Source organism: Triticum aestivum, chromosome 3D, assembly GCF_018294505.1.
Source record: "Triticum aestivum cultivar Chinese Spring chromosome 3D, IWGSC CS RefSeq v2.1, whole genome shotgun sequence".
NCBI classification, from domain to species: Eukaryota; Viridiplantae; Streptophyta; class Magnoliopsida; order Poales; family Poaceae; genus Triticum; species Triticum aestivum.
This window is the reverse complement of record NC_057802.1, coordinates 392,716,639-392,788,727: the sequence shown is the minus strand read 5'-3', so window position 1 is coordinate 392,788,727 and position 72,089 is coordinate 392,716,639.

Sequence of the window (72,089 nt, the reverse complement as noted above, 5' to 3'; positions counted from 1 at the left end):
ACGTCGAGTTGCGAGTATTTGTTATTTGTGTGCAGGTGTTTTTTACATAGTGTTGCTTGGTTCTCCTACTGGCTCGATAACCTTGGTCTCATCACTGAGGGAAATACCTACCGTCGCTGTGCTGCATCATCCCTTCCTGTTTGGGGAAATACTGACGTAGTCTAGCAGACTGATATGTCTCCGCCGTATCTACTTTTCCAAACACTTTTGCCCTTGTTTTGGACTCTAACTTGCATGATTTGAATGGAACTAACCCGGACTAACGCTGTTTTCAGCAGAATTGCCATGGTGTTATCTTTGTGCAGAAACAAAAGTTCTCGGAATGACCTGAAACTTCACGGAGATTATTTTTGGAAATAATAAAAAATACTGGTGAAAGAATCAAGGCCAGGGGGGCCACACCCTTTCCACGAGGGTGGGGGGCGCGCCTGCCCCCCTGGGCGCGCCCCCTGCCTCGTGGGCCCCCTGGAGCTCCACCGACCTCAACTCCAACTCTATATATTCACGTTCGGGGAGAAAAAAATCAGAGAGAAGTATTCATCGCGTTTTACGATATGGAGCCACCGCCAAGCCCTAAACTCTCTCGGGAGGGCTGATCTGGAGTCCGTTCGGGGCTCCGGAGAGGGGAATCCGTCGCCATCGTCATCATCAACCATCCTCCATCACCAATTTCATGATGCTCACCGCCGTCCGTGAGTAATTCCATCGCAGGCTTGCCGAACGGTGATGGGTTGGATGAGATTTATCATGTAATCGAGTTAGTTTTGTTAGGGTTTGATCCCTAGTATCCACTATGTTCTGAGATTGATGTTGCTATGACTTTGCTATGCTTAATGCTTGTCACTAGGGCCCGAGTGCCATGATTTCAGATCTGAACCTATTATGTTTTCATGAATATATGTGAGTTCTTGATCTTATCTTGCAAGTCTATAGTCACCTACTATGTGTTATGATCCGGCAACCCCGAAGTGACAATAATCGGGACCACTCCTGGTGATGACCATAGTTTGAGGAGTTCATGTATTCACTATGTGTTAATGCTTTGGTCCGGTACTCTATTAAAAGGAGGCCTTAATATCCATTAGTTTCTGCTAGGACCCCGTTGCCACGGGAGGGTAGGACAAAAGATGTCATGCAAGTTCTTTTCCATAAGCACGTATGACTATATTCGGAATACATGCCTACATTACATTGATGAATTGGAGCTAGTTCTGTGTCACCCTATGTTATGATTGTTACATGATGAACCGCATCCGGCATAATTCTCCATCACCGATCCAATGCCTACGAGCTTTTCACATATTGTTCTTCGCTTATTTACTTTTTCGTTGCTACTGTTACAATCACTACAAAACCCAAAAATATTACTTTTACTACTGTTACCGTTACTATCATACTACTTTGCTACTAAATACTTTGCTGCAGATATTAAGTTATCCAGGTGTGGTTGAATTGACAACTCAACTGCTAATACTTGAGAATATTCTTTGGCTCCCCTTGTGTCGAATCAATAAATTTGGGTTGAATACTCTACCCTCGAAAACTGTTGCGATCCCCTATACTTGTGGGTTATCAAGACTATTTTCTGGCGCCGTTGCCGGGGAGCATAGCTCTATTCTTTGAGTCACTTGGGATTTATATCTGCTGGTCACTATGAAGAACTTGAAAGACGCTAAGACAACAATTTATCCCTCAACTACGAGGGGAGGTAAGGAACTGCCATCTAGCTCTGCACTTGATTCACCTTCTGTTTTGAGTAAGCTTGCGACACCTAAGCCTGCTTCTGCTATTAATTCTGATATGTCGCATGTTATTGATGATGCCACTTCTGCTATGCATGATACCTATGATGAAACTACTTCTATGCTTGATACTACTGTGCCACTTGGCGAATTTCTTGATGAACAACTTGCTAGGGCTAGAGAGAATGAAATTATTGAAACTGATAATATTGATGAAAGTGATGATGAAGATTCTCCCCCTAAATATGAATTGCCTGTTGTACCTGAGGGCTATGTTATGGATGAAGAAACTGCTAGAGACTTTCTTGCTTGCAATGATAGAAGTGACCTTAAGAAATTATTAGCTAAGCTGAAACAAAAAACTCTGAATGCTAGAATGAAATATGATCCTGCTTATGCTACTTCACCTATCTTTGTTACCGATAAGGATTATGAATTCTCTATTGATCCTGATATAATTACTTTGGTTGAGTCTGATCCTTTCTATGGCTATGAATCTGAAACTGTTGTGGCACATCTTACTAAATTAAATGATATAGCCACCCTGTTCACTAATGATGAGAAAACTCGCTACTATTATATCCTTAAGATGTTTCCGTTCTCATTAAAGGGTGATGCTAAGATATGGTTTAATTCTCTTGATCCTGGTTGTGTGCGTAGTCCCCAGGACATGATTTATTACTTCTCTGCTAAATATTTCCCCGCTCATAAGAAACAAGCTGCCTTAAGGGGAATATATAATTTTGTGCAAATTGAAGAAGAGAGTCTCCCACAAGCTTGGGGGAGGCTTCTCCAATTACTTAATGCTTTGCCTGATCATCCTCTTAAGAAAAATGAAATACTTGATATCTTTTATAATGGACTAACCGATGCTTCCAGAGACCACCTGGATAGTTGTGCTGGTTCTGTTTTCAGGGAAAGAACACCAGATGAAGCTGAAACTCTATTGAATAATATGTTGACTAATGAAAATAATTGGACACTTCCTGAGCCAACTCCTGAGCCTATTCCTAAACCAACTCCGAAGAAAAGGGGTGTTCTATTTCTCAGTCCAGAAGATATGCAAGAGGCAAAGAAATCTATGAGAGAAAAGGGTATTAAAGCTGAAGATGTTAAGAATTTACCTCCTATTGAAGAAATACATGGTCTTAATTTACCGCTTGTTGAAGAAATACATGATTTTAATCCATTACCTATTTAAGAAGTACACCGTCTTGATAACCCGACACGGGTAGTAAAGGTAAATTCTCTCTATAGATATGATAAAGCTGAAATCCCGCCTACGAAGTTTGCTAGCCAATGCTTAGATGAGTTTGATAATTTTATGGTTAAGCAAGAAGACTTCAATGCTTATTTTGGTAGAGAATTAAAACGCAATGCTTATATGATTGAACATTTTGGGTGATTATATGTCCAGAGTTAAAGGTGAACTTAAACTCATTAGTAAACATGCTTCTATGGTCACGACTCAAGTAGAACAAGTACTTAAGGCTCAGAATGATTTGCTCAATGAATTGAATAGTAAGAATAATGATTTTGCTGTTAGAGTGGCTACTATAACTGGTAAAATGACTCAGGAACCTTTGTATCCTAAAGGCCACCCTAAGAGAATTGAGCAGGATTCTCAGAGAAATAATATTGATGCACCTAGTCCTTCTAAAAAGAAGAAAAAGAAAAATGATAGGACTTTGCATGCTTCTAGTGAACCTATTGTTGACACACCTGAGAATCCCAATGATATTTCTATCTCTGATGCTGAAACACAATCTGGAAATGAACATGAACCTAGTGATAATGTTAATGATGATGTTCATGTTGATGCTCAACCTAGTAATGATAATGATGAAGAAATTGAACCTGTCATTGATCTTGATAACCCACAATCAAAGAATCAACATTATGATAAGAGAGACTTTGTTGCTACGAAGCACGGTAAAGAAAGGGAGCCATGGGTTCAGAAACCCATGCCTTTTCCTCCTAAACCATCCAAGAAAAAGGATGATGAGGATTTTGAGCGCTTTGCTGAAATGATTAGACCTATCTTTTTACGTATGCGTTTGACTGATATGCTCAGAATGAATCCTTATGCCAAGTATATGAAAGAAATTGTTACTAATAAAAGAAAGATACCGGAAGCTGAAATTTCCACCATGCTTGCTAATTATACTTTTAAGGGTTGAATACCTAAGAAACTTGGAGATCCAGGAGTACCCACTATACCATGCTCCATTAAAAGAAACTATGTTAGAACTGCTTTATGTGATCTTGGAGCCGGTGTTAGTGTTATGCCTCTCTCTTTATATCGTAGACTTGATTTGAATAAGTTGACACCTACTAAAATATCTTTGCAAATGGCCGATAAATCAACTGCTATACCTGTCGGTATTGTGAGGATGTGCCTGTTGTGGTTGCAAATGTTACCATTTTAACGGACTTTGTTATTCTTGATATTCCCGAGGACGATAGTATGTCTATTATTCTTGGAAGACCCTTTTTGAATACTGCAGGGGCTGTTATGGATGTTATCGATTGCAACAAAGGCAATGTCACTTTTCATGTTAATGGTAATGAGCATACGGTACACTTTTCGAGGAAACAACCTCAAGTCCACAGTATCAATTCTATTGGAAAAATTCCATCGATTATTTTTGGAGGTTTTGAATTTCCTCTTCCTACTGTCAAGAAGAAATATGATATTCTTATTATAGGGGATGTGCATATCTCCGCTGAGGTAACATAGTGTTATTCGAAATTTCTCCGGTTCCATGTTATTCAGAATGAGTTTGTTAACAAGACTTGATCAACCTTGTTAGTGGATTCCTTTTGATGAGCATGGGATGGATGAAACTAGAAAGCAAAACCTTCTGTACCATCTTTCTACTTTCTGTTATTTAGTTGAAATAAAGTAAAAATAGTATTTTCCTATCTGTTTTCTGATTTATCCGTGGCAATAAACCAACTTAGGCCAAAAGCCTAAGCTTGGGGGAGTACGTATTTCCCACTGACATTTCATTTATGTTCACACACTCATTGCTAGATGTCGGTGCTCATACTTTTTCATTGTAATATCCATGCTAGTTTATATTCTTTTTCTTGCTTTCTTCTTGTGTGTTTGATAAACCTTAAGAAAAACAAAAAAATTAGTGTAGCTTTTAGTTAGTTTACTTTTCTTGATGTAGTAGTAATAATTAAAAAGAAAACCCAAAAATATTTCCTGTTCTTCTTTTGCTTGTTGGGAGCTTTCCCGTGTAAATAGTTTTATTTCTTTTCTTTTCTTTGGGGGTCGATAGGAGAAGACCATGATTAAATTGTTGAAGTGGCTCTTATATGCATTATTGTTGGTTTAACCAAGAGCCCATATTGCCTTGTCTTCTCCTATTTATTGAATGCTCGCAGGTTCCAGCTTAGTCCAATGCACGTGCACTCTTATTATTTTCACATAGTTCGGTCGTGCAAGTGAAACGCAATTATGACGATATATGATGGACTGGCTGAGATGAGAGAAGCTGGTATGAACTCGACCTCTCTTGTTTTTGTAAATATGATGAGTTCATCGTTCCTGATTCAGCCTATTATGAATAAACATGTTTGCAATGACAATTAGAGATCATAGTTGCTTATGCCATGCTTGATTAGCTATGAGTTATAATGGTTTACCTCGCGTGCCAACATGCTATTAAAATGGTTGTGATGTGGTATAGTGGGGTGGTATCCTCCTTTGAACGATTTAAGTGACTCGACTTGGCACATGTTCACACATGTAGTTGAAACAAAATCAACATAGCCTTCACGATATTTATGTTCATGGTGGACGCTATACACTGTGATGACCATAGTTTGAGGAGTTCATGTATTCACTATGTGCTAATGCTTTGTTCCGGTACTCTATTAAAAGGTGGCATTAATATCCCTTAGTCTCCATTAGGACCCCGCTGCCACGGGAGGGTAGGACAAAAGATGTCATGCAAGTTCTTTTCCATAAGCACTTATGACTATATTCGGAATACATGCCTACATTACATTGATGAATTGGAGCTAGTTCTGTGTCACCCTATGTTATGACTGTTACATGATGAACCGCATCCGGCATAATTCTCCATCACCGATCCAATGCCTACGAGCTTTTCACATATTGTTCTTCGCTTATTTACTTTTCCGTTGCTACTGTTACAATCACTACAAAAACACCAAAAATATTACTTTTGCTGCCGTTACTTTTGTTACCGTTACCACTACTATCATACTAATTTGCTACTAAATACTTTGCTGCAGATACTAAGTTATCCAGGTGTGGTTGAATTGACAACTCAACTGCTAATACTTGAGAATATTCTTTGGCTCCCCTTCCGTCGAATCAATAAATTTGGGTTGAATACTCTACCCTCGAAAACTGTCGCGATCCCCTATACTTGTGGGTTATCAAGACTATTTTCTGGCACCGTTGCCGGGGAGCATAGCTCTATTCTTTGAGTCACTTGGGATTTATATCTGCTGGTCACTATGAAGAACTTGAAAGACGCTAAGACAACAATTTATCCCTCAACTACGAGGGGAGGTAAGGAACTGCCATCTAGCTCTGCACTTGATTCACCTTCTGTTTTGAGTAAGCTTGCGACACCTAAACCTGCTTCTGTTATTCGTTCTGATATGTCGCATGTTATTGATGATGCCACTTCTGCTATGCATGATACTTATGATGAAACTACTTCTATGCTTGATACTACTGTGCCACTTAGTGAATTTCTTGATGAACAAATTGCTAGGGTTAGAGAGAAAGAAATTATTGAAACTGATTATATTGATGAAAGTGATGATGAAGACTCGCCTGTTATTCCTGAGGGTTATATTTTTGAAAAAGAAGCTTCTTTAGCTATTTTAGCTTGCAAAGATAGATATGAGCTCAAGAGGTTATTAGCTAAATGGAGGCAACAATCTCTTAATGCTAGAATGAAACCTGCCCCTGCTTTTGCTACTTCACCTATCTGTGTTACTGATAAGGATTATGAATTCTCTGTTGATCCTGATATAATTACTTTGGTTGAATCTGATCCTTTTCATGGCTATGAATCTGAAACTGTTGTGGCACATCTTACTAAATTAAATGATATAGCCACCCTGTTCACTAATGATGAGAGATCTCGCTATCTTTATATCTTTAAAATATTTCCGTTCTCATTAAAGGGTGATGCTAAGATATGGTTTAATTCTCTTGATCCTGGTTGTGTGCGTAGTCCCCAGGATATGATTTATTACTTCTCTGCTAAATATTTCCCTGCTCATAAGAAACAGGCTGCTTTGAGGGAAATATATAATTTTGTGCAAATTGAAGAAGAGAGTCTCCCACAAGCTTGGGGGAGGCTTCTCAAGTTACTTAATGCTTTGCCTGATCATCCTCTTAAGAAAAATGAAACACTTGATATCTTTTATAATGGACTAACCGATGTTTCCAGAGATTACCTGGATAGTTGTGCTGGTTCTGTTTTCAGGGAAAGACAACCGGATGAAGCTGAAATTCTATTGAATAATATGTTGACAAATGAAAATAATTGGACACTTCCTGAGTCCTGAAGATATGCAAGAGGCAAAGAAATCTATGAAAGAAAAGGGTATTAAAGCTGAAGATGTTAAGAATTTACCTCCTATTGAAGAAATACATGGTCTTAATTTACCGCCTGTTAAAGAAATATATGATCCTAATCCATTACCTATTGAAGAAACTCATGGTCTTGATAACCCGACACAGGTAGTAAAGGTAAATTCTCTCTATAGATATGATAAAGCTGAAATCCCTCCTACTAAAATTGCTAGCCAGTGCTTGGATGAGTTTGATAACTTTATGGTTAAGCAAGAAGATTTCAATGCTTATTTTGGTAGACAATTAAAACAAAATGCTTATATGATTGAACACTTGGGTGATTATATGGCTAATGTTGAAGGTGAACTTAAACTCATTAGTAAACATGCTTCTATGGTTACCACTCAAGTAGAACAGGTACTTAAAGCTCAAAATGATTTGCTCAATGAAATGAATAGTAAGAAAAATGATTATGCTGTTAGAGTGGCTACTAGAACTGGTAAGATGACTCAAGAACCTTTGTATCCTGAAGGCCACCCTAAGAGAATTGAGCAAGATTCTCAGAGAAATAATGTTGATGCACCTAGTCCTTCTAAAAGGAAGAAAAAGAAAAATGATAGGACTATGCATGCTTCTAGTGAACCTATTGCTGAACCGCCTGAGAATCCAAATGATATCTCTATATCCGATGTTGAAACACAATCTGGTAATGAACATGAACCTAGTAATAATGTTAATGATGATGTTCATGATGATGCTCAACCTAGTAATGCTAATGATGTGGAAATTGAACCTGCTGTTGATGTTGATAACCCACAATCAAAGTATCAACGTTATGATAAGAGAGACTTTGTTGCTAGGAAACATGGTAAAGAAAGAGAACCATGGGTTCAGAAACCCATGCCTTTCCCTCCCAAACCATCCAAGAAAAAGGATGATGAGGATTTTGAGCGCTTTGCTGAAATGATTAGACCTATCTTTTTTGCGTATGCGATTAACTGATATGCTCAAAATGAATCCTTATGCTAAGTATATGAAAGATATTGTTACTAATAAAAGAAAGATACCGGAAGCTAAAATTTCCACCATGCTTGCTAATTATACTTTTAAGGGTGGAATACCAAAGAAACTTGGAGATCCAGGAATACCTACTATACCATGCTCCATTAAAAGAAACTATGTTAAAACTGCCTTATGTGATCTTGGAGCCGGTGTTAGTGTTATGCCTCTCTCGTTATATTGTAGACTTGATTTGAATAAGTTGACACCTACTGAAATATCTTTGCAAATGGCTGATAAATCAACTGCTATACCTGTCGATATTTGTGAGGATGTGCCTGTTGTGGTTGCAAACGTTACTATTTTAACGGACTTTGTTATTCTTGATATTCCGAGGACGATAGTATGTCTATTATTCTTGGAAGAACTTTTTTGAATACTGCAGGGGCTGTTATTGATTGCAACAAAGGCAATGTCACTTTTCATGTTAATGGTAATGAGCATACGGTACACTTTTCGAGGAAACAACCTCAAGTCCACAGTATCAATTCTATTGGAAAAATTCCATCGATTATTTTTGGAGGTTTTGAGTTTCCTCTTCCTACTGTCAAGAAGAAATATGATATTCTTATTATTGGGGATGTGCATATCCCCGTTGAGGTAACATAGTGTTATTCGAAATTTCTCCGGTTCCATGTTATTCGGAATGAGTTTGTTAACAAGACTTGATCAACCTTGTTAGTGGATTCCTTTTGATGAGCATGCGATGGATGAAGTTAGAAAGCACAACCTTCTGTACCCTCCTTTTACTTTCTGTTATTTAGTTGAAATAAAGTAAAAATAGTATTTTTCTGTCTGTTTTCTGAATTATCCGTGCAATAAAAAATACCCAGAAAATAAAAGTTCTCCAAATGCCCCGAAATTGAAATATGATTTTTTCTGGAATATTTGAGAATATCTGGCACTGAGAACACATCAGGGGGAGCAAGCACGTGGGCACGAGGGTCTAGGGCGTGCCCACCCCACTGGGCGCGCCCCCTGCCTCGTGGGCCCATGGTGGCTCCCCTCCACTTATTCCTGCACCCACACACTCCTTCCTCCCAAAAAAATCACCAACCAGCTCAAGCACGAGTTCTAGCTCATTTTGCTGCGATTTTCGATCTCCTTGCTCAAAGCACCTCTCACAAAACTGCTTTGGGGGATTGTTCCTTGGTATGTGACTCCTCCATTGGTCCAATTACTTTTTGTTCTAGTGCTTTATTTATTGCAAATTTGTGCTGCCTAGGGGACCATGTTCTTGAGCTTGCATGTCAAATTTATATGGTTCCAAGTAGTTCTGATGCATGATATAGGCTCTAGGCACTTGTAGGAGTAGTTGCTATCAATTTTGTTGAGCTTGGTTCACTTTTATTTGAAGTTACTAAAATTTTCAGAAATTTTTCAGAGGAAGAAATATGTTTAGGAAAATGTACCAAGGTGGTCCTTCAAGGAAGCAAGGACCCAGGCTCGCAATGCGTGATGCCGACGATGAACCACCAAGGGACGCTCCAGTGCGGGCTTGTGAATGGCCTTCAGAGGACTTCATGGATCAAGCAGGAATCAAGGAAGAATTTAACGCGTATGTGCGTAACGCTGATCTTGTGAGCTTCGAGGCAGACAAGTGCCGTCAGTACCACTATCTCACTAGTTCCTTTGTGAGGAGGTTTGAATTTTCATCTTCACGCAATTCTCAAATGGTCCTGTTTGATCTTTATGAAAATTCTTATACTATGGACTTAGAGGATTTCACCACTGCTTGCAAACTTCCACAATGGGGTAGTACTAGTGAACCTCGCAAATATGAATTTAGAGATTTTCTTGCTAGTATAACTGTGGGGGAATCCAGAGACATAGCACAAGCTACCATAGGGAGCATTCATTTTCCTGCTATACATTATTTTGCTCTCTTCATAGGTAGGTGCATAAATGGTAAGGATGAAGCATGTCACATGTGTGTCCCCGACCTCAGTGTTCTCAGGAGCGCTGTGTTAGGAGATAAACATTATAATTTGGGAGCCATTGTTGCACGTAGGTTGCATAATAATAGATTTAATGGAGATTGCTTTGGTGGAATTTATGCAACCCGTTTAGCTAATTTTCTTGGTGTAACCATACATGAGGATGATATTGAGTTGCCTCCTGCTTATTTAGATTATGAGGCTATGGTTCGTCATTGTTTTGTTGAGAGGAACGATCAGTTCCTCCAGTACCGACTAATCTTTGACAGACGACGCACCTATCACGTCGCTCTCCCTACTTCTACTTTCTTTGACTTTAAGGCAAAGGGGAGATATTTCATAACCAGGGAGGAGGCGACCGAGTAGGAGAGGAGGGCTGAGATAGCTCGCCTCCAAGCTGCATCCCACAATGCAATGACTGCTGCATCTCAGTACGACCCCAACTACAACTTTGGATATCCGCCAGGCCAGCCGTGGCCATAGACCAACTTAGGCCAAAAGCCTAAGCTTGGGGGAGTACGTATTTCCCACCGACATTACATTCATGTTCACACACTCATTGCCAGTTGTCGGTGCTCATACTTTTTCACTGTAATATCCATGCTAGTTTATTTTCCTTTTTTATGCTTTCTTCTTGTGTGTTTGAAAAACCTTAAGAAAAACAAAAAAATTAGTAATAGCTTTTAGCTAGTTTATTTTCTTGCTGTAGTAGTAATAATTAAATGAAAACCCAAAAATATTTCCTGTTCTTCTTTTGCTTGTTGGGAGCTTTTCCCGTATAAATAGTTTTATTTCCTTCCATTTTCTTTGGGGGTCGATAGGAGAAGACCATGATTCAAATGTTGAAGTGGCTCTTATATGAATTATTGTTGATTTAACCAAGAGCCCATATTGCCTTGTCTTCTCCTTTGTATTGAATGCCTATAGATTACAGCTTAGTCCAATGCACGTGCACTGTTATTATTATTTCACAACGTTCGGTCGTGCAAGTGAAAGGCAATTATGACGATATATGATGGACTGATTGAGATGAGAGAAGCTGGTATGAACTCGACCTCTCTTGTTTTTGTAAATATGATTAGTTCATCGTTCCTGATTCGGCCTATTATGAATAAACATGTTTGCAATGACAATTAGAGATTGTAGTTGCTTATGCCATGCTTAATTAGCTAGGAGTTTATAATGGTTTACCTTGTGTGCCAACATGCTATTAAAATGGTTGTGATGTGGTATGATGGGTTGGTATCCTCCTTTGAATGATTCAAGTGACTTGACTTGGCACATGTTCACGCATGTAGTTGAAACAAAATTCAACATAGCCTTCACAATATTTATGTTCATGGTGGATTATATCCTACTCATGCTTGCACTCAATGTTTATTAATTTTAATGCATGTTCATGACTGTTGTCGCTCTCTAGTTGGTCGCTTCCCAGTCTTTTGCTAGCCTTCACTTGTACTAAGCGGGAATACTGCTTGTGCATCCAATCCCTTAAACCCCAAAGTTATTCCATATGAGTCCACTATACCTTCCTATATGCGGTATCTACCTGCCGTTCCAAGTAAATTTGTATGTGCCAAACTCCAAACCTTCAAATGAAATTCTGTTTTGTATGCTCGAATAGCTCATGTATCAACTAGGGCTGTCCGTATCTTCCATGCTAGGCGGGTTATTCTCAAGAGGAGTGGACTCCGCTCCTCACTCACGAGAAAATGGCTGGTCACCGGGATGCCCAGTCCCATGCTTTATGCAAATCAAATAAAAATAATTGCAAGCAAAACTCCCCCGGGACTGTTGTTAGTTGGAGGCACTCGTTGTTTTGAGCAAGCCATGGATTGATGCTTGTTGGTGGATGGGGAGTATAAACTTTACCATTCTGTTTGGGAACCGCCTATAATATGTGTAGCATGGAAGATATCGCCATCTCTTGGTTGTTATGTTGACAATGAAAGTATGCCGCTCAAAATATTATCTATCTCTATTTCAAAATCGAGCTCTGGCACCTCTACAAATCCCTGCTTCCCTCTGCGAAGGGCCTATCTATTTACTTTTATGTTGAGTCATCACCCTCTTATTAAAAAACATCAGCTGGAGAGCACCGCTGTCATTTGCATCCATTACTATTCATTTATATTGGGTATGACCATGATTGGATCTCTTTTACCATGAATTACAATGTCTAGTCAGTCCATGATCTTTAAAGGTGCTCTGGATTTATGTTTTGCGGTCTCAGAAAGGGCTAGCGAGATACCATCTTGTTATATCATATCATGATTGTTTTGAGAAAGTGTTGTCATCCGAGATTTATTATTATTGCTCGCTAGTTGATTATGCCATTGATATGAGTAAACATGAGACCTAAGAGTTATTGTGAATATGGTTAGTTCATAATCTTTGCTGAAAACTTGAATGTTGGCTTTACATATTTACAACAACAAGAGCAAACAGAGTTTGTAAAAGTTTTTCTTTATTACTTTCAGTTTGTCAACTGAATTGCTTGAGGACAAGCAAAGGTTTAAGGTCGGGGGAGTTGATACGTCTCCGCCGTATCTACTTTTCCAAACACTTTTGCCCTTGTTTTGGACTCTAACTTGCATGATTGGAATGGAACTAACCCGGATTGACGCTGTTTTCAGCAGAATTGCCATGGTGTTATCTTTGTGCAGAAACAAAAGTTCTCGGAATGACCTGAAACTTCACAGAGATTATTTTTGGAAATAATAAAAAATACTGGCGAAAGAATCAAGACCAGGGGGCCCACACCCTTTCCACGAGGGTGGGGGGCGCGCCCCCTGCCTCATGGCCCCCCTGGAGCTCCACCGACCTCAACTCCAACTCTATATATTCACGTTCGGGGGAAAAAAAATCAGAGAGAAGGATTCATCGCGTTTTACGATACGGAGCCGCCGCCAATCCCTAAACTCTCTCGGGAGGGCTAATCTGGAGTCCGTTTGGGACTCCGGAGAGGGGAATCCGTCGCCATCGTCATCATCAACCATCCTCCATCACCAATTTCATGATGCTCACCGTCGTGCGTGAGTAATTCCATCGTAGGCTTGCTGGACGGTGATGGGTTGGATGAGATTTATCATGTAATCAAGTTAGTTTTGTTAGGTTTGGTCCCTAGTATCCACTATGTTCTGATATTGATGTTGCTATGACTTTGCTATGCTTAATGCTTGTCACTAGGGCCCGAGTGCCATGATTTCAGATCTGAACCTATTATGTTTTCATGAATATATGTGAGTTCTTGATCCTATCTTGCAAGTCTATAGTCACCTACTATGTGTTATGATCCGGCAACCCCGAAGTGACAATAATCGGGACCACTCCCGGTGATGACCATAGTTTGAGGAGTTCATGTATTCACTATGTGTTAATGCTTTGGTCCGGTGCTCTACTAAAAGGAGGCCTTAATATCCCTTAGTTTCTGCTAGGACCCCGCTGCCACGGGAGGGTAGGACAAAAGATGTCATGCAAGTTCTTTTCCATGAGCACATATGACTATATTCGGAATACATGCCTACATTACATTGATGAATTGGAGCTAGTTCTGTGTCACCCTATGTTATGATTGTTACATGATGAACCGCATCCGGCATAATTCTCCATCACCAATCCAATGCCTATGAGCTTTTCACATATTGTTCTTCGCTTATTTACTTTTCCGTTGCTACTGTTACAATCACTACAAAACCCAAAAATATTACTTTTACTACTGTTACCGTTACTATCATACTACTTTCCTACTAAATACTTTGCTGCAGATATTAAGTTATCCAGGTGTGGTTGAATTGACAACTCAACTGCTAATACTTGAGAATATTCTTTGGCTCCCCTTGTGTCGAATCAATAAATTTGGGTTGAATACTCTACCCTCGAAAACTGTTGTGATCCCCTATACTTGTGGGTTATCACAGACATCAAAAGGAATTTATGGCGCCGTTGCCGGGGAGACATCATCAACGTCTACCAGGTTCCTAATCACAAATCTCATCTCCTCGCGATTTACATTATTTGCCATTTGCCTCTCGTTTTCCTTTCCCCCACTTCACAAAAATTTGCCGTTTTATTTGCCCTTTTTTTCGTTTGCCGTTTTCTCGTCAGATCTATCCTTTTCTTGCAATCATGAGTGGTTTTGGTATGGCAGCAACAGATGATGGTCTAACTCCTAAGATTGGACGTACGGGCAATCTGGATGCTAAAACTTTTATCTTGGGGCAAGGGAATGTTATCGGAAAAGAACGTATCCAGGAATTTTTCAATTGTGTTGGAAATCTAAGTCTTGATGATGCTCCTATACTTAGAACTACTAGATCTTATGCAGATGCTATTTCAACACTTGTTCTGAAACTTGAAAGTAAATTTATCCGTACTCATCCTACTTTGCAAAGATTTTTTTTGAGCTCCCCGTTTGTCGTGGAATTGTCACGACAGATGTCCTAGTGTGAGGACTTAGTCGTGGAGCCATCGCACTAGGTTAACTTAAAGGGGTTAGACGGGACAAAGGACACAGGAGTTTATACTGGTTCGGCCCCTTGCGGTGAAGGTAAAGGCCTAATCCAGTTTGAGGTGGTATTGCTTATGTTTCGATTACCAGGGAGCGAATACGCTTAACCTAGCTTTCGATCTGTTGTCTCTTGCCCTAAACCGCCGCCGGGTCATCCCTTTATATACACAGGTTTACGCCCAGCGGCTCATGGAGTCCCGGCCGGCTCATAAACAATGTGTCCGGCTCGATGACTAATTACCCTTGCCTTACAATACAAGTCATACATATATGACGGTTTACACCTATGGGCCTTAAAACGCCTCCTGGGCTTTGGGCCCTTAGTAAGTCCGTTTCATGAACCGCCATCTTCAATGTCGTCATAGGCTTGTCTTGATGAACCGCCATAGGTGTGACCCGGCCCCTCCTGGGCGGGTCATACCTAATAGTCATATCCCCAACATTAGGCCCCAGATTGATTTGAACTTGTTCATGTCAATCTTCAACATTTAGAAAAAAAATCCTTCTTCGCTTGTTCTTGTTAGATACTGTAAACCGCCATGATGTCATTTCTTGGAATTACGGAAACCCGCCATGACGTCATCTGCCATTAATTTTGCACGATACCCAACATATCTTAACATATCCTTATCTTTAATAACCATCCCGAAAATCGAGGCGTCCGAGTAGCTGGATAATCATTCTTCGGCCTCCTCGTTTTTTGCGCCAGCTGTTACCTTTCTCCTTATAAATAGGGTCACGCAGCCCTCTTTCCATTTCCCCCTCTTTGCTTCTCGACTTCTCGTCTTCCACTTCTCTTCGCAGCACATCTGCACTCCTGAGCCCTGCCGCCGCCGCGAAGCTCATCGTCTTCCTCAACCTCGGCCGCTGCATCAACCTGAACGTGTCCAGAGAAAAACGCAGCGCCTCTCCTGTGCTAAGTGGATCCAGTAAGTGCCTCTTTCTCCACTACAGATCTCCATTAGGGTTTCTCAAAATTCTTTAGAGTTCATCCTCGTTCTTTAGAGTTCATCCTTGTTCTTCGCTGTAACTTGTAACTTTGATTCAGACTTAGCACTCCTCCTGCACGGCGGCAGTCGTGATACTTGTTTTTGTTAATAAACCAACTCCTTTGTGCAAGAAAAAACCAATCTGAACATATGAACTGGTCGATTACTGTAATTTAGGTCAGAAATATTTTCCGTTATCTGAACTGTCGCAGATCTGAAATCCTAGCAGTAATCCGTGAAACCTGTTTGCTTCAATACTTAGTAGAATTCGCTCTTGACAGATGTTGAATATTATTGCTGTCATGGCGGCTTAAATCACCAGTTATAATTATCCATATATCATTAGGCCCCATTTAAGCCGCCATTCTAAATATATACTGCAGCTTTTTATTTCCGGCTTAATGAATCAATCTGAACCGGCCAAAATTTTCCTTTCTTTTAGGCTTCTTCCTTCATAATGCCGCCGAAAACAGTCACGTCATGCAATTGGGTTCCTTCAATTGTCACTGAGAACACACTCAAAGATTTTGTCAAGATTGGCTTCTTACCAGCAAAAGATGTCATGCATTGGCGTGCCCCCAAACCAAGTGAAGAAAGACCTCACCCAAAGGATGGTGAAGTCGTTGTTTTCACCGATCACATGAACCGGGGCTTCTCACCTCCCAGGTCAAAAAAATTCCGAGACATTCTGCACTTCTTTCAACTCCATCCTCAAGACATCGAACCCAATTCCGTGTTAAACATTTGCAATTTTCAAGTTTTCTGCGAAGTATACCTTCAAGAGGAGCCCAGTGTTGAACTCTTCAGGAAATATTTTTACTTGAACCGCCAAAACGAGTTTACAGATGGACCCAGCTTGGAACTCGGTGGTATCTCAATTCAACGAAGAAGAGGTGCTATCTTCCCCTATGCTTGCTTGCCGAGTCACCCCAAAGATTGGAACCAGACATGGTTTTACTGCAAAGACACCTCTCCGGCTGATGAGAATCCACTGCTGGGTTATCGTGTCCAGCGTCTTGACCCAAAGCATCATCTTCCCGAAAAGCTCACTGCTGCTGAACGTGCAAAGCTTGCCCTCACCATTGCAAAGGTCAAGGCTCTGCTAGGAAATGGGTTAACTGGCATTGACTTAGTTCGGTGCTGGGTTTCTTGGCGGATCATACCCTTAAGTCGCCGACCCGGCTTAATGTGCACTTACACGGGTGGTGTAAAAGATCCACTGCACCATAGTTCCGTGTTTTTGACTGATGAAGCAATCACTGAATGACAAAGACCCTTCTGCATGAAGAATTAGAAGACTGCAGCAAAGTGGGTCTGAGCCCTTTATTCAAACTTAACCCGCCACCAGATGTGAGTTTCTAAATCTTTTGACTTTTACCTCATTTTTCAAACATTCTCTTAACTCAACTCTGATAACTTTCACAGGCTGAATCTGATTTTTGGAAAAAACAATATGATCATGAAGCTGCCAAAAAGGCCAGGGCTGCCAAGAAAGCCGCCAAGAAGACTGCCAAGAAAAAAAAGAAAAAACCAAGTGCTTCCAGTATGTTTGAACTGGACGACAATTCTGAGTCGGAGGTAGCCCTTGACTCCCTTGGCTCCTTTTTCAATTATCTTATTGACACTGATTATTGTCAGGATGACACGGGGGCCAGCCAAGCAGTTGAAGAAGAGGTAATGATTATTTCCTCCGACTCAGAGCCTTTGCCAAGACAGGAATTTCGACGGGTAACCCAGAAAGTAAGCTTTTCACACCCCTTAGCTCATTTGGATCCTCACTTTCTTTTGAAGCAACAGCAGCACGAAAACCGGCGACAGACTTGGACCAGCGGAGGTGAAGAATTATCCTCCGGCCTACCGAATACTCCAGCTCCGCGGAAACGCCGAAATGAGGTCCTTCCAAAATTAAAACTCTTTTTACCTACTGGCGGGTCACATTTGCCAACCACTTAATTCTTTTGATTCAAATTATCAGGAAGCTTCCCGCTCTTCTTCCGGCGACTCATCACAAACCTAGCTGCCGGCTTTCAAAACTACCCCTGGGTAACAACAATTACTTTGTATTTTCAACTTCTTATACTCTTATACTTATACTGACTTGTCATAACCGTGCAGTGGTCAAGCAAAACCTAGTAAAAAAGGCAAGGGTGACCAAGCCGGCTGAAAATCCTAAAATCCATGAGTCGGAGCAGCAAGTCCCAGCATCAGACGCTTCTGAAAAGCAACCGGAAGAACCTACTCATGAAGCCCCTCCAGAAATTCCTATCTCTCCCATGATCATATAGATATCAATCCTTTGAACACCAAATCCTCGATCCCACTTAAGCCGTCAGAAAAGCATGGTGAAGATGTTATGATTACTGGCACCAGCTTCAGGGAACCGGGGCAACCTACCGTCCTGGCCAAACACTCCGCCAAAGACGAGTTTGTTGAAAGGCGGAAAGTAAGATTTGATATTGCCAATTACTCTCAACTGAGCGTCAGTGAAGTATTCTCTGGTTATCTTAACCAAGTTCATACCAGCCGCGATCTTGAGATTATGGTGAAACAGATGCACCAGAAATATGAGGTATGAATTCCGGCTTAAATAAGATATGCATATCCTGTCAGCCCCCAAGTCTACTCTGTATAATAGAATAGAATAGGCCGTAGACTTAGAATAGTAATGAGTATAAAGCATCTGTGATAAAAAATCCTCCAGAAACCATCTTTCACTTTCAGCGTTGAACCGGATTTTAATGATCAACATTGCATCCGTAGCCCCCAAGGGCCGGTTTAATCAGCATGAATGAACTGGTACTTATCATTGTTTAAAAATCAAAACTTACTTGTGTAGCCCCCATGAGCCGGCTGTGTTTGTCTGTGGCACAGCCGGGTCATCATAAAGTAGTAATGAAACACGAGCAAACGTGCATTAGCCCCCAAGTGGTAAGTACTCTTGCTTGCAAAGTACTTGGGACTTAGCCAGATAATCTGTTGTATGAAGAAGTTTTTGGTACGCATTAGCCCCAAGTGCTAAGTGTTGTTGCTTGCAAAAGGCTTGGGACTTATATTATTATACCCGGATATGTGATTGCAAATCTGTGCTTGTACAGAACGCCACTGCTCAACTGCAATCTCAACTGGATGATGCCAAGACCTGGCTAAAGAATCAAGAATCTGAGACCCGGAAAGCCGATTAAAATTCCAATTTAGTGTGGCTGAAACGGAGAAGCTGAAGACCGATTTTGAGGCTGAAAAGAACGCCTGGGCTGAAGAAAAAACTGCTTTAACACAATGGGCTGAAAAGGCGGAGGCAGCTCTTCAAGAGGTGACAGCTGAGCTGACCGGTTTAAAACACTGTGTATCCCAGATGGTTTCTGCTATCCTTGGTGAGCCGCCTTGTCAGCATCAAAATTGAATCTCTTTTTTTATATCATAAACCGCTACTGACTACTCCACAATTGTTATACAGGTCCAAGGAGCAGCAATCTTAGTCAGGACATGCTGGTGAAACTTAAAGCCGTATATATGCTTGTTGAACAGCTATATACCGGAACTCAGCGCACGCTTGCCATGATGTCTCCAACAAATCAAGGACCCAATCTGCTGAGTGACATCTTGAAGAAATTATCAATTCTGCCTGCAAGGATTCAAGAGATAAAACGGTCTTGTGCAAGAGCCGGTGCAGTGACGGCCTTGAGCCGTGCTAAGGCATGGCTACCAGAACTAGACCTGGCTAAGATAGCCACTGGGTATCCAAGATTGAAATAGGATGGCACTCCTTTTGACCAAAAAGACTTTGCTGCTTGTGTTAAAGAGATACGCCCTCTGGCGACTCTGATTGCTGATGAAACGACTCTCTCAAAATATCAGCCGGCTTATGATGCAGAAAACCAGAAGATGTCCACGTCGGCTTATAAAGTGATGGATCTGATTCCCCCAGCCCGTAAGCATACTTTCGCCCCTGAAGTTGATCCGTCCAACCTTATAGATGATGAAGCTGAATTCCAAGCTTTGCATGGCATTGATTGGTCATCACCCAACTTCTAGACGGCGGAGGACAAAGAACCGGAAAAGGATGATCCAGAAGCTTCAAGCCGTCAAGACCAGGAAGATTGATCCGCTGGGCGGCTCAAATATTTGAACTTGTGAAAACACTTGATCCTTTGGGCTCATGGAGTCATGTAATAGGCTAGTAAAATGTTGATCTATCGTACCATCGTGCACATATTTGTTTTGTGCAACAATGCTTGACCCGCCATTTGAAAAGCTATCTTTCGATGCTTATGATAATGTCAATTTATGCAGAGGAGATTTATCATTATCCTGCACACAAGTAAATCACAAGTGCTCCAGTGGTTTACCGCGGGGTGGGTCATGATACCATATATAAAACACTCGCAACTAAAATAGGTCATAACCAGGGCCGGTTTAACCATGATTAAATATATATATATAATATCATACCTGTGATATGTGATTTGAATACTGCCGGCTTACCATACCAAAGCAGTGAAGGTGATAACCCAAAACTTAGAAGACAATACTCCCAAGTACTTAACGTTATCATATGCTGCCGATTTACCATAGACCTATGTTTGAGCTGTGCTGTGCAACAGACTCTCTTTGGTCTATGTAACCCGGTCATTAACCCGCCAAGTAGGTCAGAACTATGCTCATATGAAGTGATAATACTGGCTTGATAGCAAAAAACCCAAGGTAATCAGAGCTGTGCTCTTATGACATTATCATATTGGCTTGATAGCCGAATTATCAAGGTAATCAGAGTTGTGCTCTTATGAAATTTTCATGTTGGCTTGATAGCCGAATTATCAAGGTAATCAGAGCTGTGCTCTTATGAAATTATCATATTGGCTTGATAGCCGAATTACCAAGATAACCAGAGCTGTGCTCTTATGAAATTATCATATTGGCTTGATAGCCGAATTACCAAGATAACCAGAATTGTGCTCTTATGAATTTATCATATTGGCTTGATAGCCGAATTACCAAGGTAATCAAGAGGGTAGTAACGCTATGTTCTCTTTGGTGAATACACCTATGTTTGAACAGGAAGCCCCCAAATGATTTATAAGAACGGTGTTGCGTCGGATCAAGAGGGTAGTAACGCTATGTTCTCTTTGGTGAATACTAAAGCTAAAAAGTTGGCCCTTGGTGTTGATGATGAAAAGCGGGGAAAGGGAAAGAAGAGTGGCAACACCAAGGGCCAGCATCATAAAGAATCCTAAAGCTAAAAAGTTGGCCACTCTCGTTCTTATGAATGAATTTGACTACATAATACGAGAGGCTAGGGAAATCTTTGATTTTTATGGTATGAATCGTGAACCCGTGATAGATGAAATTCTTTACAATAGTGATTATGCGCTAAGGCATTTGCTTGGGGATAATAAAATCTTTGATGAGAATCTTAAAAAGGAAGTCCCCGTCTTAGATATAATCCAACAAGTTTTTAATAATGTTAATCAACATTACTCTTGGATTGTTGCCGGAAATCAAAGGGGTTATGATGATAATCAACTTAATAATGCTAAGGTTTCTATGGATAATATGTTTTATGTTGTTTTTACAAAACCTCATGAAAAGAACACCCCTAAGGAAATTAAGAAGAAAGATGACAACCCTTAGATCCTTGCCTTATGCCTAGCTAGGGGCGTGAAACAATAGCGCTTGTTGGGAGGCAACCCAATGAATAAAATTTATTTTTGTCTTTTGCTTTCTGTTCTTGAGTGTTAGCACAATTATGCTACTGTTATGATTGTGTTTTTTGTGTTTTAATTAGTGTTTGTTCCAAGTAAAGCCATTAGGATCTTCTTGGGTGATAGTTGTTTGATCTTGCTGAAAAAACAGGAACTTTTGAGTCCAGAGTTACAATTTTTAAAAATCACAGAAGCGACGAAAAATTCTAAATTTTTACAATAGATTTCTCAGGTTGTCCTAATTTTTTAGAATTTTTGGAGTTACAGAAGTATTCGAACTATCCAGATTGCTACAGACTGTTCTGTTTTTGACAGATTCTGTTTTCTTTGTGTTGTGTGCTTGTTTTGATGATTCTATGGTTTTCTTTGAAGAGTTTTTGCCATAGAAAATTTGGAATACAGTAGATATAATGCAAGAATAAAATATGAATGGGTTGCAATAGTACTTATAGTAGTGATTTGTTTTCTTATACTAACGGATCTCACAAAGGTTTTGTTGAGTTTTGTGTGATTGAAGTTTTCAAGTTTTGGGTGATGTTACGATGGATGAAGGAACAACGAGTAAGAAGAGCCTAAGCTTGGGGATGCCCATTGTCGGTGTCAAAACCGGCGGATCTCCGGTAGGGGGTCCCGAACTGTGCGTCTAAGGTCGATGGTAATAGGAGACGGGGGACACAATGTTTACCCAGGTTTGGGCCCTCTCTATGGAGGTAATACCCTACTTCCTGCTTGATTGATCTTGATGAATATGAGTATTACAAGAGTTGATCTACCACGAGATCATTATGGCTAAAACCCTAGAAGTCTAGCCTGTATGACTATGGTAATGAGTATCTCTATCCGGACTAAGCCCTCCGGTTTATAAGGACACCGGAGGGGATTAGGGTTGTACAAGGTCAGTTACAGAGAAAGGAATCTTCATATGTGGTCGCCAAGCTTCCCTTCCACGCCAAGGAGAGTCCCATCCGGACACGGGTAGAGTGTTCGGTCTTCGTATCTTCAAAGCCCATCAATCCGGCCCATGGCTAATAGGCCGGACGCCCGAGGACCCCTTAGTCCAGGACTCCCTCAGTAGCCCCCGAACTAGGCTTCAATAACGAGGTGTCCAGCGCGCAGATTGTCTTCGGCATTGCAAGGCGGGTTCCTCCTCCGATGACTTCAAAGAGATGTATTCGACCTTCCATTTAATATCATACTCCTCAGCTTCTGTGCATCAACAACTTCAGCCTCCATGTGTTGAGCGAATGCGAGAGGTCGGGGTATTTTTACAAATAACACCCCAGGCATGTAAGAAAAGTGTCTATAAAGAGATTGGATCTCAGATCCATTCAGCGCCACACAGAAAAAATCCTCAGAGCCTCGCCAGAGAAGTCCATTCCAGCATGGCTAGTGTTCCCAGCACTTCTTCCCATCCTTGCGGCCCAGAAAAGGGCGAGTGGGAGAGGTGCTCTGTTCCCCATAGTCAGCTGGAGAAGCTGCAAACACAGGGATTTCTTCCTCCTGCGGATCTGGTCCCTGTTCGAGCAGGGTTGACCTCCTTCAATGGTGAGGCCCAAGTGTAGAATTTCCCCAATCTGTCTGAGAGGGAACGAGTCTGTTTCGTCTCCTATCTGCTGAGAGGCGTCGGATTTCCAATTCATCCGTTCCTTCGAGGGTTTCTGGAGTATTACGGCCTCCAACTGCACAACTTTACTCCTGCCTCCATTCTGGATATCACGGGTTACGTTGCTCTTTGTGAGTTGTTCCTGGGTTGTGAGGCCCACCATGAATTGTGGAGGAAGCTATTCTGCCTTGTCCCGCGTAACCACGAGGGTTCAATATTTGAAGTGGGCGGAGCCGAAATATGGCGCATCGCCGAGACCGGATACTTATCCGGCACACCAAAGAAGGCATCTGAAGAGTGGCCTTCCGAATGGTTCTATATTGAGGACGTCGCACTTCCAGACCCAGTTCGGAGGGGTCTTCCCAAGTTCACAAGCGTTCCTTTGAAGAAACACCACAGCTGGCGCCCTCGGAGCCTCGAGGAGGAAGATAGTGCGGAAGTTCGTCAACTCATGAGCAAGATAAAGACGCTCGCTCAGTCCGGATTATCGATAGTCGAAGTAATGGCAACTTCCATAGTACGGGGGTTCAGCCACTCCAATACAGAGGGCTTCCCATGTGGAACTATAATGGGGAGGATGACGCCTCCGCTGCGGTAGAAAGGGTCCGGATACCCCCGCCGCTCTGGCCAAAATATTGGCCGAACTGTTCAAAGGGGTGGAAGAGGAATTCCTGCGTATCAAGCACAGGGATGGATTTTCCATGTATAGTCCTCCTAGCTGGGTAAGCCTCGACTCCTCTGCTCTACTTGTTCCACTCCCTGAGCTACTTTTAATGAATATTAACCTGTCCATTTATAACAGCACTGGCGAAGGATTTCCGAAGGGCTTCACGGTCCCGCCCCGCAGCCCGAGGGCCACAATCGGGACCTTGACCCCGGATTCGAAGAGGATCCGGATATATTCATGGTGCTCGAGGACGGGGTGTTTTACCAGGCGAGCTACGATGGCACAGAAGTGGCCATCATCGCCGATTACCCCGGTCTTCTCCCTGCTTCACACGTAAGTAGCCAGGAGACATCTCATCTGAAAGAGTTCTCTCATTCTACCTCACCCACCGCACCGTCCTGTGCTCAAAAGGGGAGGCGTTCGGCGCGCCATGCTGCCCCAGGGGTATTTCCAAAGAGAGCGGCCCCTACGTCGGGCAAGCCTTCGAAGAGGAAGGCAAACAAAGATACGGCCGAACCTTCATCGAAGAGGTATGGATTCGCGAATATGTTCTTTAGCAGTCGCATCCAACTGTGATTTTTATGTTCGCCCTACATCAGGAAAAGGGTTTGCCGGACTATGCCCGGGGATCCAGCCAGTCGTACTCCCAACACCCGGGATTCGGTCCCAGCCGAGGAGACGGGGGTCGATATGGGGGCGATGCCGGACTGTACTTCGGCTGAGGGCTCGGAAGATATGCCCGTTACCAACTCGGAAGTGGAGAGCGCCATGAATCATCGACGCCGGAGGGCCGTTTTATGAGATCCTCGCTTCTCAAAAGAGGCGTTCAGTGCCTTCAGCTCGGCCGATCCATACATCCGGGCTGCTCGAGATGGTCTTAACAGGGCCTCGGAGCAGCACTTAAAAGATGTACAGGTAAGTTTAATTTGTCCGAATATGCTAACCATATGCCAGTAGCCCCCGAGACTTGAAGTAGTTGGCCCAACTAATTTAAGGATCATTAGTACAACCAGGTTCTTACATAGAAGAACATCCTACTAGCCCAAGAGCTAGAAAAGTGTCGGACACAGCTAACTGCTGCTACCGCCGAACTGGAAAAGTCCAAGAAGGCGTCTTCTGGTAATATTTCCCTCCATCGAGAAATAATAATTATATACCAGTTATTCTAACACTATTGCTTATCTCATGACAGGATCGTCAGATCAACTGGAGGAGAAGCTGAAAACCGCACAGGCGGGAGAGAAAGAGGCCAAAAGACTACACGTCGCGGGCGAGCGAGTGCTGACCCGAGCCAGGGAGGACAAAAACAAGCTCCAAGATTTGAACACCCAGCTGGGCAAAGAGCTGAAAGATGTGCGGGCCCAGCTGGCTGACTCCGTAAAAGAAAATAAAAGGCTGCAAGGCGGCATATTTAGTATGTGACCAAACTTTACCTTATAGTAATTCGGAGATGAAGGGATCTGACAGAGCTATGTTTGTAGGTATGCTAACGGGCCGTCCCGAAGAGGAGGTATCTGGATCGTCGAGCGATCTACTGCAAGGGCTATCCCAAATGCACGAGCAAGCTCGGCAGGCAATGCGGAGTGTTGCCAAGGCCTTATGGCCATCTGCCTCCCCTCCAGGAAGTATGGAGGAGCTTGTAGAGCTATTCAAGGGAGCGCGGCGGCGTATCCGATTATGGAAAATATCGGCCTGTTGGGAGGGTGCGCGAGAGGCCTGGGCCATGGTGAAAACACGGTATACCAAGCTTGATCCGAATCGCATGGCCTGAGTCGGACCTCTAGGGTCAGATGGGAAAGAAGTTCCTGTAAATTTGGTGTATGACCAAGTAGAAGAAGCCGCCCAGTATTCCCAGCAGGATTATAAGTTAGACAACCTGCTAAGCGGTATAGAGGAGGAAATTTATGAGTCCAAGTGACTATGTACTTTCCTTGATATATGTAACTCTAGCTGAATTGTAAAACGATTGTCATGGCAGACCTTTTCGCTTCAACCTCTGGACCCGAAGGTGCAGAGTGTTGCCGAATACCAGAGCGGCCGAACGGACCGGGGTATGCGTGGAAACCAAGCGTATGGGTCATAGTTGCTTGAACAGACAAGTTGTATCCGGCTAGTTATGTTATATTACATTTATAATTAAGAAACATCTTCCAGAGAGAATAGTTCCGTTAAGGGTTCCTTTCCCTGGGTGTCCATGCGTTAATGTGCATGTCCGAACTGTGATTGAAAAATCGCAGTGTATGTAACTTTTGGGGGTTCACAATGGAGTGAATGCAAGAAACATCTTTAATTCACCGACAGAATATTCCCTTAAGAACGCTAGCTTTCGGCTTCACCCAGTCTGAGGTACACATCCGGATGACCCGGCAGTAACAATCGCAGAGGTGCTCCCTTTATGCCCTAGCCGAACTAACGGGAACGTAAGGCATAAGCACAGGAGCCAGGCAACCCAGCTTGGCCAAAACTTAAGTCATATCGATGCATATAATGGCGAAGAAAAGGTACATATGGAAAAAACGCATATGTGATGAGCTTGATGCTCAAGAAATAACAATACCAAGCTTCTGTCCAAGAAGCCCCCAGGTATAATGGACGTACATAGTTGAAGATGTATGCGTCAGGGGTGCACGGTATAGCCGCACGAAAGCTTTAAGGCTAAATAGAAAAAATGAAAAGAGAGAAAAAATGATGGAAACAACAGGGGGAAAGGATACGAACAAAGAGTTCGGCGCTAGGCATAGAATCTTCGGAGTCTGGCCGTGTTCCAAGGGTTCGGCTCTAGGCGATTGTCTGACGCATCACGCAGGCGGTACGCTCCTCCGGTGAGAACTTCGTCAATGATGAAGGGACCCTCCCACTTGGGCTTGAGTTTGTCCTTTTTCTTCTCCGGCAGGCGTAGAACGAGTTCGCCAACATTGTAAGTCTTGGCCCGCACTTCTCTGCTTTCGTACCTGCGAGCCTGCTGTTGATAAAATGCGGAATGGGCCTTTGCAACGTCGTGCTCCTCCTCCAGGGCGTCTAAGCTGTCCTGCCGATCAAGCTCGGCCTCTCTCTCTCTTCGTACATGCGCACTCCAGGTGAGTCATGAATAATGTCGCAGGGTAATACTGCCTCTGCGCCATACACCATGAAGAAGGGTGTGTATCCGGTGGTCCGATTGGGCGTGGTCCGCAGCCCGCAGAGTATGGAGTCGAGCTCCTCAACCCAGTGCTTGTCTGATTCTTTCAAAGAACGCACTAGTCTAGGCTTGATGCCGTTCATAATAAGACCATTGGCTCGTTCGACTTGACCGTTTGTTTGCGGGTGATAGACAGAGGCGTAATCAAGCTTAATGCCCAGATTAGCGCACCAGGTTTTCACCTCGTCGGCTGTGAAATTGGAGCCGTTATCGGTGATGATGCTATGTGGAACACCAGAACGGTGTACAACGCCGGATATGAATTCTATCACCGGCCCGAACTCGGCCGTTTTAACTGGTTTGGCCTCTATCCACTTAGTGAATTTATCCACCATGACCAGCAGATATTTTTTCTTATGGCTTCCTCCTTTAAGGGGTCCAACCATATCCAGTCCCCAGACCGCAAAAGGCCAAGTGATGGGGATTGTTTGTAGGGCAGTGGGGGGCATATGGCTTTGGTTGGCAAAGAGTTGGCATCCGATGCAATGTTGGACAAGGTCCTGTGCATCTGCTCGGGCCTTCGGCCAATAAAACCCTGTACGGAAGGCCTTGCTAACAAGGGCCCGAGCTGCGGCGTGGTGCCCACCGAGACCGACATGAATTTCAGCCAGGAGCAGCCGCCCCTCTTCTTCGGAGATACATCTTTGAAGGACTCCGGTAGCGCTTTTCTGGTAGAGCTCCCCGTCGTGAACCTTGTAGGCCTTCGAACGCCGGACAATGCGGCGGGCCTCATTCTGATCCTCAGGGAGTTCTTTCCTATTAAGGTAGGCCAAGAAGGGTTCAGTCCATGGGGCAATGACTGCCATAATGAGGTGGGCCGACGGTGTTATTTCGGTGGCTGAGCCCCCGATGATATCGGTGTGTTTGGGATATGGGGTTGTGTTCAGATCCGGACTGGTGCCGCCGCTCTCCCCTTGCCACACAACGGATGGCTTAAAAAGCCTTTCCAGAAAGATGTTAGGTGGGACAGGGTCGCGCTTGGCACCGATGCGAGCAAGGACGTCCGCCGTTTGATTACTTTCTCGGGCCACGTGATGAAACTCGAGCCCCTCGAACCGAGGCGACATTTTTAGGACGACATTGCGATAAGCCGCCATCTTCGGATCTTTGGCATCGAAGTCTCCATTTATTTGAGATACTGCGAGGTTTGAGTCCCCGCGCACTTCCAGGCGTTGTATGCCCATGGAGACTGCCATCCGAAGACCATGCAATAAGGCCTCGTATTCGGCTGTGTTATTAGAGTCTGTGTATAATATCTGGAGTACGTACTGGACGACGTCTCCAGTGGGGGACATTAAAACGACGCCCGCTCCTAGTCCTGCCAGCATTTTGGAACCATCAAAATACATAACCCAGTTGGAATATGTGTCGTACTCTTTAGGGAGTTCGGCCTCTGTCAATTCGGCGACGAAGTCAGCCAGTACTTGGGATTTAATGGCTCGACGCAGTTTATATGTTATGTCAAATGGAAGGAGCTCAATGGCCCATTTGGCAATCCGGCCCGTAGCATCGCGGTTGTTTATTATGTCATTGAGTGGTACTTCAGAAGCCATTGTGATCGAACACTCCTGGAAGTAGTGTCGTAGCTTCCGGGATACCATGAAGACCGCGTCTGCTATCTTTTGATAATGAGGGTACCGGGATTTGCATGGTGTGAGGACAGTGGATACGTAATATACTGGCTTCTGAAGCAGGAATTTGTGTCCATCCTATTCTCGTTCGACGACGAGCACGGCGCTCACCACCTGGTGTGTTGCCGATATGTATAATAACATGGGTTCGCCGACGCTCGGCGCGGCCAGGATTGGGTTGCTCGCTAGAAGGGCTTTTATTTCTTCCAGTCTGGCCGTTGCCGCATCCGTCCACTCGAAGTGATCGGTGCGCCGTATAAGGCGATAGAGTGGCAATGCCTTTTCTCCCCATCTAGAGATAAAGCGGCTTAAAGTTGCCACGCAACCGGTGAGTTTTTGGGCCTGTTTAAGGTCCGTTGGCGTAGCCAACTGTGACAAAGCTCGGATTTTGGCTGGATTTGCTTCAATTCCTCTATTGGAAACGATGAAGCCTAGCAGTTTTCCAGTGGGGACGCCGAAAACACACTTTTCCGGATTGAGCTTAATGTCATATGCGCGGAGATTGTCGAATGTGAGACGTAAATCGTCTATAAGTGTTTCGACGTGTCTAGTTTTGATGACGACGTCGTCCACATATGCTTCAACTGTCTTGCCGATCTGTTTCTCCAGGCATGTCTGAATCATGCGTTGGTAGGTGGCGCCGGCGTTTTTGAGCCCGAAGGGCATGGTGTTGAAGCAGAATGGCCCATATGGGGTAATGAATGCTGTTGCAGCTTGATCGGACTCCTTCATTTTAATTTGATGGTATCCGGATTATGCGTTGAGGAAGCACAGTGAGTCATGTCCTGCGGTAGCATCAATGATCTGGTCGATGCGGGGGAGGGGGAAGGGATCCTTGGGGCAAGCCTTATTGAGGTCTTTGAAATCGACGCACAGGCGCCAGGATTTGTCCTTCTCTGGCACCATCACCAGGTTTGCCAGCCAGTCCGGGTGTTTTATTTCTCCCCCATAGCTTGACGTTTGGGTTCGGAAAAACGCCGCAGTGTTTGTTTTACCGGTTTATATCCCTTCAATATATTGAGGCTGTGTTCAGCCAACTTACGTGGGACTCCTGGCATATCAGAAGGGTTCCAAGCAAATATGTCCCAGTTCTCGCGCAGGAACTCTCGTAGCGCGGCGTCAACCGTTGTGTCTAGTAGTGCTCCAATAGATGCTGTCTTCTTGGGGTCCGTTGGATGGACTTGGAATTTTACTATTTCTTCTGCTGGTTTGAAGGAGGTGGATTTGGGTCGTTTGTCTAGGATCACATCGTCCCTGTCCACCGTGGAGCGCATCGCGGTTAGGGCTTCAGATAATGCCTCAAGGGCCAGGGATGCGGTTTTATTTTCGGCGCGGAGTGCTATGTCCGGATCACTGGCGAGAGTGATTATGCCGTTGGGCCCGGGCATCTTAAGCTTCATGTACCCATAATGAGGTATAGCTTGGAAGCGTGTAAATGCCTCCCGCCCCAAGAGGGCGTGATATCCGCTATTGAAAGGGGCCACTTGGAAGGTTCGGACCGATAATTCTCCGGCGTGCCGAATACCACGTCAAGTGTTATTTTTCCCGCGCACCGCGCCTCCCGACTGGGAATGATTCCTCGGAAGGTTGTGTTGCTTTGCTCGATGCGGCTCCTGTCTATTTCCATTTTGTGGAGTGTATCCTTGTAGATGAGGTTTAGTCCGCTGCCGCCGTCCATGAGAACCTTGGTGAGCCAAAAGCCGTCCACAATTGGACTGAGGACCAAGGCGGCTGGTGCTCGGACTGTCCTGTATTTGGGTTCGTCACCGGCATTAAAAGTTATAGCCGTGTCGCTCCAGGGGTTTATTGCTGCGATTTGGCAGACTTCGGCGAGTTCGCGGAGTGCCCTTTTGCGCCTGTTGTTTGAAGCGAATGTCTCGAAGACCTTCAATACTTTGAGGTCGTCGTCTTCTGGGGGGTGTTGTTTTGGGGTATTCTTGGTGAGGATATCCTCGCCGCTCTTGGCCACTTGCCGGAGTATCCAACATGCTCTAAGGCTGTGGGTTGGTATATTATCCGGTGTTGTGTGTATTTTGCATAGCCCGTCGAGCATCCTTCCAGAGCGGTTCCGCACACCGTAATGGGCTTATATTTCTTTACTATTGGACCGGGCGTGCCACGAGGGTGCGCCCTTTTTCGTCTGAACGAGGGGTTGAGTGGGGACCGATGGCTCCCAACGGGCTGCGTGAGTTTTCCAGGCGCTTTCCATTGCGTTGTACTTCTGTACGATAGTTGCCAAGTCAGCGAAGTGTAATATGCCACGGTGGTTGATGGCGTTGAGGATTCCTTCGTCCATGCAATTGTTGCGGAATGCTGAGATTGCGTCTTCCTCGCGGGAATCTTTAATCTTGTCTTTGACAAGGAGGAATCTGGCCCAGAAGTGGTGGACCATTTCCTGAGACTGCTGTTGTATGCTCATGAGAGCGCTTATATGTGGGTGGGTGGGTGGATTTAAATCCGAACCCTGACCCAATTTTGGATCCGGAGTTTGGAGATCTTCCGAACTTAACAGTTCGGGCTCCGGGATATCAACTGATTTCTTAGGTCCGTCGTCCGATTCCATGTTCGGAGGGCAGGATGCATCTCTTCGCAAGTGGGTGTCCGGCTTTTCGAGGTCGGAGATCCGGACATAGTCCGTCCTCAATATAGAGGAAGAGTTATCGTCTCGCTCCTCGACTACCGCTATCTGGTGGGTGATCGGTGGAGATTTGATTTCTCTCTGATCGGGTTTAAGCCCAATTCGATCGTAGTCTGTAGCGACCCCCAGGGCGGCGATGCGATCTAGGAGCTCGTTTAAAGACGAAAGCTTCGCCGGATCCATCTGCTTCGAGTGTTCGGAGTCAATACAAAGGGAATTTTCGATGACCCGAGAGGTCATCGTCGGCTTAACGGCCGAACGGGCGGTCATGGTAAAGCTGCCCAACCGGAGGGTTTGGCCTGGGCCAGTGCTCCTCCAGAGGTGATGTTGTCCTTGAGAACAAGGCGAGCCATCGATCCTATCTTCAACGTCACAGCGGAACTCTCAATGAAAGCACCAATGTCGGTGTCAAAAAAGCAGATCTCGGGTAGGGGGTCCCGAACTGTGCGTCTAAGGTCGATGGTAACAGGAGACGGGGGACACAATGTTTACCCAGGTTCGGGCCCTCTCTATGGAGGTAATACCCTACTTCCTGCTTGATTGATCTTGATGAATGTGAGTATTACAAGAGTTGATCTACCACGAGATCGTTATGGCTAAACCCCTAGAAGTCTAGCCTGTATGACTATGGTAATGAGTATCTCTATCCGGACAAAGCCCTCCGGTTTGTATAGACACCAGAGGGGACTAGGGTTGTACAAGGTCGGTTACAGAGAAAGGAATCTTCATATGTGGTCGCCAAGCTTGCCTTCCACGCCAAGGAGAGTCCCATCCAGACACAGGTAGAGTCTTCGGTCTTCGTATCTTCACAGCCCATCAATCCGACCCATGGCTAACAGGTCGGATGCCCGAGGACCCCTTAGTCCAGGACTCCCTCACCCATGGCATCCGAATCTATTGTCCAAAGAGAAGGAAGCAACTAAGCTTGGGGATACCCCGAGTGGCATGCCCTCTTTCTTCTAACGACCATCGGTATTTTACTCGAAGCTATATTTTTATTCGTCACATACTATGAGTTTTGCTTGGAGCGTCTTGTATGATATGAGTCTTTGCTTTTTTTGCTTTTTATTTTAAGTCATGAATCCTTGCTGGACACACTTGTTTGAGAGAGCCAAAATTATGCCATGACTTGTTAGAATTGCTCTCTATGCTTCACTTAAATCTTTATGAGCTATGGAATTGCTCTTGTGCTTCACTTATATTTTTTTAAGCATGGGGTGCTTTAGTATTTTTGAATAAATGCTCTCTTGCTTCAGTTAGATTTATTTGAGAATTAGTAAAATTTTCAAGAAATTCTCTCTTGCTTCACTTAAATTAATTTGAGAGAAAGAAATATTATGCTCATGATCTTCACTTATATTTGTTTTAGCTTATAAAAAGCAACACATGAAAATTAGTTCCAAAGTGACAGATATCCAAGAAGGATATAATAAAAACTTTCATGAAGATCATTGGACAAAATAAACTTGATTCCTTGTAATAGTCTTGAGATATGATGATGTGATATGTGAGTCATGTTGATGAGTAATTATGCTTTAGTAAGAATATTGGTGGTAAGGTTTGTGATTCCCTATGCAAGCACGAAAGTCAATAGTTGTGAAATGAAATTACATCCTACTTGTGGTGCATTATTCGGTGTTAATTATGCTCAATGCTCGCTTATGAGATTATTCGTTTCTTGGTTGGTCACTTCTCAATCTTTTGCTAGCCTTCATTTTGCACTAAGTATGATCACTACCTGTGCATCCAAAATCCTTTAAACCAGTTTTGCCATATGAGTCCACTATACCTACATATATGCGGTATTATTTTGCCGTTCTAAGCAAATTTATATGTGCCATCTCTAATTTTCAAAATAAATTTCTCTTTTGTGTGCTTGTACGGCTCGCGAGGCGGTGAAGGGTGGCCAATATTTTCCATGCTAGATGTGTTATTCTCATGATGAGTGTTTATTCACTTGTCATTGCACGAGAGTAAGGCAAAGGTATTAGGGATGCCCAGTCCCGAAATGAAAAATGAATTTACTTTATGTTGTCAAATAATAAATTCCTTGGAAAGTGTTGGTATGGAGGGCACCTGTGGATACGGTTAGCCATGGAAAGTGAAAGTATGGTTGAAAAAGGAATAAACTTTATTTTCTGTTTGGGAACTGCCTATGATATATCTAGTATGGAAAGTGTTTGGAGCTCTAAGTCGTTTTCGTTGGTGGGAAAAGTATGCCGCTCAAAATGTTTTTTCTCTCAATTTTCGCTTTGAGCTCTGGCACCTCTACAAATCCCTACTTCCCTCCGCGAAGGGCCTTTCTTTTACTTTATGCATTTTTATTTCTAATTTGAGTCTCCGTCTTCTCTTATAAAGCACCAACTAGGGGGAACTATGATCGTACTTGAGCATTGGGTGTAGTTAATATGCGAGTGTGTTTTATGAATGGATCAATAATTGAGCATGATGGGCTAGGGATAACTTATTTTAGCGTTGATATTTTGAAAGACATGGTTGCTTGTTGATATGCTTGAGTATCTAAGTCTCATGTCAAAACTAGACTATTGCTTTGAACAATATAAAAGTCCAAATGTCCATGCTACAAAGAAAAGAATACGAGATGACATGTTAGGCAGCATTCCACATCAAAAATTCCGTTTTTACCATTTACCTACTCGAGGACGAGCAGGAGTTAAGCTTGGGGATGTTGATAAGTCTCCAACATATCTATAGTTTTTTTATTGTTCCATGCTGTTATATTATCATTCTTGGATGCTTTATGATCATTTTATATAATTTTTTGGTACGAACCTATTTACATAGTGCCAAGTGCCAGTTGCTGTTTTTTTGCATGTTTTTACATCGCAGGAAAACAATACCAAACAGAGTCCAAACGCAGCGAAACTTTTTCTGGATTTTTTGGACCAGAAGACATCCAGTGGGCCGGAGAAGCACCTAGCACTACTAGGGAAAACCCTAGTAGTAGCGCGGGTAGCCGCGCTACTACTACGGCGCTATAGCTAACAGTTAGTAGTAGCGCGGTATAAACCCGTGCTACTACTATTAACTATATCAGTAGCGCTTTTATGGAACGCGCTACTATTAAGTAGTTGTAGCGCTTTTCTATCCCCGCGCTACTGTTGTATCTTTCATGATTTTCCCTATTCCCTGCCCCATTTCAGTTTATAAACTGCAGTTTCACATGTACCAGATAACAATATCATTAACCACAATACCATATAGTCATACAGTAGTCATACAATATCATAAAGCATTATAGGTACTGAACATAGTCAACATGCATCCTCACATGAATATAGCATATATGATAAGGAGTACTAGGTAGTGTAATAGCCACACATATATAGCAGTTCTACTAGGTATATATAGTCATACAACCACACACACATATGTAGTTCTAGATGATATCGACGACGATCATCATCCTCAAGCCTGGGTGGTGGGTGTTCCTGATAGTAATTAGGATGACCTGTCCAACACGAAGATTCTTGCCAACGAGGAATCTCTTCCACCCAATGGAGTTTAAGTGTGTGCGACCGTCCGTGTCCACGCCATAAGTACAGGTGGTGACGGAGCCCCTTGCGGTAAGGCGTAGTCCAGCTGGGCCTTCTTCATCAGGCTCGATACCACAACTCACAGATAGGCTCTTTGGCAATTTCTGAATAAGAAAAACATATCAATTAATAAGTAGCCTTGCACATACTCTTGCAAATATATTTCTACTAAGTATAGATTTCTACACTATCAAAAGACACAGTACTACACATTTCTACTAAGCATAAATTCTACTAATAAGTATATATGGATTATCTACACTATTAATAGTTCCTTGGATTCTACACTAATAAGCATGTGATCGGACTCTACACTAAAGCATATCATCGGATTCACTAAGCATATCATCGGATAATTTGCATTTGTAAGTATAACAATAAAGCATATCATCGGATTCACTAAGCATATCAAATTACTACAGTTAGTATAACATACCATATCATGCCGATCGACCATGGTACTTGTCAGGCGGGTCACGAATGGCACCCCGATAAAGTCATCACGTGGCGGAATTATGTCTGATAGGTTGCACACCTCCTCCTCGCTCAGACTCATTCTTTGAGCTACGACGGCTTCATGAAGTGGGTCCTCATCATCTTCATCGAGTGGGTCCTCATCATCTTCATCATCTTCCACCTTGTTGATATAAATGACAGCCAGCTTGGGCCTTTCTGCTCTGAAGGAGAAGCTGATCAACTCACCACCAGTAACACGCATGCGGGCGAGGAAACGGGCCCACCCATCTCCTCCAATCTGTGACATATTGCGTCCTTTCTCGACCTCCATAGTGTAGGCCCCCCCAGGAGCCTCAAAGGTCACAGTGTCTCCTGTCAGCTTGTTGAATTTCAACCACACATTGCATGGGACGATCTGTGTAAAAAAAGCAAAATGACACAATGCAGTAATGCCAACACTAAAAACAAAATAGTTGTTACATTTCATATAATTTCTTACCGCATGACGAAAACTCGGCTCGAAGTAGATGCCGAACAGCTTGCCAGTTGCAAGGCTGCTGGTGCACCTTGACTTGCACAGTCGACATGGTGGTGGTGGTGGTCACGCCATTTTCCTAAAGCAATATGAGCAAAGATGAACGATCCACTTCACAGGAAAGGAAAACAATAACATAACATGATACTAACATTAGGATCTAGAGATGCTGGAATTAACCCAATCAAAAAACAGTGGTACACCAACTTCAATATAGCATAAAAAACAACTTAGCATGGGATGATCAACAAGCCTACTGAATCAACCGAATCAAAATGTTCTAAATCAACTAGCCTACTAAATCAACTAGCCTACTAAATCAACTAAATCAAAATGTTCTAAATGAAGGAAATATGCCCTAGAGGCAATAATAAAGTTGTTATTTATATTTCCTTATATCATGATAAATGTTTATTATTCATGCTAGAATTGTATTAACCAGAAACTTAGTACATGTGTGAATACATAGACAAACAGAGTGTCACTAGTATGCCTCTACTTGACTAGCTCGTTGATCAAAGATGGTTAAGTCTCCAAGCCCTTGACATGAGTTGTCATTTGATTAACGGGATCACATCATTAGAGAATGATGTGATTGACTTAACCCATCCGTTAGCTTAGCACTATGATCGTTTAGTTTATTGCTATTGCTTTCTTCATGACTTATACATGTTCCTATGACTATGAGATTATGCAACTCCCGAATACCGGAGGAACACTTAGTGTGCTATCAAACATCACAATGTAACTTGGTGATTATAAAGATGCTCTACAGGTGTCTCCGATGGTCTTTGTTGGGTTGGCATAGATCGAGATTAGGATTTGTCACTCCGTGTTTCGGAGAGGTAACTCTGGGCCCTCTCGGTAATGCACATCACTATAAGCCTTGCAAGCAATGTGACTAATGAGTTAGTTGCGGGATGATGCATTACGGAACGAGTAAGGAGATTTGCCGATAACGAGATTGAACTAGGTATTGAGATACCGACGATCGAATATCGGGCAAGTAACATACCGATGACAAAGGGAACAACATATGTTGTTATGCGGTTTGACCGATAAAGATCTTCGTAGAATATGTGGGAGCCAATATGAGCATCCAGGTTCCGCTATTGGTTATTGACCGGAGATGAGTCTCGAACTCGTAGGGTCCACACGCTTAACTTTCGATGACGATCGGAATTATGAGTTTATGTGTTTTGATGTACCGAAGGTTGTTCGAAGTCTCGGATGTGATCACGGACATGGCGAGGAGTCTCGAAATGGTCGATACATAAAGATTCATATATTGGATGATGTTATTCGGACACCGGATGAGTTCCGGGGGTCACCGGATAAATATCGGAGTGCCGGGGGGTTATCGGAACCCCCGGGCGAACTAATGGGCCTCTATTGGCCTTAGTGGGAAGATAGGAAAGGCCAGGAGGGGCTGGCCGCATGCCCCTGGGTCCGAATTGGACTAGGGGAAGGGGGCGGCGCCCCCCTTTCCTTCCCTTCCCCCTCTTCCTTCCTTCCCCCTCTCTCCCTCTTGGTGGATTCCTACTAGGACTTGGAGTCCTAGTAGGATTCCCCTCTTGGGGGCGCGCCCTAGGGGCCGGCCGGCCTCCCCTTGCTCCTTTATATATGGGGGCAGGGGGCACCCTAGAACACACAAGTTGACAGTTGTCTTAGCCGTGTGCGGTGCCCCCCTCCACAGATTTCCACCTCGGTCATATCGTTGCAGTGCTTAGGCGAAGCCCTGCGCCGGTAACTTCATCATCACAGTCACCACACCGTCGTGCTAATGAAACCCTCCCTCGACCTCAGCTGGATCTAGAATTCGTGGGACATCACCGAGCTGAACATGTGCAGATCGCGGAGGTGCCGTACCTTCGGTGCTAGGATCAGTCGGATCGTGAAGACGTACGACTACATCAACCGCGTTGTCATAACGCTTCCGCTTTCGGTCTACGAGGGTACGTAGATAACTCTCCCCCCTCTCGTTGCTATGCATCACCTAGATGGATCTTGCATGTGCGTAGGAATTTTTTTGAAATTACTGCGTTCCCCAACAGTGACATCCGAGCCAGGTCTATGCGTAGATGTTATATGCACGAGTAGAACACAAAGAGTTGTGGGCGATAATAGTCATACTGCTTACCAGCATGTCATACTTTGATTCGGCAGTATTGTTGGATGAAGCGGCCCGGACCGACATTACGCGTACGCTTACAAGAGACTGGTTCTACCGACGTGCTTTTCACACAGGTGGCTGGCAGGTGTCAGTTTCTCCAACTTTAGTTGAATCGATTGTGACTACGCTCGGTCCTTGTTGATGGTTAAAATAGCACACTTGACGAAAAATCGTTGTGGTTTTTTATGCGTAGGTAAGAACGGTTCTTGCTAAACCCGTAGCAGCCAAGTAAAATTTGCAACAACAAGTAGAGGACGTCTAACTTGTTTTTGCAGGGTATGCTGTGATGTGATATGGTCAAGACGTGATGATATATAAATTGTTGTATGAGATGATCATGTTTTGTAACAGTTATCGGCAACTGGCAGGAGCCTTATGGTTGTCGCTTTATTGTATGCAATGCAATTGCCATGTAATTGCTTTACTTTATCACTAAGCGGTAGCGATAGTCATGATAGCAACAGTTGGCGAGACGACAACGATGCTTCGATGGAGATCAAGGTGTCAAGCCAGCGACGATGGTGATCATGACGGTGCTTTGGAGATGGAGATCAAAGGCACAAGATGATGATGGCCATATCATATCACTTATATTGATTGCATGTGATGTTTATCCTTTATGCATCTTATTTTGCTTAGTTTGGCGGTAGCATTATAAGATGATCTCTCATTAAATTTCAAGGTACAAGTGTTCTCCCTGAGTATGCACCGTTGCAAAAGTTCCTCGTGCCAAGACACAAGGTGATGATCGGGTGTGATAAGCTCTACGTTCACATACAACGGGTACAAGCCAGTTTTGCACACGCAGAATACTGGGGTTAAACTTGACGAGCCTAGCATATGCAGATATGGCCTCGGAACACTGAGACCGAAAGGTAGAGCATGAATCATAAGTAGATATGATTAACATAGTGATGTTCACCATTGAAAACTACTCCAACTCACGTGATGATCGGACATGGTTTAGTTGATTTGGATCACGTGATCACTTAGATGATTAGAGGGATGTCTATCTAAGTGGGAGTTCTTAAGTAATATGATTAATTGAACTTTAATTTATCATGAACTTAGTACCTGATAGTATTTTGCATGTCTATGTTGTTGTAGATAAATGGCCCGTGCTACTGTTCCGTTGAATTTTAATGCGTTCCTAGAGAAATCTAAGTTGAAAGATGATGGTAGCAACTACACGGACTGGGTCCGTAACTTGAGGATTATCCTCATTGCTGCACAGAAGAATTACGTCCTGGAAGCACCGCTAGGTGCTAGGCCTACTGCAGATGCTACTGATGACGTTAAGAACGTCTGGCAGAGCAAAGCTCATGACTACTCGATAGTTAGGTGTGCCATGCTTTACTGCTTAGAACCGGGACTTCAACGACGTTTTGAACGTCATGGAGCATATGAGATGTTCTAGGAGTTGAAGTTAATATTTCAAGCAAATGCCCGGATTGAGAGATATGAAGTCTCCAATAATTTCTATAGCTGCAAGATGGAGGAGAATAGTTCTGTTAGTGAACATATACTCAGAATGTCTGGGTACCACAACCACTTGACTCAACTGGGAGTCAATTTTCCTGATGATAGTGTCATTGACAGAGTCCTTCAATCACTGCCACCAAGCTACAAAAGCTTCGTGATGAACTATAATATGCAAGGGATGGATAAGACAATTCCCGAGCTCTTCGTGATGCTAAAGGCTGTGGAGGTAGAAATCAAGAAGGATCATCAAGTGTTGATGGTCAGCAAGACCACCAGTTTCAAGAAGAAGGGGAAAGGGAAGAAGGGGAACTTCAAGAAGAACGGCAAGCAAGTTGCTGCTCAAGTGAAGAAGCCCAAGTCTGGACCTAAGCCTGAGACTGAGTGCTTCTACTGCAAAGGGACTGGTCACTGGAAGCGGAACTGCCCCAAGTATTTGGCGGATAAGAAGGATGGCAAAGTGAAAGGTATATTTGATATACATGTTATTGATGTGTACTTAACTAATGCTCGCAGTAGCGCCTGGGTATTTGATACCGGTTCCGTTCCTCATATTTGCAACTCGAAACAGGGGCTACAGATTAAGCGAAGATTGGCTAAGGACGAGGTGACGATGCGCGTGGGAAATGGTTCCAAAGTCGATGTGATCGCGGTCGGCACGCTACCTCTACATCTACCTTCGGGATTAGTTTTAGACCTGAATAATTGTTATTTGGTGCCAGCGCTGAGCATGAACATTATATCTGGATCTTGTTTAATGCGAGACGGTTATTCATTTAAATCAGAGAATAATGGTTGTTCTATTTATATAAGTAATATCTTTTATGGCCATGCACCCTTGGTGAGTGGTCTATTTTTGTGGAATCTCGATAGTAGTGATACACATATTCATAGTATTGAAGCCAAAAGATATAAGTTTAATAATGATAGTGCAACTTATTTGTGGCAATGCCCTTTTTGTCATATTGGTGTAAAGCGCATGAAGAAACTCCATGCTGATGGGCTTTTGGAATCACTTGATACATGTGAACCATGCCTCATGGGCAAGATGACTAAAACTCCGTTCTCCGGAACAATGGAGCGAGCAACAGACTTGTTGCTCTAAGAACCCTAAAAAACACCTCCCCTACTTATGTGAGTTTAATGAAAATGAAATCTTATCTTCTTATGCAAAGGGTGTTTATAGTTACTATGATATCGAACAAATTGAAGAATTTGTTGCTTTTAAGGGTGCTTATGAAGTTGCTTCTTTGATTGAAAAGTATGATATTACTCTCTACGAATCTGAAAATTTTGACATACTTAAATATTGCTATGAAAACTATGCTCATAATGTCTATGTCAAAGAATTTATTGGAAGAATGACCGTTGCTTCTGAAGAAAATAATGATATGCATGTATCTATAGATAATTATGACTCCGATGATTTGATTGAAATATCCCTTGATGAACATGATGCTTCCTATTCTTGTGGCCATGATGCCAATATTTATGAAGATGAATTTGCTATAGTTCCTTATGTTAAACATGAGATCGTTGCTATTGCATCCATTATTGATAGATCCTTCGATGAAAAGCATGATTGCAATGATGTTATTATAAATTCTCTTGATGTCAATTGTGCTAATAATATGCAAAACCCTAAGCTTGGGGATGCTAGTTTTGCTATGACTACTATTTGTTGCAATGATCATGATTGGGGTGATTCTTCTTATGATCTTGAAAATTTATTTAAGCCCCATGAAGAATATGAGATTGATAATAATGTTTGCAATAGTATTGAGAGTGGGTTTCGAAGAGTGTCAACTTTAGATCCCATAAATTTGGATTTTGATCAATCTTATGAAGTTTTTGATAAAAGTGGGTTTGGAGAGGTCATGACTTTAGTTTATATCATTCCCTCTATTTTGGAGGAGTGTCAACTTTGCATGCATGTGGATCATCTAGAGAATATGTTATGTGATAGCTATATTGTTGAATTTTAATATGATCTTACATGTAATTACTATGAGAGAGGAAAATATAGTTGTAGAAGTTTTCATGTTACTAAATTACCTCTCTTCATGTTGAGATTGCTATCGTCACTTTCTTCTTCCTTGCATATGGTAGTTTTTGCTTGCCTTGATAATTTGTTTGCCTATAAGATTCCTATGCATAGGAAGTATGTTAGACTTAGATGTGTTTGTCATGTGTTTTATGATGCTCTCTTTGTGCTTCAATTCTTGTCTTTCATGTGAGCATCGTTGAAATCTTATGCCTTGCTAAAAGGCTTTAAAGAAAAGCGCTTGTTGGGAGACAACCCAATATTTTTTACTTGCTGTTATCCAATAAATATTTGATCTAGCCTCTGGTTATATTTGTTTTTATGTTTTAATTAGTGTTTGTGCCAAGTAAAACCTATAGGATCTTCTTGGATAATAGTTATTTGATCTTGCTGAAAAAGTCACAAACTTTCTGCTCACGAAAACAATTGTTTAAAATCACCAGAACGTGATAAAATAATGATTCCAATTGAAGTAGATCAATAAACAAATTATCTAGGTCTTACTATTTTGGTAGATGTTTCTGAGTTCCATAAGTTTGCGTTAGATACAGATTACTACAGACTGTTCTGTTTTTGACAGATTCTGTTTTTCGTGTGTTGTTTGCTTATTTTGATGAATCTATGACTAGTAAAAGAGTTTATAAACCATAGAGAAGTTGGAATACAGTGGGTTTAACACCAATATAAATAAAGAATGAGTTCAATACAGTACCTTAAGGTGGTGGTTTGTTTTATTTCGCTAACGGAGCTCATGAGATTTTCTGTTGAGTTTTGTGTTGTGAAGTTTTCAAGTTTTGGGTAAAGATTTGATGGATTATGGAACAAGGATTTGCAAGAGCCTAAGATTGGAGATGCCCAAGGCACCCCAAGGTAAAATTCAAGGACAACCAAAAGCCTAAGCTTGGGGATGCCCCGGAAGGCATCCCCTCTTTCGTCTTCGTCTATCGTTAACTTTACTTGGGGCTATATTTTTATTCACCACATGATATGTGTCTTGCTTGGAGCGTCTTGTATGATTTGAGTCTTTGATTTTTAGTTTACCACAATCACCCTTGCTGTACACACCTTTTGAGAGAGACACACATGATTCAGAATTTATTAGAATACTCTATGTGCTTCACTTATATCTTTTGAGCCATATACTTTTTTCTCTAGTGCTAAACTGATATCTTTTAGAGCACGGTGATGGTTTTATTTTATAGAAATTATTGATCTCTCATGCTTCACTTATATTATTTTGAGAGTCTTAAACAGCATGGTAATTTGCTTTAATTGTGAAATTAGTCCTAATGTGATAGGCATCCAAGATGAGCATAATAAAAACTTCCATATTGAGTTCATTGAATATCATGAGAAGTTTGATACTTGATAAGTGTTTTGAGATATAAAGGTGGTAATATTAGAGTGTGCTAGTTGAGTAATTGTGAAATTGAGAAATACTTGTGTTAAGGTTGGCAAGTCCCATAGCATGCACGTATGGTAAAAGTTGTGTGACAATTTTGACACATAAGGTGTTCTTTTATTGCTTTCCTTATGAGTGGCGGTCGGGGACGAGCGATGGTCTTTTCCTACCAATCTATCCCTCTAGGGGCATGCGTAGTATTACTTTGCTTCGAGGTCTAATAAACTTTTGCAATAAGTATATTAGTTCTTTATGACTAATGTGAGTCCATGGATTATACGCACTCTCAACCTTTCACAATTTTCTAGCCTCTACAGTACCGTGCATTGCCCTTTCTCACCTTGAGAGTTGGTGCAAACTTCGCCGGTGCATCCAAACCCCGTGATATGATACTCTCTATCACACATAAACCTCCTTATATCTTCCTCAAAACAGCCACCATACCTACCTATCATGGCATTTCCATAGCCATTCCGAGATATATTGCCATGCAACTTTCCACCGTTCCGTTTATTATGACACGCTCCATCATTGCCATATTGCTTTGCATGATCATGTAGTTGGCATCGTATTAGTGTCAAAGCCACCATTCATAATTTTTTCATACATGTCACTCTTGATTCATTGCATATCCCGGTACACCGCCGGAGGCATTCACATAGAGTCATGTTTTGTTCTAAGTATTGAGTTGTAATTCTTGAGTTGTAAGTAATAAGAGTGTGATGATCATCATTATTAGAGCATTGTCCCATGTGAGGAAAGGATGATGGAGACTATGATTCCCCCACAAGTCGGGATGAGATTCCGGACTAAATAAAAAAAAGAGGCCAAAGAAAAAAAAGAGAAGGCCCAAAAAAAGAGAGAAAGGAAAAAAAGAAAAAAAAGAGAGAAAAAGAGAGAAGGGACAATGTTACTATCCTTTTTCCACACTTGTGCTTCAAAGTAGCACCGTGATCTTCATGATAGAGAGTCTCCTATGTTGTCACTTTCATATACTAGTGAGAATTTTTCATTATAGAACTTGGCTTGTATATTCCAATGATGGGCTTCCTCAAAATGCCCTAGGTCTTCGTGAGCAAGCAAATTGGATGCACACCCACTTAGTTTCTTTTGTTGAGCTTTCATATATTTATAGCTCTAGTGCATCCGTTGCATGGCAATCCCTACTCCTCTCATTGACATCAATTGATGGGCATCTCCATAGCCTATTGATTAGCCGCGTCAATGTGAGACTTTCTACCTTTTTGTCTTCTCACATAACCCCCATCATTATACTTTATTCCACCCATAGTGCTATATCCATGGCTTGCGCTCATGTATTGCGTAAGGGTTGAAAAGGCTGAAGCGCGTTAAAAAGTATGAACCAATTGCTCGGCTTGTCATCGGGGTTATGCATGATGAGAACGTTTTGTGTGACGAAATTGAAGCATGACCTAACTATATGATTTTGTAGGGATAAGCTTTCTTTGGCTATGTTATTTTGATAAGACATAATTGCTTGGTTAGCATTTTTGAAGTATTATTGTTTTTATGTCAACATTAAACTTTTATCTTGAATCTTTCGGATCTAAATATTCATGCCACAATAAAAAGAATTACATTGAAAATTATGCTAAGAAGCATTCCACATCAAAAATTCTGTTTTTATCATTTACCTACTCGAGGACGAGCAGGAATTAAGCTTGGGGATGCTTGATACGTCTCCAACGTATCTATAATTTTTTATTGTTCCATGCTATTATATTATCTGTTTTGGATGTTCAATGGGCTTTATTATACACTTTTATATTATTTTTGGGACTAACCTATTAACCGGAGGCCCAGCCCAAATTGCTGTTTTTTTTTTGCCTATTTTAGTGTTTTGAAGGAAAGGAATATCAAACGGAGTCCAAATGGAATGAAACCTTCGGGAACGTGATTTTTGGAACAAACGTGATCCAGAGGACTTGGAGTGGACGTCAAGCAATCAACGACGAAGCCACGAGGCAGGGAGGCGCGCCTGCCCCCCTGGGCGCGCCCCCACCCTCGTGGGCCCCTCGTAGCTCTCCTGAATGACCTCTTTCGCCTATATATACTCATATACCCTGGAAACATCAGAACATGAGCCAAAACCCTATTTCCACCACCGCAACCTTCTGTACCCATGAGATCCCATCTTGGGGCCTTTTCCGGCGCTCCGTCGGAGGGGGCATTGATCACGGAGGGCTTCTACATCAACACCATAGCCTCTCCGATGATGTGTGAGTAGTTTACCTCAGACCTTCGGGTCCATAGTTATCAGCTAGATGGCTTCTTCTCTCTCATTGGATCTCAATAGAAAGTTCTCTTCGATTCTCTTAGAGATCTATTTGATGTAATCTTCTTTTGCGGTGTGTTTGTCGAGATCCGATGAATTGTGGGTTTATGATCAAGATTATCTATGAACAATATTTGAATCTCCTGTGAATTCTTTTATGTATGATTTGTTATCTTTGCAAGTCTCTTCGAATTATCAGTTTGGTTTGGCCTACTAGATTGATCTTTCTTGCAACGGGATAAGTGCTTAGCTTTGGGTTCAATCTTGCGGTGCTCGATCCCAGTGACAGTAGGGGAAACGACATGTATTGTATTGTTGCCATCGAGGATAAAAAGATGGGGTTTATATCATATTGCTTGAGTTTATCCCCCTACATCATGTCATCTTGCTTAAAGCGTCACTCCGTTCTTATGAACTTAATACTCTAGATGCATGCTGGATAGCGGTCGACGTGTGGAGTAATAGTAGTAGATGCAGGCAGGAGTCGGTCTACTTGTCACGGACATGATGCCTATATACATGATCATACCTAGATATTATCATAACTATGCTCAATTCTATCAATTGCTCGAGAGTAATTTGTTCACCCACCATAATACTTATGCTATCTTGAGAAAAGCCACTAGTGAAACCTATGGCCCCCGGGTCTATTTTCCATCATATTAATCTCCCGTCAACAAGCTATTTCTGGAACCATTTATTTTGCTTTCTTTACTTTTATCTTTATCATAAAAATACCAAAAATATTATCTTATCATTTCTATCAGATCTCACTTTTGCATGTGGCCGTGAAGGGATTGACAACCCCTTTATCGCATTGGTTGCAAGGTTCTTATTTGTTTGTGTAGGTACGAGGGACTTGAGCGTGGTCTCCTACTGGATTGATACCTTGGTTCTCAAAAACTGAGGGAAATACTTACGCTACTTTACTGCATCACCCTTTCCTCTTCAAGGGAAAAACCAACGCAGTGCTCAAGAGGTAGCAATGCTCGCGGCGGGTACCGTTATTTTCTGACCTTCAAAGATGATTTGAGCAGATATGGGTATATCTACTTGATGAAACATAAGTCTGAAACATTTGAAAAGTTCAAAGAATTTCAGAGTGAAGTAGAAAATCATTGTAACAAGAAAATAAAGTTTCTACGATCTGATCGTGGAGGAGAATATTTGAGTTACGAGTTTGGTCTTCATTTGAAACAATGCGGAATAGTTTCGCAACTCACGCCACCCGGAACACCATAGCGTAATGGTGTGTCCGAACGTCGTAACCGCACTTTATTAGATATGGTGCGATCTATGATGTCTGTTACTGGTTTACTGCTATCATTTTGGGGCTATGCTTTAGAGACAGCTGCATTCACATTAAATAGGGCACCATCTAAATCCGTTGAGATGACACCTTATGAACTGTGGTTTGGCAATAAACCCAAGTTTTCGTTTCTGAAAGTTTGGGGCTGCGATGCTTATGTGAAAAAACTTCAACCTGATAAGCTCGAACCCAAATCGGAGAAATGTGTCTTCATAGGATACCCAAAGGAGACTGTTGGGTACACCTTCTATCACAGATCCGAAGGCAAGATATTCATTGCTAAGAATGGATCCTTTCTAGAGAATGAGTTTCTCTCGAAAGAAGTGAGTGGGAGGAAAGTAGAACTTATGAGGTAATTGTACCTTCTCCCGAATTGGAAAGTAGTTCATCACAGAAATCAGTTCTAGTGATTCCTACACCAAATAGTGAGGAAGCTAATGATAGTGATCACGAAACTTCAAATCAAGTTACTACTGAACCTCATAGGTCAACCAGAGTAAGATCCGCACCAGAGTGGTACGGTAATCCTGTTCTAGACGTCATGTTACTAGACCATAACGAACCTACGAACTATGAGGAAGCGATGATGAGCCCAGATTCCGCAAAATGGCTTGAAGCCATGAAATCTGAGATGGGATCCATGTATGAGAACAAAGTGTGGACTCTGGTTGACTTGCCCGATGATCGGCAAGCCATCGAGAATAAATGGATCTTCAAGAAGAAGACTGACGCTGGCAAAAATGTTACTGTCTACAGAGCTCAACTTGTTGCGAAAGGTTTTCAACAAGTTCAAGGAGTTGACTACGATGAGACTTTCTCACCCGTAGCAATGCTTAAGTCTGTCTGAATCATGTTAGCAATTGCCACATTTTATGATTATGAAACTTGGCAAATGGATGTCAAAATTGCATTCCTGAATGGATTTCTGGAAGAAGAGTTGTATATGATGCAACCAGAAGGTTTTGTCGATCCAAAGGATGCTAACAAAGTGTGCAAGCTCCAGCGATCCATTTATGGACTGGTGCAAGCCTCTCGGAGTTGGAATATATGTTTTGATAGTGTGATCAAAGCATATGGTTTTATACAAACTTTTGGAGAAGCCTGTATTTACAAGAAAGTGAGTGGGAGCTCTGTAGCATTTCTAATATTATATGTGGATGACATATTGCTGATTGGAAATGATACAATATTTCTGGATAGCATAAAAGGATACTTGAATAAGAATTTTTCAATGAAAGACCTCGGTGAAGCTGCTTATATATTGGGCATCAAGATCTATAGAGATAGATCAAGACACTTAATTGGAATTTCACATAGCACATACCTTGATAAGATTTTGAAGAAGTTCTATATGGATCAGTCAAAGAAAGGGTTCTTGCCTGTGTTACAAGGTGTGAAGTTGAGTGAGACTCAATGCCCGACCACTGCAGAAGATAGAGAGAAAATGAAAGTCATTCCCTATGATTCAACCATAGGTTCTATCATGTATGCTATGTTGTGTACCAGACCTGATGTGTGCCTTGCTATAAGTATAGTAGGGAGGTACCAAAGTAATCCAGGAGTGGATCACTGGACAGCGGTCAAGAACACCCTGAAATACCTGAAAAGGACTAAGGATATGTTTCTCGTTTATGGAGGTGATAAAGAGCTCGTCGTAAAAGGTTACGTCAATGCAAGCTTTGACACTGATCCGGATGACTCCAAGTCGCAAACCGAATACGTGTTTATGTTGAACGGTGGAGCTGTCAGTTGGTGCAATTCTAAACAGAGAGTCGTGGCGGGATCTACGTGTGAAGCGGAATACATAGCTGCTTCGGAAGCAGCAAATGAAGGAGTCTGGATGAAGGAGTTCATATTTGATCTAGGTGTCATACCTAGTGCATCGGGTCCAATGAAAATCTTTTGTGACAATACTGGAGCAATTGCCTTGGCGAAGGAATCCAGATTTGACAAGAGAACCAAGAACATCAAGAGACGCTTCAATTCCATCCGTCATCAAGTGTCGGAAGGGGACATAGAGATTTGCAAGATACATACGGATCTGAATGTTGCAGACCCGTTGACTAAGCCTCTCTCACGAGCAAAACATGATCAGCACCAAGACTCCATGGGTGTTAGAATCATTACAATGTAATCTAGATTATTGACTCTAGTGCAAGTGGGAGACTGAAGGAAATATGCCCTAGAGGCAATAATAAAGTTTTTATTTATATTTCCTTGTATCCTGATAAATTTTTATTATTCATGCTAGAATTGTATTAACCGGAAACTTAGTACATGTGTGAATACATAGACAAACAGAGTGTCACTAGTATGCCTCTACTTCACTAGCTCGTTGATCAAAGATGGTTAAGTTTCCTAGCAATTGACATGAGTTGTCATTTGATTAATGGGATCACATCATGAGAGAATGATGTGATTGACTTGACCCATCCGTTAGCTTAGCACTATGATCGTTTAGTTTATTGCTATTGCTTTCTTCATGACTTATACATGTTCCTATGACTATGAGATTATGCAACTCCCGAATACCGGAGGAACACTTAGTGTGCTATCAAACGTCACAACGTAACTGGGTGATTATAAAGATGCTCTACAGGTGTCTCTGATGGTGTTTGTTTGGTTGGCATAGATCGATATTAGGATTTGTCACTCCGTGTTTCGAAGAGGTATATCTGGGCCCTCTCAGCAATGCACATCACTATAACCCTTGCAAGCAATGGGAATAATGAGTTAGTTGTGGGATGATGCATTACGGAACAAATAAAGAGACTTTCCGGTAACGAGATTGAACTAGGTATTGAGATACCGACGATCGAATCTCGGGCAAGTAACATACCAATGACAAAGGGAACAACGTATGTTGTTATGCAGTTTGACCGATAAAGATCTTCGTAGAATATGTGGGAGCCAATATGAGCATCCAGGTTCCGCTATTGGTTATTGACCGGAGATGAGTCTCGGTCATGTCTACATAGTTCTCGAACCCGTAGGGTCCGCACGCTTAACGTTCGATGACGATCGAAATTATGAGTTTATGTGTTTTGATGTACTGAAGGTTGTTCGAAGTCCCGGATGTGATCACGGACATGACGAGGAGTCTCAAAATGGTCGAGACATAAAGATTGATATATTGGATGATGTTATTCGGACAGCGGATGAGTTCCGGGGGTCACCGGATAAATATTGGAGTGCCGGGGGGTTATCGGAACCCCCGGGGGAACTAATGGGCCTTAGTGGGAAGATAGGAAAGGCTAGGAGGGGTTGGCCGCCCCCTTGGGTCCGAATTGGACTAGGGGAAGGGGGCGGTACCCCCTTTCCTTCCCTTCCCCCTCTTCCTTCCTTTCCCATCTCTCCCTCTTGGTGGATTCCTACTAGGACTTGGAGTCCTAGTAGGATTCCCCTCTTGGGGGCGCGCCCTAGGGGCCGGTCGGCCTCCCCCTTCCTCCTTTATATACGGGGGCAGGGGGCACCCTAGAACACACAAGTTGACAGTTGTCTTAGCCGTGTGCGGTACCCCCTCCATAGATTTCCACCTCGGTCATATCGTTGCAGTGCTTAGGTGAAGCCCTGCGCTGGTAACTTCATCATCACCGTCACCACGCCGTCGTGCTGACGAAACTCTCCCTCGACCCCAGTTGGATCTAGAGTTCGTGGGACGTCACCGAGCTGGACGTGTGCAGATCGCGGAGGTGCCGTACCTTCGGTGCTAGGATTGGTCGGATCGTGAAGACGTACGACTACATCAACCGCGTTGTCATAACGCTTCCGCTTTTGGTCTACGAGGGTACGTAGATAACTCTCTCCCCTCTTGTTGCTATGAATCACCTAGATGGATCTTGCGTGTGCGTAGGATTTTTTTTGAAATTACTACGTTCCCCAACTACGATCCCATCTCAGATTTCATGGCCTCAAGCCATTTCACGGAATCTGGGCTCATCATCGCTTCCTCATAGTTCGTAGGTTCGTCATGGTCAAGTAACATGACCTCCAAAACCGGATTACCGTACCACTCTGGTTGACCTACGAGGTTCAGTAGTAACTTGATCTAAAGTTACATGATCATCATCATCAACTTCCTCACTAATTGGTGTAGTAGTCACATGAACTGATTTCTGTGATGAACTACTTTCCAATAAGGGAGCAGGTACAGTTACCTCATCAAGTTCTACTTTCCTCCCACTCACTACTTTCGAGAGAAACTCCTTCTCTAGAAAGGATCAATTCTTAGCAACGATTGTCTTGCCTTCGGATCTGTGATAGAAGGTGTACCCAACAGTCTCCTTTGGTATCCTATGAAGACACTTTTCTTCGATTTGGGTTCGAGCTTATCAGGTTGAAGCTTTTTCACATAAGCATCGCAGCCCCAAACTTTAAGAAACGAGAACTTGGGTTTCTTGCCAAACCACAGTTCATAATGTGTCGTCTCAACGGATTTAGATGGTGCCCTATTTAACGTGAATGCAGCCGTCTCTAAAGCATAACCCCAAAATGATAGCGGTAAATCAGTAAGAGACATCATAGATCGAACCATATCTAGTAAAGTACGATTACGACGTTCGGACACACCATTACGCTGTGGTGTTTCGGGTGGCGTGAGTTGCGAAACTATTCCGCATTGTTTCAAATGAAGACCAAACTCATAACTCAAATATTCTCCTCCAGTATCAGATCGTAGAAACTTTATTTTCTTGTTACGATGATTTTCCACTTCACTCTGAAATTCTTTGAACTTTTCAAAATTTTCAGACTTATGTTTCATCAAGTAGATATACCCATATCTGCTCAAATCATCTGTGAAGGTCAGAAAATAATGATACCCGCCGTGAGCCTCAATATTCATCAGACCACATACATCAGTATGTATGATTTCCAACAAATCTGTTACTCGCTCCATTGTTCCGGAGAACGGAGTTTTAGTCATCTTGCCCATGAGGCATGGTTCGCAAGTACCAAGTGATTCCTAATCAAGTGATTCCAAAATTCCACCAGAATGGAGTTTCTTCATGCGCTTGACACCAATATGACCCAAACGGCAGTGCCAAAAATAAGTTGCACTATCATTATCAACCCTACATCTTTTGGCTTCAATATTATGAATATGTGTGTCACTACTATCGAGATTCAAAAAAAATAGACCACTCTTCAAGGGTGCATGACCATAAAAGATATTACTCATATAAATAGAACAACCATTATTGTCGGATTTAAATGAATAATCGTCTCGCATCAAACAAGATCCAGATATACTGTTCATGCTTAACGCTGGCACCAAATAACAATTATTCTGGTCTAAAACTAATCCCGAAGGTAGATGTAGAGGTAGCGTGCCGACGGCGATCACATCGACTTTGGAACCATTTCCCACGCGCATCGTCACCTCGTCCTTAGCCAATCTTCGCTTAATCCGTAGTCCCTGTTTCGAGCTGCAAATATTAGTAACAGAACCAGTATCAAATACCCAGGTACTACTGCGAGTATTAGTAAGGTACACATCAATAACTTGTATATCACATATACCTTTGTTCACCTTGCCATCCTTCTTATCCGCCAAATACTTGGGGCAGTTCCACTTCCAGTGACCAGTTCCTTTGCAGTAGAAGCACTCAGTCTCAGGCTTAGGTCCAGACTTGGGCTTCTTCACTTGAGTAGCAACTTGCTTGCCGTTCTTCTTGAAGTTCCCCTTCTTCCCTTTACCCTTTTTCTTGAAACTGGTGGTCTTGTTGACCATCAACACTTGATGCTCCTTCTAGATTTCTACCTCCGCGGCCTTTAGCATTGTCAAGAGCTCGGGAATCGTCTTATCCATCCCTTGCATGTTATAGTTCATCACGAAGCTTTTGTAGCTTGGTGGTAGTGATTGAAGAACTCTATCAATGACACTATCAACCGGAAGATTAACTCCCAGCTTAGTCAAGTGATTATGATACCCAGACATTTTGAGTATATGCTCACTGACAGAACTATTCTCCTCCATTTTGCGGCTATAGAACTTATTGGAGACTTCATATCTCTCAATTCGGGCATTTGCTTGAAATATTAACTTCAACTCCTGGAACATCTCATATGCTCCATGACGTTCAAAACGTCGTTGAAGTCCCGGTTCTAAGCCGTCAAGCATGGCACACTGAACTATCGACTAGTCATCAGCTTTGCTTTGCCAGGCGTTCACAACATCCGGCGTTGCTCCTGCAGTGGGTCTTGCACCTAGCGGTGCTTCCAGGACGTAATTCTTATGTGCAGCAATGAGGATAATCCTCAAGTTACGGACCCAGTCCGTGTAGTTGCTACCATCTTCTTTCAACTTAGCTTCCTCTAGGAGCGCATTAAAATTCAAAGGAACAGTACCACGAGCCATTGATCTACAACAACATAGACACGCAAAATACTATCAGGTACTAAGTTCATGATAAATTAAAGTTCAAATAATCATATTACTTGAGAACTCCCACTTAGATAGACATCCCTCTTATCATCTAAGTGATCACGTGATCCAAATCAACTAAACCATGTCCGATCATCACGTGAGATGGAGTAGTTTTCAAAGGTGAACATCACTATGTTGATCATATCTACTATATGATTCATGCTCGACCTTTCGGTCTTAGTGTTCCGAGGCCATATCTGCATATGGTAGGCTCATCAAGTTTAACCTGAGTATTCTGCGTGTGCAAAACTGGCTTGCACCCGTTGTATGTGAACATAGAGCTTATCACACCCGATCATCACGTGGTGTCTCGGCACGAAGACTTTTGCAACGGTGCATTCTCAGGGAGAACACTTGTACGTTGAAATTTAGTGAGAGATCATCTTATAGTGCTACCGCCAAACTAAGCAAAATAAGATGCATAAAGGATAAACATCACATGCAATCAATATAAGTGATATGATATGGCCATCATCATCTTGTGCCTTTGATCTCCATCTCCAAAGCACCGTCATGATCACCATCATCACCGGCGCGACACCTTGATCTCCATGATATCATCGTTGTCGTCTCGCCAACTATTGCTTCTACGACTATCACTACCGCTTAGTGATAAAGTAAAGCAATTACATGGCGATTGCATTTCATACAATAAAGCGACAACCATATGGCTCCTGCCAGTTTCCGATAACTGTGTTACAAAACATGATCATCTCATACAATAAAATTTAGCATCATGTCTTAACCATATCACATCACAACATGCCCTGCAAAAACAAGTTAGACGTCCTCTACTTTGTTGTTGCAAGTTTTACGTGGCTGCTACGGCTGAGCAAGAACCGTTCTTACCTACGCATCAAAACCACAACATTTTTCGTCAAGTGTGTTGTTTTAACCTTCAACAAGGACCGGGTGTAGTCACACTCGATTCAACTAAAGTTGGAGAAACTGTCACCCACCAACCACCTATGTGCAAAGCACGTCGGTAAAACCAGTCTCGCGTAAGCGTACGCATAATGTCGGTCCGGGCCGCTTCATCCAACAATACCGCCGAATCAAAGTATGACATGCTGGTAACCAGTATGACTATTATCGCCCACAACTCTTTGTGTTCTACTCGTGCATATAACATCTACGCATGGACCTGGCTTGGATGCCACTGTTGTGGAACGCAGTAATTTCAAAAAAATTCCTACGCACACGCAAGATCCATCTAGGTGATGCATAGAAACGAGAGGGGAGAGTGTTGTCCACGTACCCTCATAGACCAAAAGCGGAAGCGTTATGACAACGTGGTTGATGTAGTCGTACGTCTTCACGATCTGATCGATCCTAGTACCGAAAGTACGGCACCTCCGCGATCTGCACACGTTCGGCTCGGTGACGTCCCACAAACTCTCGATCCAGCCGAGTGTCGAGGGAGAGCTTTTTCAGCACGACGGCGTGATGACGGTGATGATGAAGTTACCGACGCAGGGCTTCGCCTAAGCACTACAACGGTATGACCGATGTGGAATCCGTGGAGGGGGCACCGCACACGGCTAAGACAACTGTCAACTTGTGTGTCTATGGGGTGACCCCCTCCCCCGTATGTAAAGGAGTGGAGGAGGGGGAGGGCCGGCCCTCTATGGCGCGCCCAAGGGGAGTCCTACTCCCACTGGGAGTAGGATCCCCCCCTCCCCTAGTTGGATTAGGAGAGGAAGGGGGAGAGAGGGGGAAGGAAAGGGGGGCACCCAATTTGGATTGGGCTTGGGGGGGCACGCCCCCTCCTAGGCTCCCTTCTCCTCTCTCCCACTATGGCCCAATAAGGCCCATATACTTCCCGCGGGCTTCCGGTAACCTCCCGGTACTCCACTAAATGCCCGAACTCACCCGGAACCATTCCGATGTCCAAACATAGTCATCCAATATATCGATCTTTATGTCTCGACCATTTCGAGACTCCTCGTCATGTCCGTGATCATATTCGGGACTCCGAACTACCTTCGGTACATCAAAACACATAAACTCATAATACCGATTGTCACCGAATGTTAAGCGTGCGGACCTACGGGTTCGACAACTATGTAGACATGACCGAGACTCATCTCCGGTCAATAGCTGAACCTGGATGCTCATATTGGTTCCTACATATTCTATGAAGATCTTTATCAGTCAAACCGCATAACAACATACGTTGTTCCCTTTGTCATCGGTATGTTACTTGCCTGAGATTCGATCGTCGGTATCTCAATACCTAGTTCAATCTCGTTACCGACAAGTCTCTTTACTCATTCCGTAATGCATCATCCCGCAACTAACTCATTAGTCAAATTGCTTGCAAGGCTTATAGTGATGTGCATTACCGAGAGGGCCCAGAGATACCTCTTCGACAATCGGAGTGACAAATCCTAATCTCGATCTATGCCAACTCAACAAACACCATTGGAGACACCTGTAGAGCATCTTTATAATCACCCACTTACGTTGTGGTGTTTGATAGCACACTAAGTGTTCCTCCGGTATTCGGGAGTTGCATAATCTCATAGTCCTAGGAACATGTATAAGTCATGAAGAAAGCAATAGCAACAAACTAAACGATCAAGTGCTAAGCTAACGGAATGGGTCAAGTCAATCACATCATTCTCTAATGATGTGATCCCGTTAATCAAATGACAACTCATGTCTATGGCTAGGAAACTTAACCATCTTTGATTCAACGAGCTAGTCAAGTAGAGGCATACTAGTGACACTCTGTTTGTCTATGTATTCACACATGTACTAAGTTTCCGGTTAATACAATTCTAGCATGAATAATAAACATTTATCATGATATAAGGAAATATAAATAACAACTTTATTATTGCCTCGAGGGCATATTTCCTTCAGTCTCCCACTTGCACTAGAGTCAATAATCTAGATTACACAGTAATGATTCTAACACCATGGAGTCTTGGTGCTGATCATGTTTTGCTCGTGAGAGAGGGTTAGTCAACGGGTCTGCAACATTCAGATCCATATGTATCTTGCAAATCTCTATGTCTCCCTCCTTGACTTGATCGTGGATGGAATTGAAGCATCTCTTGATGTGCTTGTTTCTCTTGTGAAATCTGTATTCCTTTGCCAAGGCAATTGCACCAGTATTGTCACAAAAGATTTTCGTTGGACCCGATGCACTAGGTATGACACCTAGATTGGATATGAACTCCTTCATCCAGACTCCTTCATTTGCTGCTTCCAAAGCAGTTGTGTACTCCGCTTCACACGTAGATCCCGCCACGACGCTTTGCTTAGAAATGCACCAACTGACAGATCCACCGTTCAATATAAGTACGTATCCGGTTTGTGACTTAGAGTCATCCGGATCAGTGTCAAAACTTGCATCGACGTAACCATTTACGACGAGGTCTTTGTCACCTCCATAAACGAGAAACATATCCTTAGTCCTTTTTCAGGTATTTCAGGATGTTCTTGACCGTTGTCCAGTGATCCACTCCTGGATTACTTTGGTACCTCCCTGCTAAACTAATAGCAAGGCACGCATCAGGTCTGGTACACAGCATTGCATACATGATAGAACCTATGGCTGAAGCATAGGGAATGACTTTCATTTTCTCTCTATCTTCTGCAGTTGTCGGGCATTGAGTCTGACTCAACTTCACACCTTGTAACACAGGCAAGAACCCTTTCTTTGCTTGATCCATTTTGAACTTCTCCAAAACTTTTTCAAGGTAGGTGCTTTGTGAAAGTCCAATTAAGTGTCTTGATCTATCTGTATAGATCTTGATGCCCACTATATTAGCAGCTTCACCGAGGTCTTTCATTGAAAAACTCTTGTTCAAGTATCCTTTTATGCTATCCAGAAATTCTATATCATTTCCAATCAACAATATGTCATCCACATATAATATTAGAAATGCTACAGAGCTCCCACTCACTTTCTTGCAAATACAGGCATCTCCAATAGTCTGTATAAAACCATATGCTTTGATCACACTATCATAACGTTTATTCCAACTCCGAGATGCTTGCACCAGTCCATAAATGGATCGCTGGAGCTTACATACTTTGTTAGCATCCTTTGGATTGATAAAACCTTCGGTTTGTATCATATACAACTCTTCTTCCAGAAATCCATTCAGGAATGCAGTCTTTACATCCATTTTCCAAATTTCATAATCATAAAATGCAGCAATTGCTAACATGATTCGGACGGACTTAAGCATCGCTACGGGTGAGAAGGTCTCATCGTAGTCAACTCCTTGAACTTGTCGAAAACATTTCGCAACAAGTCGAGCTTTGTAGACAGTAACATTACCGTCAGCGTCAGTCTTCTTCATGAAGATCCATTTATTCTCTATGGCTTGCCGATCATCGGGCAAGTCAACCAAAGTCCACACTTTGTTCTCATACATGGATCCCATCTCAGATTTCATGGCCTCAAGCCATTTCACGGAATCTGGGCTCATCATGGCTTCCTCATAGTTCGTAGGTTCGTCATGGTCAAGTAACATGACCTTTGGTATCCTATGAAGACACATTTCTTCGATTTGTGATAGAAGGTGTACCCAACAGTCTCCTTTGGTATCCTATGAAGACACATTTCTTCGATTTGGGTTCGAGCTTATCAGGTTGAAGCTTTTTCACGTAAGCAGACAACTTGGGTTTCTTGCCAAACCACAGTTCATAAGGTGTCGTCTCAACGGATTTAGATGGTGCCCTATTTAACGTGAATGCAGCCGTCTCTAAAGCATAACCCCAAAATGATAGCGGTAAATCAGTAAGAGACATCATGGATCGCACCATAGCTAGTAAAGTACGATTACGACGTTCGTACACACCATTACGCTGTGGTGTTCCGGGTGGCGTGAGTTGCGAAACTATTCCGCATTATTTCAAATGAAGACCATACTCGTAACTCAAATATTCTCCTCCACGATCAGATCGTAGAAACTTTATTTTCTTGTTATGATGATTTTCCACTTCACTCTGAAATTCTTTAAACTTTCCAAATGTTTCAGACTTATGTTTCATCAAGCAGATATACCCATATCTGCTCACATCATGTATGAAGGTCAGAAAATAACGATACCCGCCGCGAGCCTCAATATTCATCGGACCACATACATGAGTATGTATGATTTCCAACAAATCTATTGCTCGCTCCATTGTTGCGGAGAACGTTGTTTTGGTCATCTTGCCCATGAGGCATGGTTCGCAAGTACCAAGTGATTCATAATCAAGTGATTCCAAAAGTCCATCAGAATGGAGTTTCTTCATGCGCTTTACACCAATATGACCCAAACGTCAGTGCCACAAATAAGTTGCACTATCATTATCAACTCTACATCTTTTGGTTTCAATATTATGAATATGTGTGTCACTACTATCGAGATTCAACAAAAATAGACCACTCTTCAAGGGTGCATGACCATAAAAGATATTACTCATATAAATAGAACAACCATTATTGTCGGATTTAAATGAATAACCGTCTCGCATCAAACAAGATCCAGATATAATGGTCATGCTTAACACCGGCACCAAATAACAATTATTCAGGTCTAAAACTAATCCCGAAGGTAGATGTAGAGGTAGCGTGCCGATGACGATCACATCGAGTTTGGAACCATTACCCACGCGCATCGTCACCTCGTCCTTAGCCAATCTTCGCTTAATCCGTAGTCCCTGTTTTGAGTTGCAAATATTAGCAACAGAACCAGTATCAAATACCCAGGTACTACTACGAGTATTAGTAAGGTACACATCAATAAAATGTATATCACATATACCTTTGTTCACCTTGCCATCCTTCTTATCTGCCAAATACTTGGGGCAGTTCCGCTTCCAGTGACAGGTCCCTTTGCAGTAGAAGCACTCAGTCTCAGGCTTAGGTCCAGACTTGGGCTTCTTCACTTGAGCAGCAACTTGCTTGCCATTCTTCTTGAAGTTCCCCTTCTTCCGTTTACCCTTTTTCTTGAAACTGGTGGTCTCGTTGACCCTCAACACTTGATGCTCCTTGATTTCTACCTCTGTGGCCTTTAGCATTGCGAAGAGCTCGGGAATCGTCTTATCCATCCCTTGCATGTTATAGTTCATCACGAAGCTTTTGTAGCTTGGTGGTAGTGATTGAAGAACTCTGTCAATGACACTATCAACCGGAAGATTAACTCCCAGCTGAGTCAAGTGATTATGATACCCAGATATTTTGAGTATATGCTCACTGACAGAACTATTCTCCTCCATTTTGCAGCTATAGAAATTATTGGAGACTTCATATCTCTCAATCCGGGCATTTGCTTGAAATATTAACTTCAACTCCTGGAACATCTCATATGCTCCATGACGTTCAAAACATCGTTGAAGTCCCGGTTCTAAGCCGTAAAGCATGGCACACTGAATTATCGAGTATTTCCATCTCCAAAGCACCGTCATGATCACCATCGTCACCGGCACGACACCTTGATCTCCGTCGTAGCATCGTTGTCGTCTCGCCAACTATTGCTTCTACGACTATCGCTACCGCTTAGTGATAAAGTAAAGCAATTACATGGCGATTGCATTTCATACAATAAAACGACAACCATATGGCTCCTGCCAGTTGCCGATAACTGTGTTACAAAACATGATCATCTCATACAATAAAATTTAGCATCATTTCTTGACCATATCACATCACAACATGCCCTGCAAAAACAAGTTAGACGTCCTTTACTTTGTTGTTGCAAGTTTTACGTGGATGCTACGGGCTGAGCAAGAACCGCTCTTACCTACGCATCAAAACCACAACGATTTTTCGTCAAGTGTGCTGTTTTAACCTTCAACAAGGACCGGGCGCAGTCACACTCGATTCAACTAAAGTTGGAGAAACTGACACCCGCCAGCCACCTGTGTGCAAAGCACGTCGGTAGAACCAGTCTCGCGTAAGCGTACGCGTAATGTCGGTCCGGGCCGCTTCATCCAACAATACCGTAGAATCAAAGTATGACATGCTGGTAAGCAGTATGACTATTATCGCCTGAGGGAGTCCTGGATTAAGGGGTCCTCGGGCATCCGGCCTATGTGACGTGGGCCGGACTGTTGGGCCATGAAGATACAAGATAGAAGACTTCCTCCCGTGTCCGGATGGGACTCTCCTTTGCATAGACGGCAAGCTTGGCGTTCGGATATGAAGATTCCTTCCTCTGTAAACCGACTCTGTACAACCCCAGGCCCCTCCGGTGTCTATATAAATCGGAGGGTTTAGGCCGTAGGGGGAATCATAATCATACAGGCTAGACTTCTAGGGTTTAGCCATTACGATCTCGTGGTAGATCAACTCTTTTAATCCTCATATTCATCAAGATCAATCAAGCAGGAAGCAGGGTATTACCTCCTTCGAGAGGGCCCGAATCTGGGTAAACATCGTGTCCCCCGTATCCTGTTACCATCTACCTTAGACGCACAGTTTGGGACCCCCTACCCGTGATCTGCCGGTTTTGACACCGACATTGGTGCTTTCATTGAGAGTTTCGCTGTGTTGTCGCCAGAAGGTTCGATGGCTCCATCCATCATCTACAACGATGCTGCCCTGAGGGACTTTTTTCTCCCTGGCTAGATCTTCGTATTCGGCGGCTTCGCACTACGGGCCAACTCGCTTGGCCATCTAGAGCAGGTCGGCAGCTACGCCCCTGGTCACCAGATCAGTTTTGGAAATCTGGACTATGTCGCTGATATCCGAGGAGACTTGATCTTCCAAGGGTTCACGACCCCAACCTCCGCTCTTGCCTTAGATCCGGAGCACATTGCCAGGTCCGAAGACGGGATCCCTGAGTCCGCCGGACTATCTGCGGCCACTAAGCCCAGTACGGGAGAGTCAGAGGAAGTAGCATCACTGGCAACCATCAGGAAGCCAGACTCTTCTCCGGACACTGGCTCCGAACCTTCAGAGTCAGCATCGTGTGAGCTCGGCCAAGAAATCTCCTTCCCGCCATACTCCACGGACTCTTTTCTCCCTTGCCAAACCGCGCCTTTAAGCGAGGCTCTGGACTTGATGTGATCCCTCGTTATTATAGAGGAGCAACGTCCGAACTACGCCCAGACACGACTAGGGGCTGAGAGCGGGGAATTTTACATCCCACCCACCACCCACTTCATAGCCACTGTCGAGGACTTAACTGACATGCTCGATTACGGCTCTGAAGACACCGACGGTATGGACGACGATGCCAGAGAAGAGCAGGCCCAAAACCCGCCGTTTACCAGACGCTGGACGGCCACCTCTTCGTATGACGTGTACATGGTGGATACACCCAAAGAGGGTAACGACGATAACGAGAAAAACCCAATAGAGGATAAACCTCCTGAGATACAACCAAAGCACCGAGGTCAGCGACGCCGCTCTAAATCACGCCGTGGAAAAGATAGCAATACCAGCACGAGAGACAACAATACTCTGGACGACGCCGAAGACCAAGAAAAACCCGTCGAGCCAACCTCCGAACAGGACGAACAAGAAGATGGACAAGTTAGCCCTGATGAACAAGCCATAAACGAAGACTTGGAGGACAACATATATCTTCCACTCTCCGAGGATGAGGTGAGCCTCGGCGATGAAGACTTTATCGTGCCCGAGGAACCTCCCGAGCAGGAGCGCTTTAAGCGCCGGCTAATAGCCACTGCAAGGAGCCTGAAAAAGAAGCAGCAGCAGCTTCAAGCTGATCAAGACCTACTCAACGACAGGTGGACTAATGTCCTGGCAGCCGAAGAATACGACCTCGAGCGTCCAACCAAAAGTTACCCGAAGCGTAAACTGCTACCTCAATTCGACGATGAAGCACTTTAACCCGTACCATCAGCACGTAACGCGGCTGACCGACCACCACGTGGCCGGGACAAAACGGCAACTCAAGCCGAACACCAGCCCACACTACCTCGCTGTAAAGGTAGAGACACAACAGCTCGGGGATATACATATGACCTGCGGTAGGACCTAGAAAATAAAGTAGGTCAGACCAGGTCAATCTACTGATCGCGGGGCCGTGCCCCGACGCGCGACGATGGCTATCAAGCATAACCACGTCCGGGCTGAAAACCGCAGACGGGCTCCATCCGAGCTGCAGCATGACATGGCCGGATATAGAGGCGCCGCACACCCCCTTTGCTTCACTGATGAAGTAATGGAGCACGAATTCCAGAAGGGTTTAAACCCGTGAATATCGAATCATACGATGGAACAACATAACCCACGATATGGATTGAGGATTTTCTTCCCCATATTCATATGGCCCGCAGTGATGATCTTCATGCCATCAAATATCTCCCGCTAAAACTCAAGGGACCAGCTCGGCACTGGTTAAACAGCCTCCCAGAGAACTCCATTGGCAGCTAGGAAGACTTGGAAGATGCCTTTCGCGACAATTTCCAAGGTACATATGTCCGGCCTCCGGACGCCGATGATCTCAGTCACATAATCCAGTAGCCCGGAGAATCGGCCAGGAAACTCTGGACTAGGTTCCTAATTAAAAAGAATCAAATTGTTGACTGCCCGGATGCCGAAGCACTCGCGACCATTAAACATAGTGTCCGCGACGAGTGGCTCGCCTGCCACCTCGGCCAAGAAAAGCCCAAGTCCGTGGTAGCTCTCACCGCACTAATGACCCGCTTTTGCACAGGAGAGGATAGCTGGCTCGCTCGTAGAAGCAATAGCGCGAGCGATCCTGGCACCTCCGAAGTCAGGGATGGCAATGGCAAGCCACGACGCAATAAAGACAAGCGTCGCTATAATAATGCAGGAGCCCAAGACACGTCGGTCAACGCCGGATTTAGTGGCCCCAAAACCAATCAATGGAAGAAGCCATTCAAGGCAAATAGAGATGGTCCATCCAGTCTAGACAAGATACTGGACCGGCCCTGTCAGATCCATGGCAGCCCCGACAAACCTGCCAACCATACCAACAGAAAATGTTGGGTTTTCAAACTGGCCGGCAAGTTCAATGCCGAACACAAGGGGAAGGGGCCGCCCAGCGACAGTGAAGAAGAGGAGGCTCGCCTACCGAGCACCGGGGGACAGAAACAATTTCCCCCGAAGTAAAAACAGTAAACATGATATACGTGACGCATACTCTGAAAGGGAGCGCAAGCACGAACTACGAGATCACCACGTGATGACCCACAAGTGCAGGGGATCTATCATAGTCCTTTCGATAAGTAAGAGTGTCGAACCCAACGAGGAGCAGAAGGAATGACAAGCGATTTTCAGTAAGGTATTCTCTGCAAGCATTGAAATTATCGGTAACATATAGTTTTGTGATAAGGTAATTTGTAACGGGTAACAAGTAATGAAAGAAAATAAGGTGCAGCAAGATGGCCCAATCCTTTTTGTAGCAAAGTACAAGCCTGGACAAACTCTTATCTGAAGGAAAACGCTCCTGAGGACACATGGGAATTATCGTCAAGATAGTTTTCATCACGCTCGTATGATTCACGTTCGTTACTTTGATAATTTGGTATGTGGGTGGACCGGTGCTTGGGTGCTGCCCTTTCTTGGACAAGCATCCCACTTATGATTAACCCCTATTGCAAGCATCCGCAACTATACAAGAAGTATTAAGGTAAACCTAACCATAGCATGAAACATATGGATCCAAATCAGTCCCTTACGAAGCAACTCATAAACTAGGGTTTAAGCTTCTGTCACTCTAGCAACCCATCATCTACTTATTACTTCCCAATGCCTTCCTCTAGGCCCAAACAATGGTGAAGTGTCATGTAGTCGATGTTCACATGACACCACTAGAGGAGAGACAACATACATCTCATCAAAATATCGAACGAATACCAAATTCACATGACTACTTATACCAAGACTTCTCCCATGTCCTCAGGAACAAACATAACTACTCACAAATCATATTCATGTTCATAATCAGAGGGGTATTAATATGCATAAAGGATCTGAACATATGATCTTCCACCAAATAAACGAACTAGCATCAACTACAAGGAGTAATCAACACTACTAGCAACCCACAGGTACCAATCTGAGGCTTTGGGACAAAGATTGGATACAAGAGATGAACTAGGGTTTTAGAGGAGATGGTGCTGGTGAAGATGTTGATGGAGATTGACCCCCTCCCGATGAGAGGATCGTTGGTGATGACGACGGCGATGATTTCCCCTTCCCGATGAGAGGATCGTTGGTGATGATGACGGCGATGATTTCCCCCTCCCGGGGGGATGTTTCCCCGGCAGAACAGCTCCGCCGGAGCTCTAGATTGGTTCCGCCAAGGTTCCCCCTCGTGGCGGCGGAGTTTCTTCTCGAAAGTTAGCTTATGATTTTTTCCATGGTAAAAGACTTCATATAGCAGAAGATGGGCACCGGAGGCCTGCCAGGGGGCCCACAAGGCAGGGGGCGCGCCCAGGGGGGTAGGGCGCGCCCCCACCCTCGTGGCCAGGGTGTGGGCCCCCTCTGGTTAATTCTTCCTCCAGTATTTTTTATTAATTCCAAAAATAACTTCCGTGGAGTTTCAAGACTTTTGGAGTTGTGCAGAATAGGTCTCTAATATTTGCTCCTTTTCCAGCCCAGAATTCCAGCTGCCAGCATTCTCCCTCTTCATGTAAACCTTGTAAAATAAGAGAGAAAAGGCATAAGTATTGTGACATAACGTGTAATAACAGCCCATAATGCAATAAATATCGATATAAAATCATGATGCAAAATGGACGTATCAACTCCCCCAAGCTTAGGCCTCGCTTGTCCTCAAGCAGAAGCTGATAACGATAAATATGTCCACATGTTTAGTGATAGAGGTGTCGATAAAATAAAATACGGACATGAGGGCATCATGATAATTCTTATAACAGCAACATATATATATATATATATTGTCATATGATTTCTTATGCTCAAGTAATAATCTATTCACAATGTAAAGTATGAATCAGAAACTTCATTGAGAACCAACAAACTATAATCTCAGTCATTGAAGCAATTGCAATTTATCATAACATCGAAAAGAGTCAATATAAGAGCTTTTCAGCAACTCCACATACTCAACCATCATTTAGTCTTTCATAATTGCTAACACTCACGCAATACTTATGGGTATGGAGTTTTAATCGGACACAGAGAAAGATAGGGGCTTGTCAAGTTGCCCCCCAACCTTTTACCTCAAGGGTAATGTCAACAATAATAGCTCATGCTAACTTACATCCAATTGGATATATATATCAGGATCTTTCCAACACAAGGTGCTTGCCAAAGGATAAAATGTAAAAAGGAAAGGTGATGATCACCATGACTCTTGCATAAGGAATAAGAAAAAAGTAAAAGATAGGCCCTTCGCAGAGGGAAGCAGAGGTTGTCATGTGCTTTTATGGTTGGATGTACAAAATCTTACACTACCTAATTTGCCATCTGCCAGCTCTTTGCCGTCTCCTAGCAGATGGCAAAGAAGGTGTTTGCCATCAGCTAGATAAAAGCGGACGGCAAACAACAGGCAGACGGCAAAACAAGCCTTTGCCATCAGTCACTTCTTTGCCGTCAGCTCGCGGACGGCAAAGAGAAAGGTGCCCCCCCACTAACGAGCCGTTTACGAAAAAAACGCCCCCTCTTTGCCGTCTGCTAGCAGACGACAAAGAGACAAAATGGCGGACGAGAAAGAACAGCCGTACTACCGCTTGCGGGTACAAAGAAAACGTTGCCCCCACCTCCTCTCTCTGTCTCCCCTCTCTCCGCCCGGCCCCCACCTCCTCTCTCTCCCCCTCTCTCCCGCTCGTCTCTCCCTCTCCCTCGCGCGAGCACCTACGGCGGCCAATTTTGGCGAGCTCCGATGGGATTCGACGGCGCCCAGCACACCCACGTGACCCCCTCGCCCCGATCCTCCATCCCCTCCGACCAGATCTGACTCGCGCGTCCTCCTGCGACCACGCGTGACCCTCCCCTGCGGCTAGGGTTTCGGCCACCACATCGCCGGCGTGGCTCCGGTGTTGCTCCGGTGACTCAGGTGAGTCTCTTCACTCCTCCTCGTCACATCCATCCCTCTCTTTCTCACCGCGTCATGTCGCGTCTCCTCTCCCTCACAGATCCATCACGCCGGGAAGCCATGGACGGGAAGGACGCCATGGACGGGAAGGACGCCGTGGAGGACGCAGCTCCACCACTGCCCCAACGCCATCCAGGTCCGCCCCTTCTCCTCTCCCCCCTCTTGGATTTCTTCTTTTCCTGCCTTGCACCCGTCCACTCAAGATCTAAACCAAAAAAAAAATTATCAATCTTGTTTTTGCTGCATATGCAATAATGGTTGAGGACGACTCAGTTGTTCACTTCTATAATTGTGCCATAAATCGATTTACTCTGCTTGAGGGCTGCCGTGGTTAGCTCGATTTGATAGGGTCCTTACTACATATGCTGCAGGGATTTAACTTGACTTGTTAATAATGAGTGTCAATTGTATAGTGATCGTTGTGTTGTGTATAGGTAAAACTTGTGCTGTCCTTGTCTACTTCGGAGGCATCATCATGTGTTGTCAATTTAGTTTCTGCCATGGGTTTGGTTTGGTCCTGCTTATGCCAAATCGATCATTCATTGCTTCTGAACATTCTACCTTTAATCTTTGCTTCTGTAAAACCGGCCTTTCTTCTATTGAATGGAGTGTCTGCTTGCTGTGCGGGAAAAGTAGCTCATTCATCGCTGATTTGGCATGTGCAACCAAAGTGGACGGACCACATTTAGGTCCGGTCACCGTGAGGATCCTCCGGCGGTGCTGGATGTGCCGTGGCGCGGTGGTGCCCCTGGGTGGCGCCTCCGTGCTGCGGTGCCCCTGGTTGGCGCCTTCGTGCCCGTGCTCTCACTGGTGCCGCCGTTGTGGTGCTCTCTGGCAAGCTCCGGCTTGTTGTGGTGGTGTTGGTTGTGATGCTGGTCACACCATAGTGATGGTGTGGCTGCATCCTACTTCGGCTACAACTCCTTTTGGTGAGCTTCTCCTTGCTCCCCTCCTGATCTCTCTAATGCATAGCTCTAGCTCTTGATCTTGTTGGATGTGAGGCTCTATTAGCTGTGGTTAGCTGCTGTAGATGAGCATCAACTTGTATTGGAGCTCTCTGTGATGGATTGTTGCTGTGTCAGGGTTTTGGTCAGTGACCATCTATGTGTATTTGTGAAGTATATATACTCCTGTACTGCTCTGTTCTGTTTAGTTGATCCTGGAGTTGTTACTTTGGTCAGTTACTTTACTCATGAATGGATACTCACTTGTTCTTAGTTATTTTACTTCTAATACTGATATGAACAGATACCACTTGGTTTGGCTATTCCTATTTGTCTCTTTCTAATAGCCTATGAACAGATGCTATACTTGGTTTTGGCTGTTACTTTCCTAGTTTTCTACTGATAAGACAGATACTACATCTGATTTGGGCAGTGATGCTGGTCTGAGCCCCCCTCTCTTAGGCTTAATTTACATGTGACTATCCCTGTGCTGTGATGAGCTAGCCCTGGCACTTCCAGGCTGTCTGAGCACATAATCCCTCAAGTATACCTTGAGGTCTTCTGTAGTTCTCCTTAATAGTTATCTCTTCTAAGATTATCTTGATCTCAAGTACTGGCTCCTACAACATTGCATTTCACCAAGTGAAATGCTACATTTCTACTCCTAACCCATCTCTCTTTCTTAGTGTTTTTGTTATGCAGGTTGGAAGAAAAGAAGAAGATCCGGAGAAGATCTTAGTAATAAGATAGTTTTTTTATAGGAAAATAGATATTTAGTTTTAGATCATTCCTTGTAATATTTGTTGGATATGTGTTCATGGATATGTGTTGGATATATATGTGTTCATGACTATATATTGGTAACATGTGTTGGATATATATGTGTTCATGAGTATTGGTAATATGTGTTGGATATGCTATATTGGTCATATATATATCTGTGTTTGATTTTCTGTGAAAATGAATGGATATAAGAAGAAACATAATTAATGCCTATTTGGTCTCTTTGCCATCTGCCAGCAGATGGAAAAGAGCCTGCAGTCTTTGCCGTCAGCGGCGGACGGCAAAGGCTGCCGTTAGACGCCTAACGGACTAACAGTGAATTTATTGCCGTCGGCTTTCTTTGCCGTCCGCCGCTGCTGGCAAAGGCCCCTTTGCCGTCCGCTTCAGAAATCAGACGGCAAAGAAGCTCTTTACCGTAGCCTACTTTGCCGGAGCCTTTTGCCGTCCGCGGCAAACGGCAATGGCCTTTGCCATCCGCCATCCTTGCCTTTGCCGTCTGCCGTGGCAGACGGCAAAGTAGCTGATTCCTGTAGTGTTAATGTAACATCCCAAATTTTCAATTTGGAATGTTATACATTAGATCATCATTGCATAGCATATTTTATTGCATTTTGGCAAATCCTCGAAAATCCTAAGCAACTCAAGGACCCTCGGAGAGAGTTGGGGATTTTTCCCGGTTTTCATATTTGATTTTTTATCAAATAATAAAACGAGGATTTTTGGTTTTAATTATTTTTCTCTCCGAAAAATATTTCATATTAAAATAAATGAGAGGAGAAAATATGACTTCTCTAAAATAATTGAAATATTGGAGGAAAAATATTAAAATCAAATATTGGATTTTATTCAAGTTTTATTTGCAATTTTAAAGGCGTTAAAAAATTGCACATTTTCAAAATTGCATTTTGGGCCAAGAAAAATGTTCATCTTGCTCTAATTATTTTAATTAGACGGTGAAAATTTGTTTTAGCATTTTTGGATTTTTATTTATTTTTCTATGCTTTTTTAGATCCGGCGGAATTATAAAAAAAAACGCCGAGCGCGCCGACTGGGCCGAAGCCCAGCCGACGGCCCAGCCAGCCCCGCGCCCCGTCTCCCTCTCGGGCACGCAACGCCGCCGCCGAGTCCAGCTCGAGCACGTCGCCGCCCGCCGCCTCCTCCACGGCACCCCCCTCCTTTTATACCCCGACCCCGCCCCCTCTCCCTCACCGGAGCCCGACGCCGCCGCCCGAGGAGCTCGCCGCCCCGACGCCGTACGCCGCCGCCCCGTCGCCCTTCGACGCTCGCCGCCCCGCCGCACCTCGCCGCCCTTGCCCGACCCGCCGGAGCCCCGTCCCGAGCCTCGCCGGAGGTTAGCCGGAGCCGCCGCCGTTCGCCGTCCGTTTTTTTAAAAAATCACCCCGGTTTATTTTTTTTCGAAACCCTAGTTTTTTTAATAGATCGGTTTATTTTTTTGGTTTATTTAAGTAGTGAACGTTCACCGACCCGTTCGTTTTAACGAACGTGTTCGTCGGTTAGACGCTGTTAACGAACGTCCGTTCATTTAACTGTTCGTCAGTTTTCTTTTTCGTCGGATTTTCCGCGATTATTCCAGATCGCGATTTCCGATCAGATTTTCGTTTTCATTTATCTTTTCGCTCGTTTATCGAAATCAGGCGATTCAAGCGCCTAGAGTTTCGTCTCGAAATTCTCTTTCCGTTTAACCCACTCAAACAAGTTTTGCTACTGTAAAATTTGACCTAGATCCAGATTAGTAATCGAAGCTTGTTTCTTTCGCCGTTTGACTTTCGTTGCTTCGTTTGATTTGATTCTTTTTGCAAACCGGAGTTCTTAAGTTGAACTTTCTGGTTAGATCGTTATTTGAGTTTTAGCTGTGAATTCGATGAGTGCTTATTGTATGCTTGTTTGTTTGCGATAGAGTACCCGGAGTGCGCCGCTTGCTACTTCGAATCGCTAAGTTTCACGGATCATCAGCAAGGCAAGTAACACGTTGATCATACCTCTTTTACTACCCAGTTTTATTGCATTAGACAAACCCTCAAACATTGCATGGTTAGGATCTAATTAAATTGTGGGTATTGGGATGTAGTTGAGGTAGTACCTATTGCCCTGTTTATTATCAAACCCTTGGGAGTTACTTCTACGTTTGCTTATATCGCTATGCTATGCTAGTAGACGTGGATTGGGTTTGAGAGATATTCATGACAGATGTGAGATTGTTAATTAATGGTTTACTTAAGGTGGCAACTAAAACTCACATCTGGGTGGATTGAGGCACCTGGAGAACCCAGTGTTGCCTGTTTTTCTAAGGACCGCCACCCAGGCTCAAAGGGATCATAAGATTATTCATGCTAGAAACTTCCGTGTGCAGCCACAAGCTATTATAGGCTCTAGCATAGTTGAGTAGGTTACATGATCTCTTGAAGAGGTGGGCTAGCAGATGTAGGGGAAAGTAGGTGTAACTGTCCACCCGGAGTAAAGAGTTATTGTTTCTGAAAGACTGTGTCTCGGTCATCCGTTTCTCAAACATCATGTAGTGCGAGAATCAAGCGGAGGCGATCGAGTCTTGTGGGGAAAAGTGCACAAACCTCTGCAGAGTGTACAAACTAATCATGGTTAGCTGTGTCCCCGGTTATGGACATCTTGAGTATCTAGTACATGGATTATCATGTGAATCTCATCACCATGTTACTTTAATTAATATTGTTGGGTTAATGATGATACTTAATTGGGATTGAGATGTTGTCAACCATCTGAATGTTTAACAACCACCATGATAGTTAAACAAAATTTATTCCTTCGCAGTAGGGAAAAATTGGCTTTTCGCAAAACTGTAACCATAGAGCCTTCTACCAGCCATATATGCATGTAGTATAGCATCAACATGTTCATTACTCTCTATGTGTTACATTGCCAGCATATTCCATGTGCTGACCCGTTTTCGGGCTGCAACATTTTATGTTGCAGACTTTTCAGACGACGAGTAAGGTGCCTTAGGTCGTGGTCTTATACTAAGTGATGCAGTTGGAGTTGATGGACTCACTTATCTTCCAAGTCTTCCGCTGTTATCGTATTAGATGGCCTTAAGCCATATTTATCATACTTATTTCTCTTTGGAGATACTCGATGTAATAAGTGTGTGATTGCTACTCTGTTATAAATCCTCCATTTGTACTCTGTGTGTCAGCATTACTGATCCAGGGATGACACTGATGCACAACAGCACAGACTATCTGAGGTTTGGTCGCTACAAAGGTGGTATCAGAGCCAGGTTGACTGTAGGACACGACCACTAAGCTTAAACCCTAGAACACTACTCTCTTCTCATTTCTGACTCCTCTCCACTTTCTACTCTTTTAGGAATGGCGGATGCAAGGAACAAGTTCATGCAACCGGATGAAGATACACCTTTTGGACGACACTTGAAGGAAGTAGCTAAGTACCTAAACATCGGAACACCAAGCTTCACCGGGACCCACAACGCCACACTACCGAAAGAGGAGCGCTGGAAGATTCAAGTTCAAATTCCTGGAAGGATGTTTATGCCAGTCACTGAGCCTATAGAGTTTTCCTTTGATGCACCAACCTAGAGTTTAGGGAAGAGCATGGCAGCCCACATCTCTATGGGACGCATTGGAGAAGTCTACCGAAGGGAGCTTAAGGATACTATTTATCAGATATGTGGACGCCGAGATGAACAATGGGAGATGATCAGCACCAAGAAGGATGGATCAATTGCAGCATTCATCCAGGAGCAAAACCAACACATTCGTCGCCAGGAGAACCGGATGTGCTCAGACATGATATATCTGAAGAAGGCATTGACCAAGATCACGGAGTTGGAGGAAGAACTCAAGTCTACGCGCGATGGATATGAGGAGGAGATCGCCACGTTGTTGGAGAAGAACGGCGAACTGATACAGAAGATCGAAGTATTCCTGGGAGACCCATCACCTGAAGGACAAGACGACGATTCTACTTGCCCGGATAACTACATCATCGTCGACGACACCGACTCGGACCCCAGTGAAGATGACTTTGTTGATGAAGCTGGAGCAGATATCATGGAGTCTTCGACCGATCAAAATTTCTAGTAGACCACCAAAATCAGTAGTAGTATTTCCCCATGTAAATAGTATAGCCCGAGCACTTTGTAACGATAGATAGATCAATTTTATGCCTTGTTCGATTGAGTGATATTGATTGTGTTTTGTCTCATGAGCATATGGGTAGTGTTTTCCCTCTAGACCTCATTCTATTCTAAATTCTCATCTTTTCTAAACCTATCAGATGCCTCCGACATGCGACACCGGATTTGTTTTCCCACCGGAGATCACTCAGTTGATTCAGCAGCAGAATGCCCTGATGCAAGTGTTATTACAGAACCAAGGCAACAACAACAACAACCCACCACCACCACCTGTTGATCACTTAGCCCGTTTCTGGAGGCTA